At 39.9% G+C, this 72089-nt stretch overlaps 4 protein-coding genes and 1 pseudogene across 5 annotated transcripts in view; all 5 read left to right on the top strand.

Annotated features, from left to right (window-relative positions):
- LOC145493497 (uncharacterized) overlaps positions 1-5918 on the top strand; it is a 43774-nt gene extending 37856 nt beyond the window's left edge. Inside the window, exon 2 of the mRNA XM_081472981.1 lies at positions 5259-5918. The gene's annotated coding sequence lies outside the window, so the exon portion shown is untranslated. The remainder of the gene's footprint in view (positions 1-5258) is intronic.
- A 9679-nt stretch (positions 5919-15597) lies between these two features.
- Positions 15598-33345, top strand: LOC145493481 (uncharacterized). Its single transcript, XM_081472960.1, has 8 exons — positions 15598-16296; positions 22682-22889; positions 23284-23594; positions 25129-25269; positions 25720-26045; positions 29366-30511; positions 30893-31160; positions 31766-33345. The coding sequence occupies exons 1-8, from the start codon at positions 16105-16107 to the stop codon at positions 32168-32170; spliced, it is 2997 nt and encodes a 998-aa protein (XP_081329086.1). The 5' UTR covers positions 15598-16104; the 3' UTR covers positions 32171-33345.
- A 5713-nt stretch (positions 33346-39058) lies between these two features.
- LOC145492796 (uncharacterized) lies at positions 39059-59138 on the top strand (annotated as a pseudogene). Its single transcript, XR_014050053.1, has 8 exons — positions 39059-39236; positions 41605-41812; positions 42148-42458; positions 50435-50575; positions 51052-51377; positions 56300-57445; positions 57828-58095; positions 58734-59138. The product of XR_014050053.1 is annotated as an uncharacterized LOC145492796 (transcript).
- LOC145492825 (uncharacterized) lies at positions 42838-45360 on the top strand. Its single transcript, XM_081472204.1, has 2 exons — positions 42838-45017; positions 45139-45360. The coding sequence occupies exon 1, from the start codon at positions 43119-43121 to the stop codon at positions 44244-44246; it is 1128 nt and encodes a 375-aa protein (XP_081328330.1). The 5' UTR covers positions 42838-43118; the 3' UTR covers positions 44247-45017; positions 45139-45360.
- On the top strand, positions 45898-48295 carry LOC145492219 (uncharacterized). The gene has a single exon (XM_081471571.1). It carries the CDS (start codon positions 47132-47134, stop codon positions 48194-48196), a length of 1065 nt encoding a protein of 354 aa, XP_081327697.1. The 5' UTR covers positions 45898-47131; the 3' UTR covers positions 48197-48295.
- Positions 59139-72089: the final 12951 nt, after the last annotated feature.

The raw sequence follows: 72089 nt of genomic DNA, 5'->3' as shown, positions 1-72089 counted from the left end.
TTTCTCGAAAGACCCGGTAAAATATCGGGCCCGGTAAGTCACCCGGTAAGTCCCCGTAAACTCTTGGGGTGTTTCACGAAGCTCCCGTTATTTTCGATCCCGTTAATTTTTCCGCTAACTTGCCCGGTAATTTACGGGAGGTGGTGACCTCCCGTAAAGTTACCGGGAAGTCACAAATGTTGCAAAACCAAACAAAATGGCGGCCGGGGGCGGACTTTTTTGTTTCACGGTCTTATCAAAGACGCCCCTTTCTAGCCGATATGGTTGACAGCGAAGTCATTCAACGATTTCGGCTTTCACGAGCAAGAATAGAATGGCTCGTTGAGGAGCTTAAGGAGAGAAGCTGCCCGCTGGCTCTGGAAATCTAGGTAAATATAATTGTTGTTGTTTTATTTTTTACAGTTTGAAGGCGTTTGCATGGAAGCGCTATATTGTTTTTCAAAACCAACAAACGGCGGGAAAAAAAATTAATGAATAGATAAACACTGTCATGTAAACGCCGATCACTCGCCACGCGTTTTCGAACTGGCTTCTTTGTATGAACATCAAAATGGGTTCCTGTCACGCAAACCTGATCTTACTGCAAGCCAAACCTGTTTCCTGTGTTTTAATTGCAATTTTTTTTTTTTACTGTTTTTGGAGGAGGAAATTAGAAAACAGACGTTCGAAGTTCAGAGTTATGGCGGTGCGTGGCATACCGCTCCGATCACGTTTGTGGAAAAATATACACCTTTATTTTTTTCTCAAACATCTGAGCGGGCCGGACTCCTAAATCCTCGAATTTGATTGGCTAATCATACGCAAGTGACCGGTCCTGCAGGGCCTATTACTCCCGTAAATACCGGGCCCGATAACTTACCTGGCTGGTTAACGGGAAACTTTACCGGGCCCGAACGAGCGTTTCTCGAAGCACCCGTAAATTTTCCCGGTACTTACCGGGCCCGATAAAATAGCGGGTTGTTACCAATCTCTAGCGCGCGCTTCACGCTCGTTCGCGAGAGGAGGAGAAACACTTGGGACTATACGTACACATTCGATTCTGATCGATTCTGTTGTCGTTGCGACTGTGATGCTTTTTGAAGAACAGTGCGAAGTTTAACTTCGAAGTTATCGTTGTGTCAAAGGAGAGCAACTGAGAGAGATCGTCATTTTGCATGGTCATATTATTTGAAAGTGACGATCAATTGCCTTTGGTAGCTCGATTCGAAGACTTCGATCGACAATCTCGCTCTTTTCTAGGAGTGTTGTCTTTTTGCGTGATTCATTCTAATTCAAAAGGTTCCGCTGAGCAATCAAACAAGATCTGCGGACCGCCGAGGAAACAGTGTGAACTTTAGAACTTGAAATTTAGCTACAAACACTTATTTCTGCAATTTATACTGATAAGAATTTCGCTTAAGTAAGTGTACAGAATATTTGAAATAAGGAAGGATCTTACTAAAATTTTTAGGCGTGATTTAACCGTTTTCTCCGGCAAACATCAAGCGTAATTTTCACTGATCCCAAATCGACTGTTCTAGCATAAAGCAAGCCAAGATCAGTAGAAATGCGACTGAAACAATTATGTGATTGGGGAGAATAATTTTAATGTTCTTTATTCTCGTTTATCTATCGTGAGTACAGAACGCTTCTTCGTGTTTCATCTAGCTAGAAATGCTATAACCAACATTTGTCAGCATTTGTGCACCGTGCCTAATGCGACTCTTCGTTCGCGATCGCTCTATTATGTTTACTTTTTGTAGAATGTCTGTTCTCTAACTTCCATCTCCAAAAATAGTAAAAAACAAAGTCTGCAATTTAAACACAGGAAACAGGTTTGGCTTGCAGTAAGATCAGGTTTGCGTGACAGGAACCCATTTTGATGTTCATACAAAGAAGCCAGTTCGAAAACGCGCGGCGAGTGATCGGCGTTACATGACAGTGTTTATCTATTCATTAATTTTTTTTCCCGCCGTTTGTTGGTTTTGAAAAACAATAAAATAGAACTTCACAGTTATATAGCGTTTCCATGCAAACGCCTTCAAACTGTAAAAAAAAAAAAACAACAACAACAATTGTATTTACGTGGGTTTCCGGAGCCAGCGGGCAGCTTCTCCCCTTGTTTCTCTCCAATTCCTCCTTTAGCTCCTCAACGAGCCACTCTACTCTTACTCGTGAGAGCCGAAATCGTTCAATGACTTCCCAGTCAGCCACATCGGCTAGAAAGGGGCGTCTTTGAAACAAAAAAGTCCGCCCCCGGCCGCTATTTTGTTTGGTTTTGCAACATTTGTGACTCCCCGGTAACTTTACGAGAGGTCACGACCTCCCGTAAATTACCGGGCAAGTAAACGGAAAAATTAACGAGATCGAAATTAAAGGGAGCTTCGAGAAACACCCGAAACGTTTACGGGGACTTACCGGGTGACTTACCGGGCCCGATAATTTACCGGGTCTTTCGAGAAACAGGCCCCAGCTTTTCACGATACGGCCCACGGGCCGGATTTTTTCCCCGCTGCCTAAATTTCGCTCCTAAAAGTTAGCGGTAATCGTCAATCTTTTGCCTTCTCTACACATCCATCGACGACTAGTCAACGCAAGTTTATCTCTGTTCACTTTAAAATGCCAAGGAAATTTCACTGTAAGTAAATTCAATTGAGTGTTTTGAAGTTGTGGGAGTTTGCTTGGTTGTTTGTAGCTTGGTGCTGTAATGGCGCGTAATCCTGTGTTTCTTTCGCCGTAAAATTTGAGTCAATTTCAGACGAGTTTACCTCTCTGATCGTTGCCGTATTTAGGAGAATTTCTATGGAATACAATTAACGAATTTCCTCGCTTTCTGCTATCCAATTTACGGTAGAAAGGTCTGATTTCAACTGATTTCAAAAGCAACGACTGACAGAAATTGTCTTTGTAGTAAAACTTCAAACAATTCGCACGAAATTTCACACCACAAACGCAATTTTGAAGAACTTAACTGGTGAAATAAGTGCAACTAACATAAAGTAGTTCGAAAAAAATCTGTTCTTTAATACATCTTTCTTTGTCTACTATCTGAGTTACTCGCTCGTTGCCAACATTTTTTACAAATCGTTAGTAGACGGCGCGCAAGCCGATTCAAAGACAAGAGTTGCGTAAACAAACCCATTTGTAATCTGTAAAATCAATTTACCGCAGGAAAAATAAAATAAACATGTTATTTGCCGGCTGGGAGGTCCGTATGGCGAAAAACTGTGACCTCGGGCTTGAAAATGCTGCATTTCCAAGACCTCGGTCACAGTTTTCACCCGACGGACCTCCCAGCCGGCAAATAACATATATATCTGGTGATTTTTACCCTTTTTAGGAGTTAAGTGTTAGGAAAAGTGCTTGTGTAAATATTTGTTGGTTCAGTTAAGATAATCAGTCGCCTAGATAGCCAAAGTAAGTTCCAGATGTTTTCACTATTTTCCGGCCGCCATGTTGGTGGAGCACAGAGTTCCACCAACATGGCAGCTCCATACTGGGCTCTGTAAATTTGCGCAAAATATTTCGACGAATATCTGAAGTTTGGGAAAACGTAGAGACCCAAAACTTGGAGAAGTGTCTACTCTACCTGTCTTCTATAAGATTAAGATTTCTAGACTTTATCCACTAAATAATTTTCGACTTAGTTTTTCGTTGCGTGACAGTGAAAACCATCTTTACGAGGGAATGAGTTCAGAACTTACACGACTATTTAAGTAGCTCTAGCCATTCTCGTCCCCAGAGGCCGCGCTCCTTTTGTTCACCACCAAGAATCACGACCTCTGGATAGGTCCAGTGAGATTCCGGTTCTGATTGGCTTTACAAACACAATAGAATGAGACTGGAACCAATCAGATTTGTCAGACTTGACTCTGAGCAGGCGCAGAGTGACGGGAAGTCCGTGAATCGCGGACATCCGGTGTTGGACCCGGCCAGAGGTCGAAATTCTTGGTGCAGACAAAAAGGAGCGCGACCTCTTGGGACGAAAATGAAGCTCTAGCAAGCTTAAAACTGGGGCGTTAACTGTTACCATTTTTGTTAAAAGGAAAATTAAGTTAGACTGATTTTTTACCCTCACATCTTCCGCATTAAAAAACGTGACATTCTCCACGCTTTATGCGTTGCACGTTTCCAGCAGGTCGAGGGCAAACATGCGAAATAAGTTGCTACTGTTCCTCAGAGAAATCGACTGAAATACGAGCTTTTCTTTTTTTGTTGCCTTAGCCCTTCTTATTATCCAGATGTATTCTGTTTTGTGATTTACAGTGCGATGCCTCTTTTACTACATTTTGTACCGTGGCCTGTAAGGGACACCTCGATATTTTTCATTGTCACATAAAAAATTTTACTTTGGCGACTTAAAAATGAGCATAGCTTTCGTTTTTTCTCTTTCTTTGTCTCTCGACCGCGATTTTATTAATCGCCATCGCGACTAATAACTGTCGATCGCAACTAAAAACTCTCGATCGCGACTTAAAACTCGCGATCGCGACTTATAACTCGCGATCGCAACTTTTAACTCGCGATCGCGACTTATAACACTCGATCGCAACTTAACACTCGCGATCGCAGCTAATAACTCTCGACGGCGACTTAAAACTCGCAATCGCGACTTATAACTCTTGATCGCAACTTATAACTCTCGATCGCGTCTTATAACTCTCGATCGCAACTTATAGCTCGCGATCGCCACTTATAACTCTCGCTCACAACTTATAACTCGCGATTGCCACTTATAACTCGCGATCGCCACTTATAACTCGCGATCGCAACTTATAACTCTCGATCGCTACTTATAAATCTCGATCGCGACTTATAACTCGCGATCGCCACTTATAAAGAACATGATCGGACTTCAGTAAAGAAAGCGATGGAAACAATACTTTCTTACACCGGGAAATAATGATCATTTCAATATCTCGTCAGTTTTCCAAGACGTGGCAAATGTGTTTCAATAGCTCATGTTTTAATGTTCGACGCGTTAAAAAGCGGTCATCATCGACTGCAGCACCGGGATCGGATTTTACTGGTCGTTAAAATTACAGAATTGAAATTACACTTGGAAGTAGGATCACTGTGGATGAATGGACTGACAGTTTCGAAAACCCTTCCAAGTTGTGAGACATATTGGGCCTTTTCTTGCTTTCACTGTCTTTACTGAAGCTGCACTTTCCGTTGGGTTTGAAATACCAGTGGCGGATACAGTTTGAAAAACTGCGCCGGCTTTTCCCGCACATATTGCTTAACATTATCAATATTAAATACATAGGCTGATTCAGCTACCCTTGTGAGATGACTTTAAGAATTCCTAGGAATTCCTAGGAATTTCCTAAGAATTCCTAGGAAAAAATTCCTAGGAATTCCTAAGAATTCCTAGGAATTCCTAGGAATCTAAGGTGTGAATTTTCACGGTAATTCGGACTCGGAATTCCTAGGAATTCCAAGGAATTCCAAGTTTACATAGAGCTGACTTGGAATTCCTAGGAATTCCTAGGAATTCCAACTGAAATATACTCACCCTGAAAATTCCTTAAAATTCCCAAAAATTCCTAGGAATTTCTGAGAATAACTTGGAATTTGTAGGATTTTTTGAGAATAGGTTGGAATTTTTGGGAAAATCTGAGAAAAACTGGGAATTTTGTATCATTTGTAGGCCAGACAAAATTTTGATGATAAATGCCTAGCATTAAAATAACAAATAAAGTCACTGATATCACATCAAACAGGTTTTAAATGAATGGTTTATTACATTGGCTCTCATGAATTTAAACATAAGAATAATCATCCTGTTTCTTTTTCATTACATCAAGAATCAAAAGTAAAACTGAAAACAGATATGAAGGTCAAACTTTTACATGTTTGATAAAAAGAGAACTTTTTCAGATAATTTACTTTTTTAGTTTACAAATCCAACAATTTTCCATACACAAGATTTTACCTTAAATTGTTGTTATTGTGTGGAACATATCTGGATTTTCATGATTGTAAGGAATCAATGACAAGAACAAAACTGAGACATTCCTTAAAATTAAAAAAAGGCTGAGTTTAGGCAAACTTAGCTGCTCTTCAGTTATTTCTGTTGATTCTGCAGCTAGCCTCTTCATCTTCATCTTTGTTGTATGACACCTAAAACAAAATTTAAAAAAATACATTACACTGCGATAGATGTATGAGGTACTGTAAGACTAAGATCCAAATATTTATGTGCTCACAGTTTAATACATGCAGCTAATTAAGGCCTGACTGTAAGCTGGTGGAAATGTTAAAAGAGAAGACTTGATAATTGTGAAGGTGCTTGTATACTATTGATAAATATGTTACATAAATCTTGAGCTTACAGTAGACTAAATCAAGGTTTTCCTTCTTCTATAAGTGTATCAACAACTCTCGAATTGGAGGATATATATCACGGTTTTTAGCCAAATTTAGACATTAGAAATATTAAAAAAGACACTTAAAACATTAAAGGAACATTGAAATAATAGAGTAAACGCAAAAGAATATACGGATGGACAAAATTGAAGATCAACATGGATTGCCATACAGTCAGGCTGAAACACACAGGAGACATATCAAACTCATGCAGACTGTGGCTGCCTCGTTGGAGTTTTTGTCAAGAACTTTGACTGGGATCAGCGAGAACTGCTATATTTGTTTCGTTTGAACAAGTGTGGCGAGAGAAACGACTTGTTATTCGCAAATCAAATTGTTTAGGCATGCCCTCTGGGCAACCTAAATTGTTTCAACCTTGCTTTAGCCAGAATTCATTTCATGCCATGACTGAGTGACCCACTCGTGTATGATTCGTGATGACAAAGTTCATTCAAAAGCTTTTGTCTAAATAAAAGAAGTTACTTTGTATAATATAGGGTTACTTGAATTTGATTACTCACCAAATAATTTTGTATACAGCTAATCTGCCCTTTGAATTTTTCCCTGTTGAAACATCCACAGTAAGACTTTCTTTTAGCTCCAAATCTTCGCCAAGAATAACATGTTTCTCATTAATGACACTCACGCTGTTTTCTTCTAGTCACAGGACCGCAGAAAAAACCATTTTGATATAATTTTGGAAGTGAAATCTACTAATACGCACGAGCGATCAACCGTTAATGCTAAATTCAAAGATGGGCGCCAAAAGAGAATGACTAACGCGATCTTTGTCACGCTCAGTCACGAGGATAGTCACGTGAAAATTCGCGTGCTGTGATTGGTTCAGTTGATCAGTTGAGGAGAGAATGGAAACTGGAGAAGAAGGAGAGAGAGACTGGCAACAAGGTTGCCAGACCAGTCGCTTTCCATAGTAACTCTGCTTCCCTTTCCACGCTGTGTTGGTGGTCTTTTGAAAGATGGGTCTTGCTTCAAAAGGAAAAAACTACACAAACTTTTTACGAAGAAATCGAGGAAACTGGAACGTACTTTAACTAGTTGATCTGTTCCCGACGGTTGTCAAGATAACAAAGGATCGTGAGGCACTTAAATCAAGTTCACTGCAAAGGTAAGGAATCCAATTTTATAGGGATTTTCTGTTATGATAAGCTATAATTCTAAATAAATCAAACTAAGCAATGCATTGTGTGCTCTTTAAAAACCCCAAAAGCCGAAATTCACCTAAAAGGTTTCAGATCGACCTGAGAAAACGAGATAAATTCTGCAAAATAAGCTTAAGCTTGTTGTAAGTCCACCAAATCTATTTTGAGAGCCCACGTGTTTCAACACCCAGTCAGCACGATGCAGCAAGTAGAAATTTGCAATGCTTATCATTTTTTCCTTTGAATTATTTATAAGGATTAACATTATATGAGATCTATAGTCTTTTCAATACATCAAGATGTAGGTTTTTTTTATTTGTCATTTATTTATGTCAGTTATTTATTTGTTTCCCACTGACTCATAATCTTTTTTATTCTTTTGATTTTGTTGTGTCATGAATTAAAGTCACCGCGAGGACAAGGAAATACAAGAAACATATTGATGATCCCACTATACCCATACCAAAATCTACAAGATTTGACCACATAAATTGCTTAAAGCAGTCTAGCTCCCAGGCCAGTTGATGTCATCTCCCTCTCTTGCATCACTTTTTCCTGGAGATCATTTCCAGCACCATGAACAGAACACCTCAGAGTTTTCGGCTCGCCTGAGTGAGATGGCTGTTGACAGAAATGTTGTGGATGGCTTTGATGGACTATGGAGTCAACCTTTATGCAAGAATTGAAGCTTCACAGAAGCATTTGATGAAATTGAGTTGCCTATACACTGTACCTGAAAAGACCACAGAAATACCAATTGATGTAATACACACAACAACTCAGATTTGTCCACAGACAGTGATTCAGATAATGATGTTGAAGTTTCTAGTTCTGACTCCTCTGAAGAAATTGAGAACTCTGACACTGATGGCCATTCACTGGACTCCCCTGATGAAAGTGAAACTAATTGTTCACAAGAAAAGAACATTTTCTGCCAAAGAATATGCCTGTATGGCTATTCTGGCCTTAATTTCAAGACATTGTATGACAATGAGAGGCTGCTAAAGATATCCTTGTTTTAATGAAACTACGGATAATTTGTCCAGAGAATGTCACAGTACAGTTTTGCAAATTTACAGCAAGTGTGTGGAAACTGTGACCTTTTCATTTCTGACATCTGTGAGAGATGTCTTCCTCTTTTTCCTAAAGTCATAACGGATCAAGTCAAAAATTGTTCAACAGTGGGCTGTGATGGGTATGTGTGTGAATCTACAATTATATTAAATATATACATGCATATATCTACTTTTGGTTTTATTGAAATTGTAAATAATATATATACATTTATGCTGACAGGAATTTTTTGCCTAATCTATTTATCAGATCTGAGAGCATCCATTTTTCTATCAGTTAAACTCTGGGTGTTTGATTTAAGGGTCCATACGGGCACATATACACTAACAAATCAGGTTGGATCTAAAAAGCAATGTCATGAGTGCTATAGTTTTATGTTGAGTTGTCAGACTTAAACTGGAATTAATATAGTAACATTTGTTTGGAAATAATTACCTTGGAGCTTGACAACAATAAAAAGGTATGGAACTCCAGGGAAACGATCCTGTTGATTTTTACTAATTCACAGAAACTGATTCATGCACTGAGTTCATCTTTAATTTTGACATTTTGGGAAATTTATAGAAATTTCAAACACAATATTTCATGTGTTTTAGCTGTTCCCAAAAATTCCCAGTCATACTTTTCACTATTCCCAAATATTCCCAGAAATTCCAAGGTCTTGGATTAAGCATAATTTGCATGGCTTGGAATAACTTGGAATTCCTAGGAATTCCCAATAATTCCCAGTCATACTTCCACTATTCCCAAATATTCCCAGAAATTCCAAGGTCTTGGATAAAGCATAATTTGCATGTCTTGGAATAACTTGGAATTCCTAAGAATTCCTAGGAATTCCTAGGAATTCCCAGACTACTGGGAATTTATTTCGCAGGGGTAGTTCAACTCCAAAGTAGGTCTTACCTGAACCTTTGAATTTATCAGTGGAGTCCTCTGAGTTCTCTGGCAGCCAAACCCTCAAACAACTGGTCGGCAAAATCTGACCGCGCTTGAAACCGACCGTTGGACACAAAATTATACGGGAACAATGTTTTAGTTCCAAAATATTACGAGGTTACGGGAGTCTCACCGGGCCCCAGGCAAAAATGTGAAAAGACTGCACGAAAGAAGAAACGTCATTACCAGATAACCAGTTATATCACGGTAGAACATGAAAGCAGAACAGACGATGATTTTCCGCGACCGGATCAACGGTGGTTAAACATACAACTGAACGTGGGAAAAAGGAGCGTCAAGGGAAAAGAAACCGATCTAATTTCACGCTATAAATGACAGCAGAACAGACTTCTATTGTTTGCTGGTAAATAAAACTTTAATAAACAACTAACATTATATTGTAAGCATGTTTTCAAACAAAAGGTCAAGCAGTCAGAGAGTGTCAAGTGACACACTTCAGTCAGTCATCCCATCCGGAATGTAATTTCTAGCCAGAACTGATTTGTAAAACCACAATGTAAGCTATTTGAACACCAAAAAAAATTTTCCAGCTAGCTAGCTCTCGATAAGCTAAATTCTCAGCAAGATTCTGTTTATTGCTAAGATTCCCAGCCAGCTCAACTTTAGTCTGCAGAGCGGATATTTTGCGGAGCGGATCCGACGGGTACTCCTGGAACGTCTCGGGGTTGCGGTTTCATGTCGCTTTTGTCAAGGAGATGTGAACATTATGGAAAACGTGCTATCGCAAAATGGACTTGGTTCACCGTGGATTATACGATGCCAAAATGAAAGCTACCCATCACAAAGCTCTAATTCAGCCTTCACAACAACTGAGAAGGGGAAGGGTTTTGAGGTCAATAGGGCAACAGTTCTTGGCCTTCGATCCACCGGTTGTGTTCACGCTGCGACCTCGAAATTTCTGAGTTTTATTGGACTCGCACCGATAAGCAAATGCTGCTGGGCTGTTCAAACCAAAACAATCGAGGGAGAGGTGCGGGTTTTACTCGAGGAAGAACTGAATGAAGCGGCTCGCGAAGTAAAAGAGTGGAAGTTTTCTCTTGGAGAGTTGAACTGTTCTCGCGAAGACCTCGTTAATGCTGTAGTCGATGCAGGTGTGACCATAGATGCTTCTTGGTGCTCAAGAGGCTGGACAGCTACCGACGTTGTCATAGCCGCTATTTCTGTGGACACAGGAAAGGTGCTTGATGTCGTTCACATGAGTTCGTCTTGTAGTGAATGTAAGAAAATGGAGAAAAGGAGGAGTGAAGGGGACCTGAGCCGACTGGAGTACCTTGCCTGGTTAAATAGCCACGACTCAAACTGCTTTTTGAATCACGAAGGCAGCTCAGCGGTGAGTCAAAATATTTTGTAAAGTTTTATAGCTGCAAACGTTAGAGGACTTGTTTATTTCTGTGACACCCAAGTGCTTTTTTGTGGAATAAGGGATTTTATTAATTTCAAATTTGTGCTGTCCATCAGGGCATTTGACCCTCAGCCAGCTGTGAACATGTAAAATTCCTACCCCTTCTACCATCCTTAATCAAGCCCTTTGTCAACGATATTAATTTATATTTCAATCCCAGATCATAGAACTTGGCCGGACAGAATTTTCCATGAGCCTTGGCTGCCAAACTTATTAAAATATATTAGTTCTTAAACCTCCAGAACCCTCCAACTGAAAACCTTATTGGAATTATCTTTTATTATGTTTTATTGAAGACACATTTTTTGGATGCTGTTGTTGCCATTGACAGATAGAAAAGACCAATTTAATGAAATAGGTTTCTGATTTATCTATTTTGTATGTATTTCCTCTTTTTGTACTATATTATGTATGTGTAAAACATACCATATTTCTGGATTGAGCGGGGGGGGGGGTATTTTTTTATTATCCCCCTTAGTCAACGATTATTTGAAATTTTGCTGGATATTGTGGCTTTAGATTACAAAATCTAATTTGAAAATGGACTGTTAAAGAGTTTTTGAACATCAGTGTCCTCAGAATTGTCAGAAATATGTTGATTTGTCAGGGGGTTCTGGGAGGTTGGAAGTGGGAAGGGAGATATTAATTCAGTTATTATTATTGAAGGTGGGCTGCTATTCTAGGAAATACTGTACACTGAACTTGTATTTGCCTTTTTGTTCATCAAGTAGTGGCTATTGTTGATAAATTATTTTTATTGTTGTTTTGGGGAGGATGGGTGGGGATTATAGACAGTCTAAAAATGGCTTCTGTTTCTGTGGTTTGTTACAAGTAGTTTTGTTTTGACATGTATTATTTTGTAAAGAGAAACATTTCCCTTTTGTTTGAAGTCCATGGAAGCAGCAGGAGCAAAGATCCTTTATCAACGATCTGTGAAACTTCGAAAACTGCGGTATATACCATTTATAGGTGATGGTGACAGTAAAGCGTATACTGCTGTCAAGCAAGAACAACCGTATGGCCCAGCAGTTTTCTTTCCAAAACAAGAGTGTGTGTCGCATGTGACCAAGAGGATGTGAACAGGCCTGAGAGCACTAGTGAGGGATTACAAGGGTAAGTGTTTGGGCTGTGTACGTGTATATTGCTACATTGGCAGATCCTTCAAGCCTAATATCAGTTGCAATGAGAGCAACAAGAAGTCTTTCTTTCTTTCTGCTCAAGAATGCATGCTCTTTTTGCCAGGCTGTACCTAAATGAATAGGGACTGTTTGCAGCAAGTTGTTGTGACATTTGTCAGCTTTTTGTATTTCATTATAGCACAGAATGCGTATGGTATGTTATTTTGACACCCACACTACATTTACAAAAAGTCAGACAGCTTTTTTTGGTTAACCATACAAAGTTCCACGTAAGTTCCTAAATATGAACAAATCGAACGAAAAGTGACAGTACTCTGGCGATAACTCTAAATAATCCCCAGAACCAACTCAAAGGTTTTGACAACAAAGCTGAAGTTTTTACAGTCCAAACATTTGTTTAATAAAGTTAACCTGAATTGGATCCAATTCGCCCTATTCTACAATGAGTAAACCACAATGGAATGCGGTAAATTTGGCCAAAGGGCGGGAAAAACCCCGCCAAACACAAATAACAATGATCGTTGGATGTTGTCCTTCAGTAGCATTTTAAATGAAAGTGGTAAAGGTTTAATTGAGGCCTTACACCACTGTAAAATAATATTAAAATCGGTTAAAAAATCGATCTACGGCGTCATCCCTGATGACGCCGTAGATCGGCGAAAGCTTGGATTTTTTAAACGATTTTAATATCATTTTACAGTAGTGCAAGGCCTCAATTGAACTTTTATCACTTTCACAAATAACAGTGTTCTCATTTTATTTTTCACTTGGAGAAACAAAGAAAGAAAAAAGACGGCAAACAGACAAATAAAATCAGCAGAAACAACAACAACAGCAAAAAACAAAAACACAAACAAACAAAAAAACCAAACAAGGAAAAAAATCCCGTTTCGCGGTTTCTTGTTACGCCGCTACGCCGTTACCCGTTACGCGTTTTACTAACAACTGAATATAAACAATCAAACTTAGGAGAGCTGTTCCATTTAAGAAATTAAAAATGATCCAATTTAAATTAGTCATTGTTCAGTAAAGCACGTTTGTATGCACCGGCCGTTAAGCCTAGAGCTGAGAAACGCAGGAAAATTAATACAATGAGCAGAACTACATGGCAGGCAAAGTTTGTTTAGTAATATATTTATCAAACGACGCTATAATACACTTCACTGTGTTCCATTTATTCACAAGTAACATACCCTACATCCATGCTACTTGACTTTAGAGAACGTTATGTTGTACCACATTTCATTTTGACTACTACTTTAATTTGCTCACTCTTTTTTTTTTTAACTGTTTAGTTATTCTTACAGCTCCGTCAATTTCAAGAATGACCTTCCTCCCCCCGGTTATGCACTTCTGCACAAACAGACCATAAACTATCTAAAACACTGGACAACGTTCCGCATCGTCATTGCAGAGCTATACTTCTATCAAGACTCATAGGTTGTTTTTATGGAACAAGACAGGGTCTGTCTGTGTATAAAATATCCTCAAAACGGGACTTAGAGAAAAGTTGCGCCCACCCCCGTTTTCCCCGAAAATTATCTTAAGAAATAATAGTCTTTCGTTCAAGAAGAATATTGATACTAATTAAGGCAAACATCATATCGAAAGTGTAAACAGATCTCTACAGATACAAACTGAAGCCAATTTTTAAAAGCTCAGAGGCCGAAAAGGCCTTGTTATGTTTATATTTCCCAGTATGTTATATACATCCTTTTGTTTCATTATTTATATCTTTTATATGTTTACTTAGCTTAGGTCCTAAGTTTCTTTCTTCTCTATATGGTGGCCTAAAAGGCTGTCTAATGCCCCAGCCGGATTACTGGTGCTCAGGCTACCATGCCTTGGGTTTTTTCTTTGTATTTTTGTTTTTCTCTTCCTTGCTCTTTTGTTTTATGTTTTATTATTTCACTGTTCCTGTATGTTTCCCCAAGGGAAGGCAGCCTAATATTACTTATCCTCGGTTTGCGCTCATGATATTGTTTTCTTAGTTTCCCTTTATTTAATTTTCTTTTGCCTTACGGTTGTCTTGATATTGACTAGCTAACTATTCTCACCAGTCCCTTGCAGAGCAAGTGTAAGATCCGACTCTCTAATGTATTCATACCACTTTCACATAGCTAGCGTTCTCTAGCACAGATCCTCCGTACTCGCTTCTTCCTTTCACGTTCATCCTTTCCATCCTTTAGGCCGCGTTTTCTTCTTTTGCTTTCGGTTTTTATTTTCCCACCCTCACCCAATCCCCTCATTTTTTTTTTTCCCATTGACGTCTCTTTGAACGCGGTCGCCATTTTTCTCCACATCTTATACGAACATGAAAGGGGCTGCTGTGAATAGTTAGCTTTTGAATGCTGCTTAAGTGCAACAAGAACTACCTATTGATCCCTCGGTTTGATAGTTTTGAGATTTTCTTCGAGGGTTGTTTAGAAGCCTCCCTCATCTTCCAACTGCTTAAAGAACCCCGCTGCCTCCTCATAGAGTTTATACAAAATTCCACGTTTCTGTGTATCTGTCTTGCCAGTTTCCCATAAAACTTGAAACGTCTATTACTAGAAATGAGTAAAACGCCAATCTCGATGGATGTACGTGCACTAACCAGAAGATGGAGTAGGTGTTTGGCCTCAGTTTTTATTAATTAAAACGTTATCCATTCTACAAAGATGAGGTGTTTTTCCCTCGTAACATTATACAGATAGCGATTTCACTAGTTTCATCACTACTAACTATGGTCTCATTTAATTGATTCGTTTTTATGCAAATATTTTGTAGACTGTTCGATTTAAATTAGCATAACGTTAGTTCCTAACATGTGTGTTAATTGCTTTATATATAATTCAACATTTTCCCGTTATCGCCTCGTTTGCCATTAAATAAGATACTGATTTTCGGGGACAAAGAAACAACACATACTCACAAGCGAATTTATAATACTTACTTCTCCAACTTTTCGTTTCGATGATCCCTCTAGATCTTCCAAATATTCACGCAGTCTAGCTTCATTTCATGAACTCCTTTGCATCCTCTTGCACTAAGGCGAAATGCTTTCATTATTTCGAGGAGGTCTTCAATTTCTTCGATTTCGTCTATCTTAGTCGCTATTTTTCCTCTATTTCTTTAACAGGCAGCCCTTAGAACTCTAAGTATCAATGGCAGTCAATTCGTTTATATTAATAAAGGGTGTAATATGGAAAGGAGGGGCTTCCTCATATGTCATACAAATACAGGGAGAGGGGCTAGTTTCTTTCAGTGTAATGGTTACCGATGAAAAGCCAAAATAGCTTGCAGGACCGATCACTAGAACTAGCTTTCAAAGTGTTATCTATGTTAACGTGCTGCAAAATAATTAGGGGGGAAATTTGATGCTATAAATTGCCCCTGAACTGATCATACGATCAATCTACGACACATTAATGACATGCTGTCTCTAAGTAAAAGACGAAAGGCATACTTTCTCTCTCATCTTTTACCTCTTCTCCAAGAAATTCTTTATTACTCCACCGTCATTCATGAATATAGTTACGAGTCACCTTTCAAGTGGTCTCAATCTCAACTGCAAAGACGAGCACGATTATGATCAAAGTCTCCGACGTGGTTAAATAGTTCTTAATATTCGAAAGTCTCCTTGATATTCTAATCCGGCTTCAGGCGGCATTTGGAAGTCCCGTAGATAATTCGACACCTGGAACTGAAGCTGCAGCCTCAATATGGTGATCGAACTGATTATTTTGTGTTAGATTCCCGGAAAAAAGGTCTATCATAGATTTTTCAGCGCAAAATGAGTGTTACTAATTCATAAGAGAATGCTATGCACAAGAAGTAAATGACGACAATGACGTATCCCCCCGTATTAGTTTTTTTGAAAATCACTTAGTTATGCATCCTGCACACAAGAACGCAGGTGAAATTGTCTGTAGCTCCAGGGACGAAACAATAGTTCACATTGCATGAATACTAGCCCTCTATCGGTGTTGCAATGTAGTCATTCATCTTCACCCATCGAGTTACACACGATTTCTGTGAAATGGCTTCTGGTGAAATGGCTTCTGGTGAATCGAAAACCATCGAAGGAATCGACGATTTATTGGAAATGAGTGAATTGATTCAGGCGCTTGGTATTTCGTGTACAGGACTACAAACATTGGATGAGATGAAAACTCAAGTGAGAACGGCATTGAATCTTTCGGTAGAAAAGCCTAGCTGGACGGCAGGTCAGGTAAGAATTCTTCGGAAATGCAATTAGGAAATGCTGGAAACTGGGTTACGCAATTAATTGATGTCCACAGGAAACCGTTTCGCAACGCGTCTTACAGTGACAGCGACCGCAGTGAAATTAGTCGCTTTCCTACTTTCCCACACTGACGCTGTCACTGTAAGACGCTGTCATTGTGAGTGTAAGATACGTTGCTTAAAGGTAGTCGTATCAAAAAAACAAAACGAACGTTCTGTATATTTTCCCACTAGTCAAGATTAGAGTACTGATCGTAGATTCGGATTTTTCGTGCAATTTGTGGTAAGAGAATGTTGACAAAACACGCGGGTCTCCTTTCACTGGAATACCCGGAAGAGTAGCAGAAAACGAAAACTACTTCTCAATTCCGGAATTTTTTGAAATTGAATGTTTGTATTTAAGAAGAATTATATTTAGGCATTTCATCGCGGTTTGCAATTACGGGTGGCGTTTTTGTTTGATATTTGTCTGGTTACATGTACGTAAGAGGCAGATGTGTATTTTCTCCATGCTATTCATTGCACAAATGCTTTAAATTAAGGCGAACAGAATTTAATTTGGAGCCAGTTATCCGGAATTAGTGAGTGGTTTTCTACGAATTTTAGAAAAATTGAAACGGGTTATTGAAAGTGACCCATGATGTGTTGCTCAATCGTCTGCATAATGTTGTTGGTCAACATGGAAATGCTCGAAATTGGTTCTACTCCTATCTTTCTCAATTTAGCGAGTCCCCATGCATGGAACTTTTTCAAATTATTCTGACTTTGACTGCGGTGTTCGACAAAACTCCTGCGTTGGATCTTTATTATTTGTAATTTATGCGTTTAATCTATTTGCTATCATGGAGAAACAACTTCCTAACGCGCACTGTTTTGCTGATGATACGCAATTGCATTATAGTTTTAAGCCTGATGATACGTCCAGTCTGGATGGAGCTATTAGAGCTATGAATAGATGTATCAGTGACTTAAGGTATTGGATGATTAAAGATAGGTTAATGATTAATGATGATAAAACTGAGTTGATATTAATAGGAACTAGACAGCAGTTAGGTAAAATCAGTGATGTATACAATATCTCTGTAGGTGAATATGATATTTATTCTAGTTCATGTGTTAGAAATCTTGGTGCATGGTTTGATAATATAAGTTGCCAATGTCAATGCATGTAACTAAAATCTGTTATGCCGAGTTTTATCACCTACTAGAAGGATTAAGAAGTATTTATCTCGCAATTCGTTATTAACGCTTATTCATGCTTTATCACTAGCCCTTTAGATTATTGTAATGGCCTTTTGTATGGCCTGCCTAAGTCGCAAATAGTTAAATTGCAACTCGAGCAGAATGCTGCGGCTAGACTTGTACTGAACTTAAGAAAGTATTCGCATATCATATTACTCCCACGCTTTATGAACTTCATTGGTTACGAGTACAACATGGTGTTCATTTTAACATCTTCATTTTAACATTGAAAGCTATTCATGGATTGACGCTCAAGTATATCATAGAATTAATTAACACTATGCGTAGATCTACATATAATCGTAGATCAAATCAAACTTTTATTGTTAGACCCTCCTAGAGGGAAAATGCTTGTTGCTTGATAGATCTTTCTCTGTTGCTGCTCTATATTCATAGAATAAATTGTCAGCTGAATTACGTGATATTCAGACATAATCTATTTTTAAATGTGAGCTGAAAAATCATTTATTTCGTATAGTTTTTAAGCATATCTTGCTGGATTAGTTTTACAAATTTGAATTTTATTGTAGTATTTAAAGTTGTAAAGTGCTGTTGATCACTGAATGTAAATAACGCTATATAAGTTATTAAATTATTATTATTATTATCATCGTCCACGTAATGTTTATGTTTTATTATTATTATTATTATTATTATTCGTATTAAAAATGATTTCTTTAAACAGAAAACGGTACAAACGAACGATAAAATCAGACGTTTCGAAATAGTCAGGACTCCATTATCAAGGAAAATATGTATCAGATCATGCAAATTATAGCATTGAAGGCGATTTTAGCGCGAATGATTAACATAAAAGGGTGCTAAGATTCTGAAAATCTTTCGCACGAATAGTCTGAATGCACGTTGAGACTTGGCTTTAAAGTTCTTATAGGGTGTGTGCACGTGACGTCATCAAATTCTCAAATCCAAAACTCAAACGCCACTAAAGGTTTCATCCTCATCAGGCATAAGAGGTACTAATTTTATATCTGTTTACAATTTTCCAGCTCAATAGCGTCCTTTGTTTGGAAACCAGCGCAATTTGAAATTCAGAGTTATGGCGGTGCGTGACATAAAGCTGCGATCGCGTTTGTCGAAAAACATGTATTTATCTCGTGATTTTTAGCCGTTTAAGACGTTATAGTATTTGGAAAAGGGCTTATTTAAATACCTGTTTGTTCAGTGCAGATAATCAGTCTCCTAGATAAGTTCCAGATGTGTACAATATTTTCCGGCAGCCATATTGGTGTACCCAAGCGGAACATTAACATGGCGGCTCCATACTAGGCTCTGTAAATTTGCGCGGAACATTTTCACGAATATCTCAACCATGGGACAACCCACACTTCTTAAACTTGGAGAACTGTCTTCTTTATTTATCTTCTATAATATAACAGTTTCTTGACTTTATCCACTGAATGGTTTCTGATTTGATTTTTTATCGCGTGAAAATGAAAACAATCTATAAGGCAACAAGGTCTATAATATTTGGTTTCATTGAAAGGTATTAAAAGAAAGCAGAATTAGGAAGCATTGAGGCGAATTGTTATTTGCGATACATTACTAATAACAATCAGTGATAGTAAATGATTTATTATATGACTGAGAAAATTACTTTATTGCGATTGGCTGAGAGCAGACCAATTTATTGATTTATTCTCAATTTGCACTGCAGTGCAAATTAACGCTCGGGCGTTCGTAATTTTCTCAGTCACATAAAGGCTCGTGCAATTTTGACAGAATTTTTCAATACCTCTCATAGTGTAAGTCCTTAATTACACTTGCATTCAGACGATTACCTATACTTATCCCAATTATAAAGATTAATTATACACGGCCTTTAACTGATAGCTGTCGACGGGTTGTCACGAGAAGTACATTAGAGAGATAATCTTTATTTAAACACAGTTAAAGATTCGTCGGCTAAAACTACTAATAGCTAATGGTAAAAAAGTAATTAAATTTAAAAAATGCTGCTTTCCACGAATGCCGTGCATTATACATCTCTTTTCAGTAGGCGTTTAAACTGCCTCAGGGACTCTGCTTCCCTTAAGGTGGCTCAAAAGGGTTTCAAGCACTTATATTTGGATGGGTCGTTGTAACCACTCTTTATCACTTGATGGTATAATCATGGTATCAAAAAACTGTTCAATCATTGGTGAACACGTTCTTATCTTTTTCGTGGCACAATAGGTTACCATAGCAACAGTATGACCTCCTAAAAACACCCTTAATTACTGCTTTAGACGCTTATAATTCAAAAACGGCACGGTGAAATTTTTTTTATATTATCAACGTTTGATAAGCATGATAAGACGCAATTTTTGGCAAAGTTTAAAAAAATTCTGTACATGGGTTTCAGAGCCACCTTAAATTTTCGAAAAATTAAGGTGGCTCTGAATCCCATGGTTATCAAAAGTTGATAATATAAAAAAATTTCACCGTGCCGTTTTTGAATTATAAGCCCCTAAAGCAGTAATTAAGGGTGTTTTTAGGAGGTCATACTGTTGCTATGGTAACCTATTGTGTCATGAAAATGATAACAACGTGTTCACCAATGATTGGGCAGTTTTTAGGTACCATGACTGTAGCATCAAGTGATAAAGAGTGGGTATAACGACCCATCCAAATCTAAGTGTTGGAAACCGTTTAGAGCCACCTTAAGTCACAAGGAGGACTGTTCCAAAGAATGGCGCCACTAGAGCTAAAGCTATTTTTATAATAGTTTGTGCGCAGCAATGGAACATTTAGTTTATTCTCAGAGTCCCTTAGATTATATGCGGTTTCTTGGCTCTAAAATTTAGAACTTAGATATTCTGGAGCCAACCCGTGCAAAGACTTATAAACCTTCGTAGATCTTTAAAACGCTGTGTGACAGATGCCGCGTAGTACGATTGTCAAGCGTTTGTGTTTGGTAGTCGACGAGCTGTTCTGAGTGTTCTCCGTTTGTGGATTGTTGATTTGAACTGAAATATGTCATCGAAGAAATGTAAAGGTTCGTGTCTATCTGCAAGCGCGAAGAAAGCACTAAGAGGAAAAAGCCGGGGCGGAAAGGTTTCCAAAACAGCGATCAGAATTGGGCTGATGCTGGCTTGGGACAAAGGTTCTTGCTTTGAGCAGGAGAGGTTGCTTACACTGGACGAGGAAGACTTTTGACATTCTCCAAGCATATTACTTTATTGGTGCTTTCGCCGTTCGAAGCGGTAACGGCAATATCTCAACTCAATCGGTGTCTCGTGGGTTTCCTTAACGTTGTTTACGTGTGCTCTCTAAGCTGAAGGCATTTTAAAAATCGAAAAGGAGAAACAGAAGCGAAAATTATTTTCTTTCTAACCTGGACGCACGAGCAGTGTAATTCAGATCTCGAAAAGGAGCCCGCTTTGTAATTGATACGAGCTCTATTGTCAAAGTATAATGAGCCTTCACTTTATCAAGGCGTCATTATTTTCACACGTTTTGTTTTTTAAATTATCATCGGCATTACACCGGAAGAACGCCCCACAGTGAAGCACACCTTTCGAGGTCGTTTCCGGTGAGTTTTTAACGTTTTTCGCTGAAATTTGGAGAGAATGTCGCCCGGTAATCAGGCAAAAGTTTCTGCTTCTTTCAAAAGTTATGACTATTTTAGTGAAGAGAATGCCTGTTTTATGAACTCTCAAAGTTTAACTGCGTGTCAAAAATAAACCAGACAAATATAATCAAAAATTCACGACATGGTATTTTAGAGAAAGGTGCCGAGAAGACTTAGCGATGTTTATCGCGTCCTCTCGCTCAAATTCGACCGTAAACGAACTTCTTTAGGGAGCCTCTGTACTTTGGGAAATAGAGCGCTCTATTCGGAAAAGCTTAAATTTTATTTTATTTTAATAAGTGTATCTTCGTAATCTACAATTCTTAAGCTATCAGGAAGTATATACCTTTCTGGAGTTTGCGTCAAATGTCCGACCGTAAAGCGACGCCAACGAATGATGGTCATTTGGGAGTATACTGTTACCTTAAGAGTAGCTAAATGTATATGTATTGCGTGAATTTTGTGTGTGGAACAGGATCACAATCCCTTTTGCTATCCTTTCCTCAGCTCTCAAGGGAACACGTCGCTCCTGTTCAAAATACAAGCAATTTTCCCCTCTATTGTCAATGTATGATCATTGTGCCGGGTTGTTCACACCAACATTGAAGGAGAGAGTAGTTCGTATAGTGTGATCGTCCGGGTGAGGGTAGTTCTGAAAAGAACTGTTGTTGGTGACTGACGTTTCGTCAACCTGAGCAGAAGTCATCTTCAGAGTCAAGTGAATAGTGTTTGTCAGTCGATGATGTTATAAGTCTGGTCCGTTGAACGTTATTGGTCAGTTTAGCCATGATGGTATTGGCTGAAAGACTCGTGTTAATTTTTTCATCGGTCATTGGTGGGAAGTGTGGTCCGCCATCATGGGCTCGGGAAACGAGGGCACGATGCGCCCGGGTTTGAGATTTCCAATCGATTCGCATTTTTTCCAATCTGCCACATGTTTAGCCCAAGCTCGCCGGCCATAATGACCCTATACTGCGGGGTTTTTGCGCGTGGGATAATGCACGGAGTCTCTTATTCTAATCAAAGCTAAAACCTATTCACCGCAATGAAACCCACTTGCGCTAGTTTTCAGATGTGGCCTGTTCGGGAAGGGCGGCTGTAAAACAAGCTACTTAAGATGAAGCATTATTGCTGATGCAGTAGGGTTGGATATGTTATTCTCAAAGCCATTAATAATTTATCAAGTTTAAACAAAGGAAATCATGATCGTGACGGTGTTTGGATATCTGATCTTAATTAGCATAGATTTTTACAATTCTGTTTCTCTGTTTTTTCCTCCGTTTTAGTTTCGATTAAGACAATATATCAAACGCTCAAGGCAGTGTTTTACCACATTTCCAAACACCTCGAAGTTTGTCAAAGATACTCTGCTGCGCGTCGTATTTTCAACTCTCTTCTCGGTGTTTGGAAATGTGGTCAAACACGGTCTTTCGTGTTTGATGTATCACGTCATATATACTAGCATCAACATTTTTCAGTCGAGAGACTGAAGAGGTAAATTCGATTCAAGAACACGTTTGATTTGAGCTATGAAATCGCGTTTGCTTTCACGTTTTAGGCCTTTTCCATTTTAACAGAAGCAAGAGAAGAAGATGGCTTTAAAAGACAAGCTTTACTTAAGCTTTACTCCGATACCGAGGACTATCTGAGAAACCTAAATGACAAACTTCTCAATTTGCTGAAGAAGAACGTGGGCAACATTGAAGAGAAGATAGGAAATCACCAAGCACACCTGAAACGGAAAGAATATTTCCTTCTTGTGGCAGGTAAATGAGACAACGCAACTCTAGTTTAAAAAGCGGTTTAATTACGAACATTTTAAAGTAAAAATGTGCATTGACACAACATGAATTTCGAGCATCGAATTGATTGCAATTTACTCAAAAATAGGAAATTTACGTAGCTTTGACTTTGTCAGTACACCATGCTTAGAAATATTCCTGAATCTGTCAACTTGCAAATGTTTCCATTATATGAAAGGCAATTTCTTGACAAAAAAGAAAAAGGTCAAAAGGTAATTAAAAAGTGTCAAAAAAAAGGAAACACCACTCGCATTTCGTGAATTTTGCAGCAATATAATTCCATTCCAAACAGATCTAAGAATCAGACAAGAAGCTATTATGAAGGTAATCTAATAATTGACAGTTAATACCTTTTAAGGTGAGACAAGCTCTGGAAAAAGCACCTTGGTTAACCTTATTCTTGGAGAGGAACTACTTCCATATTCTGTACTCAGCAAAACGTCCACTATATACGAATTGAAATATGGAGAACAACGCAGAATCGTGGTCCACTTTAAGGACAAGGATCCAGAAACAGGGCTTCCAACTATGGAGTTCCCTCTAAAAGCTGCATCCTCTGAACAAAGCTATCTTAAGCAGATCTCTCATTATGTTCACGCGACGAGTGATCGAGATAAAGGTTCACTTTACAAAAAGGTTGAACTCTTTTGGCCTCACCAACTTTTGAAGGTATTCATTATTGATGTCGCAATAAATACTGTCGAGCATTCCACCCTCAGGGGAAACGGGTAGTGGTTGGTGGGAGAAATGGGAGGCGAGGGCTTGGTCGCTTAACGGCGATTCGTGTAGTTTTTAGATTACATTGACTGCTAAGTTAACATAGAATCAAGGCGAGACAATCATAATAAACGTGTGTTGGAATTTTTTTCATTAGTCGTGAATTTCTATTTCGTCCCTTATCTGCCACTCGTGTTTTCCAAAAGAAAAAGCCAAACAACGCGTATTAAGTTTTGGGTGGTGACTTAAAAGGGCTAAGGACAATAGAGAACTTTCTCATCGGGACGACCAAAAGGTGGTCGCTGCCGCATAATAGAAGCGCACGTCGTTTTGGTAGGACAGCTCAGGTTTGACTGCGGCCCGTACTGCAGGCGCAGTCGCCGTATGCAAGGCCATTTACAGTACTGTATTTTACGGACAACAATTTCGGGACTTTGACAACTGGCCGCCCAACAAGGGGTGGCCGCTCAAGAGCCAATTCCGTCTAAGATACGTCCCTGCAGGGAGTCATGGACCGTAGTTGTATTCATCATCTTGGACTGGGTATATGTTTTGACGGATGACTACAACTACCATGAGTTTCCTACAAACGTGTGTCATAGAGGGAACTGGACGTAGGTGGCCGCTTAATTTAGGTTCGTCTGTAAATAAGCGGAGCTCTAGATGAAGCGGGCCAGCGGAGCACCATGGATAAAGATTTTTGGATAAGCCATAAAAATATACCGAGAAAATTTGGCTATTGCGTCACTGAATGAGCGAGCGTTCATTCGTCCATACAGACACTGGAAGGAAGAAGAGGGAAGTCACATGATTCATGAAGTGATCAACGAGAAAAATAAAACGCGTTTTGTGTGTTAAGAGAAATCATAAAACTGTAAACACAGCGGGAAAAAAAAGGTTGATTCGCTTATCTATTGAAAAGATTAGTTCAGTTCAGCCTTCCCTTCACAGCACAATGACTTTAAACTAAATAACATAATGATTCTCCTCACAAGGTCTTCTTCAGCAAAGTGAACTCCGCTGTCACGTGGTTCAAAAAAGTCAGGGGGAGCCCGTAGACTCAATCTTAGTTTAATACCCTCCAAATATATCGCGAATAACAGATAATGGGGTTTTCAACTGGGTAGTAAAAAGAAACTAAAGCATCACTTCGATCAATCACAAAAGACGTAGACAGTCCAGTGAACCAATTAAAACTCGAAGCAAACACATGTAGCTGACGCAGAGTGCGAAAAACATGTGCGAGTGAGGCGCGATTGGTTTGGTTTTGACTGTGCGTGGAGAAAAGAAAGTGTTGCGAATGCAAAAAGAAACAAACGCAGATTACTTTCGACACTCAAGAGAAAACCACTTTAAACATAGAAAAAATTAAGTCATTCTAATTTCATAATCTACCCGTTGTGTTGATCATCTCATACAGTATATCAGTTCATGGAATAATTGAAAGAAAAAATAGCAGCCCACCTTTATATTCTCTATATTTCAGAAAGGCGTGGTTATAATTGACAGTCCGGGTATTGGTGAGTCTGACATCATGGACGGGATGGTTACGCAGTATTTGCCTCAAGCATTTGCGTTCATTTATGTCATAAACAGTGCAAACGCTGGAGGAGTTCAGAGAGATAGAGTAAGTATTGAAACTGAATAAAAGTAGTGAAGTTACTGAGTATTTGCACGATGAGATTTTTTCCTGAAATCGGCAGACATAGGATTACCCATTTGTTTAGGAGGATCGAAGGGGACTCTGCTCGCAGGGTAATATAGTACGGGAGGGTTCAAATAGAGAAAAAAATAGAGGTTACACGCTCGCCCGGCGCTAAAACAAAGAAACCCTATGCCTAAGGCCCGAAGGCAAAAGTTTGTAAGGCAATTCTCAATAGGAGGCAGGACGCACGGTAACGAATCGTACACTCTGATTGGTTCTTAGCACCGTCCGGATTTTCCTATCTGCCCACGGCCACGGTAACGCTTTGGCTCCCACTGCGGGCGGAATCGTGGTGTTGATCTATTTTCGTGAATAAATTAGCAGAAATCGTCACTTCTTTCCCTTTTTTTTCCTGTTGCTTTTGATTTCCAGCTTGAAAGGTTGCTTGATGAAGTGAGGAAGAAGACGATTGAGGGACAGGAAAGATCAGTCTTATCCCAGTGTGCATTGTTCGTGTGCAACAAATGGGACCAAGTTCCGGAAAATGAAGTAAGCAAGGTCCAGAATCACGTGATCAAGAAGCTAAAGAATTGTTGGCCTGGTATTGATCCCAAGTCACAGATAACCTATATCTCAACTAAAAACGCCATTATCGCTCAGAACTACGGAATTATCACCGATGAATTTTTCTCCTTGATGAGTGGCATCAGGTCGATGGTTTTGAAAAGCATCAAAGCCCGGCTGGAAATGCACTGGAAGTAAGTATTTAAATATGTTTATTGGTAGAATTCCTAGCTAGGACCAAACAAACAAAAATGTAACCATTTAAATCGTTTTCACCTGACGCCATCACTTTCTAAAGTCAAAAACTAAAAAGCCACCAAAGTTTTTATCCTCATCAGGCACAAGGGGCAGTCAGGAGTATATCTATATCTGTTTATAATTTTACAGCTCACTCAATAGCATGCTTCGTTTTAATTGGAAACCAGAACATTTTAAATTTCGGGGTTATGGAGATGCGTAACACAAGGCTACGATCGAGTTTGCTGAAAAATATATAGCTAATCTCATGATTTTGCGCTTTTTAAGAAGTTAGAGCATTAGGAAAAGTGCTTAAGTAAATGCTTGTTTGTTCAGTACTGATAATCAGTTGCCTAGATAGCCAAAGTAAGCTCCAGATGTTTACACTATTTTCTGCCCGCCATATTGGTGTACCACGGATGTACACCAACATGGCCTTTTCATACTGGGCTCTGTAACTTTCTGCAAAACATTTCGACGAATATCTGAAGTTTGGGGATACGCACAAGCCTAAAACTTAGAGAAGTGTCTTATTTAGTTATCTTCTATAACATTACAATTTCTTAGCTTTTTCCAATGGATGGTTTTCGATTTATTTTTTTATTGCGTGACAGTGAAAACGATCTGTACACTCAAGTTGTCAATTTTAGAAACCAATATTCTGGAATATAAAATATTGTAATTTATATAATAACCCAAGCTATTCTCGCATTTTGATTGGTTCTCGCCTAAGATCTATTAGAGCACAGACGCACGATTGACGTCATTATTACAAAGTTTTTCCCTCTGTGTTTTAAAATGACGGAAAGTTTTGAGAATTTAGCTAATATTTTACGCGACTGGGCGAACGATAGGTCTTGCCGAGGCATTGAACAGGTACAAGAAGCAGGAAGAAGAAAGCAAAATCCGTTTCTTTTTTTAGAAAATCCGAAAAAATACTCGAGCAGTCTCAGTCGGCAGTCGAGCGAGACTAAACCAAACACAAAATTGGTCTTGAAATTAGCTTACTTTAGGGTAAGAAACCATTACTTAACTTAACAAACCCAATAAACAAAATTTTATCAGATTAATTTATTTAAAAAATTCAACTTTTCTCAGTCTCAACTTTAAAATGTTGACACAGATTGATGTCTGGAATGAAGCATCAAAATATCACTTCTTAAAATCAGTTAAAATAAACACATAAACTGCTTCCGACGCGAATGTTCCAGTCCGTTTCAGGGCTCAGCAGCGAGGAAAGTATAGCTCACTACAGCTCACGGTCGACTGTATCGCAGCTATAAGGTGTCTCCGACACTATATCAAGCTGATCTGAGAATCACCAACCACAGAGGACACAAATTTCCACCGTCACTAGCGCTCCTTTCATTCAAAGTTTGAACCGAATGGCCTCTAGTGTTGATCGCCACCGCAAGTTTTCCTAGCGTATTTTTGAACTCCCGCAATATTCAAGGTAACGTCCAAGGTTTTCGGCTCACAGGGCAGCTCTGATCACAAAATTAAAACTGACTTGACATTTCCAGTATTTTCTTCAAGATTTGCAGATTTCGTAGTTCAATTCTGCTCTTGCTGTAAGTTTTCATTCCACGAGAAGCGACGCTCGAGTCAAGTTTGACAGTGGAGTGATTTTCCTGGACCAATCACAATTCTTTGCTACGCATAGCAACCAATGAGATTGCTTCATTTTGTATAGAAAATAGATTACGTCAATTGGCTTTTTTCGTGCTCGCCAAAGTGGGCAAAGGCCGGCTTTCGAGTTATGTTGAAAAATTTTGAAATAAAAAAAGCTTTATCTGTAGTAGTTTGCATGTTTCGTAATTATATAAAACGACTAGATTCCATGTTGCGGTGCGTCTGTTCAGTAATAGATCACAGAAGACGTCAAAATGTGGTAAGAACATCAGTGACACACTCGGGTATCGCCTCGTGTGCCACTTTTTTGTTCTTACCACATTTTGACGTCATCTGTGATCTATTACTGAACAGACGCACGGCAACATGGAATCTATTTGTTAAATAAATTATGCACGTCCTATTCTACCTCAAGAAACGACATCAGATCATATCACATATGTGTAAATATTTACTCAGTAGACCTAGCTGTGTTGAAATGAGTATGTTTGCTCGGAATTTCACTAATGTAGCTTTTTTCATTGCTTTTACAGTAGAACTCCGTTAATACGGTCACTAACCAGCCATGAAAATTTGGCCGTGTTAACGCGGTACGGTCAAATTTTATAACTGGTATAAATTTAGTAACGTTTAAACAATTGCACTTCTAAATAATTGTTCTTTAATGTCTTTAATGAGCATCCGGAATGCAGATATAATTAAAAAAAAAACTTCAATCAGTACATAACATATTAACAATGCAAAGACGAACATAACTGGTTTGACTGGTAACCGTATAAACGGGGTAAAATTATATAGGTTTATACAGGTTGGAATTTCAGAATGTGGTCGTAGGCCGTATTAACGAGGTGGTCGCATTAACGGGGTTTTCTTATAAAGTAAAACAAAAGCGTTTCCCCGGGACAAAAAAGTGGCCGCATAAACGAGGTGGCCGTATTAAGGAGGTGACCGTAAGGCAGGGGTTCCACTGTAGTTGTAAGCTAAGATCGTCTTAAAATAGCAAAAGCTTCCAAAAACGCGTGTGTTAATGCGCCTTATCTCGAGAACGACCACGGTGAACCCCCTCCCTTGTTTAAAAAAATACCTGTTAGTGAGACCGTTTTGGGCGCGAACGTCCTTATAATTAAGGAAACAGGAATATGTTCACCGTTTGAAATACGTTCGCTTACATCACCTTGGTACGATAACGAATCTGAATTTACGAATTTCTGAAAATACGCAACCGACTGTAACGAACAGGGCGCTTGAATGAAGTTTGCACCATACTGGCTCTTTAACAGCTATAACATGACATGTAATTACATGGCATGTATCTATTCTATCTCGGCAACAATTGTGCTCCTTAATCCCTCTCCTAAAAGTTAAATCAAAATGATCGATTGAACAGAACTTAGAAAGTGCCCTGCAGTTAAAAAAAAATCATTTCAGCTGTTTCATAAAAAGAAGTCGGCGCAAAACTAATTCAGGTATAGCGCTCTTGGCTCAAATTGACTCGGTCGCTTATAGAGAACAAATGAGATTAATCCATCGCACCATGATAATGAAAATACTACTCTGAACCTTTAACTTGCATGCATTTTTATGTTCGATTGGGAAAGATGTTAATTGATATTTACGTTTTATTGTTATTCTTATTTTTTTGAAGATGGCTGGATTACTTGCTCTCACGATTAATTTATCAAGCAAAAGCTTTTGTGATGAACGCTTCCAGAAATCACGGAGAGGTCGCTGAACGGATGGATTCGATTAAGCGCCGTTTGGTCCAGATTGAAGAAAGAGAAACTGAAATGATGGAAGAGCTTGGTAACCACTTGGATGCTCGTGTCAAGAGCGCTGTTGATGAGCTCTCCGAGTATCTTAAGTCGGATGATGTCAAAGCTCGCTTCACTACCTGGACCTTAGACGAAGTTCCAAAGGCAGAGGGCTCCTGGGAAGAAACTAACAGCAAAATCACGAAAGCGTTAGAAAAACGGCTGCGAGAAATCATCGAGCATTGGGAAGAACATCACCAAGTATTTTCAGATGCTCGCAAGTCCCTTGTGCAACGCTCTAAGCAGCGGTACAACATTGTTGTAGGGCAACTGAGGAATCTCCAGTGTGCTGTAACAAATGATGACCTGGATGTTCCCGAAACTGTTCCTCCTAAACAAGGCTTAACTATGGCGGAAAAGGTTGTCATCGGCGTCACTAGTCCAATATGGGTTCCAGTTTCCCTAGTTACGCTGTTGATTGGCGCCCCTGTGATCGGAATACTTGCGATTAAAAACAAACTGAAAAATAGAAGTGAGATCAAGAAATACGAAAGAGACAAATGTGCTTTTATGGCTGAAGAATCCGCAGACTACCTCGATGATGCAACAAACGAAAGCGAGCTCAAGGTGTTCGTGGAGAACCAAGTGAATGAGGCTAAGCTGTGTCTGGAACAAATTGAAGCCCGTATTTCCGAGCTGATCGAGGCTGACAAGATGTTATATAAAGAACTCGGTGATGTAAGGCTTTCACAGATAGAGATACAAAAATTGTACCAACCAATCGTGGATGAAGCTTCTGTTATCAGGGGACATCTGGCGGCATTTGCATTAAATGGCATCCGTGCCATTGACATCAGCAGCGAGGAGTTAGACTGGAAAGAAGAGAGTTCTTCACGTCTTGGATTTGGTGTGTTTGCCACTGTGTACCAAGGGAAGATGAAAAGACAAGGGAACGAGCAGACTGTAGAATTAAAGGTTTGCAACGAAGCGCTTGATTCCAAAAATGCAAGCCTTATCATGGAAGAGGCAGAACTTTTGAGGTAAGGGATTCTTGAGTTTCCCGAACTTCGTCCTTCATGCATGTAAGAGCTAATTGAACTACGAGTGGAGAAAGGTTTATCTGGTATTTCAGGGCTCATTAAAAAGGAGATACTTTGTAGAATGATCTTGTGAATTGCCGCAGCAACGCAGCATAACTTTTTCCTTAACCTGGGGTGTTTTTTCCACTTATTCAGTCTTGTCGACTCTATTTATGAAATTCAGAGTACTTCGGTTCCTACTCAGATGTGTGTGGTAGACGATCGATGTACTAAGGGGCGTAAGATAAGAAGGAAATGAATGTAACATAACCTGGAAGCTTAAATAGAGCAAATTTTGCATTAATTTTATGTATATTGCGTGTTTTTCATTCTCTTGATCAGAAAATTGGACCATCCTCACATTGTAAAGTTTTATGGCACATCCCTTCTCAAGAAAGAGGACACCACAAGAGTGATCTTGGTAATGGAAAAGTGTAAAGGAGACTTGAAGAGTAAGATCCTCGATCACCCAGAAGCAACGCCAGCAAAAACCACGAATCCTGACGTCTTTAGAGAAGTATGTCGATGGGCGAGAGAGATCACTGATGCTCTTACGTTCATGCACAATGAGGGACGTGTTTACAGGGATCTCAAGCTAGAGAACATATTGGTATGAGGCTGAAGTTTTTGTGTTAAGCCAATTTAAAATTACTGACCTAAATATTGCTGAAAATCTTATTCTGATTTTCTGTAAACTGAATTTGTTTTCGAGTTTGAAAGGGCAAAAACGCCATGAAACCTAACTAAAATTCGATAATGAGTTGAATTCTTTCTGGTTTTGAGAACGGAGTTGTACATACACGAGGACTCTTGGACACTTTCTCTCAGCAGAACTATGTAGTGGGCAGTGGGCAGTGGAAAATACCAAATGGGAAACTAAAAATTGGAACTTCTGGTCAGCTCTTAACCAAATCCCCATTTTCCACTTCTCTTATAGATACCCATGTATATTTTCACTATATTGGAAACAAATGCAGGTTTTAAAACGTTTCACCTGGCAATCTCCCATGTAGTTGAAATTAATTGAGTTAAAGAAAATATAATTGTTAACTTAACTGTCGTCCGTATAGTTTTCAAATCCACACTCTTTCAAACATTTTCATTAGATCCCGAAAGTATAAAACAATGAACTATCTTTGTAGGTGTTCCTTTAAAGAAACTGTTTAATTTGCGAAGTATAATGAAAATGTATGTGCTCCTTGGTTTACATTTAAGCTATCAGAAGACAACTTAGTGAAGATAACTGATGTTGGAGTTTCTAAAGAAGTGAAGGACGTCACGGGTAGTTTGCAGGAGACCTTTGTGTACATCGCACCGGAAGTATTTCATTCCAAGGTGTATGACAGCAAAGCAGACATATACAGCTTTGGTTTAATGCTGTGGGAGATGTGGTATGGGCAGCGGGCCTTTGCTGAATTCAAGGGCCCAATGGCACTTTTCTTCAGTCGGGTGGATGAAGGCTACCGTCCGAAAGATGTGGTAGGTAGCAAGAAGCCTCCGGCCCAATGGAAGCAATTGATGATCCGGTGCTGGGAGAGAAATCCAGAGCAACGTCCTTCCGCAAACGATTGCAATCAAGAACTCACTACACTGTTCCAGGACGTTGTTAGACCACTGTAATTTAGTCAATGGTTTGATCCATAGGACGTCCATGGAGCAGAAGATGCACTCGAAATGACTATAACTTTGATTTAGACCATTCTCTTCTTCCTGATTGAAGGAAATATAGGCGAAAATTTTTTCCTCCAGTCAAATACGATTAATAGACAATTCAGGAAAAACATGGATTTTGATTTCGGTTTCGTAGGCTTTCGTCTGATTAGGAATTAGCAATGAAACGTTTTTTTCTTTCTTGTATCAAAGAAAATTTAGAACATTAATAGCTTTTGATACTGATGTAAGAGGCACAGGATAAATCTGTTTGTCAGTATAGTCTTGAGCACCAAGTGCTTAGTATCAAGAACTATGCTACTCCTTCCTCTACCCCTATCTGGGGGAGTGCTTTACTTCATGTATACGATTTATAAGGATGCGTTATTGGGCATTTACTTTTGAATTGGGTGTTGCAGTGTTTGTTCGTATTTTATGAAAATCCTATTTGTTAGATAATCTGTAATCATTAATTATCACACCCTAAACCGCAGCCACGTGATAACACCTTTATATTTTTGTACATAGATTACTTTTGTTCAGTCCTATTAAAGCAGTTGTGTAGACCACATGTCCCGATTCATCGCCTACTCTATAGTAGTACTCCAAACCAGAATACACAACAGGTGTATAAATCCCTCCGCTTTGGTCTGGAACAAAGTGTGCTTTGGAAATCCGAAGGGAGAGACATGCAACGAAATTTCAGTCAGCTCGCGATACAGATTTTTGTTTTTGAGCAGATGAACGCAGCAGAAAAACCATTACATATTCTAAAGAATAGAAAACTCCTTGTTAAAACTATATATAGTTTGAAATAGGTTGTTTGCTTGCCTATATCGAAGGTATATATGTTTAAAGCGTTTTTCCCAAATGTGCAGTTTACAATTAGTCGGGAAATATATGCTATGGTATAGAGAGTAAGGGTTTCCCGCGACACTTGCTGCCAACTGTGCAACGACCATTACATGACTGATCATTAAGTAAAATGGATCGGGCAGGGGTTAAAGATTTCATAGTGGTCACAGGCAAATTGGTCAAATCAATGATCCACTGTCTGCAGGTCACTGCTTTTTTAATGTTCCTCATGTCCTTACTGATCCTATATGTCAAAGCATGTATCAAAACAATATATCCAGTACATTTTACATTTCCCCCGTTTTTATACCTCCCTAAACTTAACGTCAAAAGTACCAGGTACCTTTGTCTTTGAGTGCTTGGAACCGCTACTAGATTCAAAAATCGTGTACGTCTAACCCGTTCATTGTTATCAACAGGCTGCAACCCTTCTAAACTGAATCTTTGCTTTGACCAGTCAACTTCCCTTCTTTGGAGCCGTCATGTAATCTGGTGCATAGGTCTACAATCAGGACGTGAGAGTTGACGAAAAGTAAATTTCCACCAGGGGTACTAAAAGGAGGTGAAAGACTAAATAGATGTTTCTTGTTGGCTGGAAAAACCAGCATTTTATTACACAGCGCTCTCACGTCGTTACATCTCACTGAATTTATTTAGGTATAGGAGAGTTGGTGGATCCCTTTAAGAGGGAGGGGAACAAAACAATAGACGACCCCCCTTCTCGATACTTATCTGAAGATGTGTGGAGTGAGAATGCTTTCCACTCTCTATGATCGTGTCCCACGGGTATTAAAGCTGAGCTCTGCAATTTACGCTTTCTTTTCGAGTATTGTGAATAACCGGTAATTAATGTTCCCCCTCCTGCTAGCGAACTTCCTCGGAATTGTTTGCTTTGATGTATGGGGGCATGAAATATTTATTCTCTGGCCCGAACACACTCTAATGTAGGTGAGGTGTCTCCGCATGAGGAGGTTGCCCAAGGAAGATCTTTGTCTTTGGTTTGTATTTTTACATTTGAAATTTGGAAAATTTGTTTGAATATTGTAATTTCAAGCATGAATTCTACAGATTGGTGACTGTTTTTTTTGTTACTTTAGTTTAACTTAGGTAATTTGCTTTAACTTTGGCCTATTCTGAAACGGGAGCACTCTTCTACGTTGGATGGCGCCGTGCATTAAAGGTAGGAGCGCTGTTCCCTTTCAGAAATGGTCCAAGTTAAAATTAGTCAATTCTTGCTCAGTAAAGAATGTTTGTATGCACCGGCCGTTATGTCTAGAGCTGAGAAACGCAGGAAAATTAATACAACGAGCAGAACAAACTGGCAGACAAATTAAAGTTTGTTTATTAATATATTTATCAAACAGCGCAGCACTAAATTACACCATTATACACTTCATTGTGTTCCATTTATTCACAAATAACATACTCTATATCCGTGGTACGTTACACCATAGTGCGTTATCCTGTACCACATTTCATTTTGACTTCTACTTTAATTTGCTTACGTTTTTCTTTAACTAACTACTTATTCTTATAGCTCCGTCAATTTCAAGAGTGATCATCTTCCCTGGTCATTCACTTATACACAAACAGCCAAAAACTAGCCATAAAACTGGACGACATTCCGTATCGTCATGACGGAACTATATTTCTATGAAGGCTCATAATTTCTTCTTGAGCTGAGGCAAAATGATTATCAAAAGTGAAAAGTGAACTGATCAACATGACACGAGCGTGGGACAAAGAAAAATCTGCGTCCCCGACAGGAATTTAACCCATGATCTCCCAAACACCGGGCGGGCACTCTATCCACTGAGCTACGAGAACTCATGGAGAAGAAGGTAATTTAACTGAGTTCATATGTGACAGGCAGGGCGCTTTTATGTAGGGCGGTGAAACGAGCGAGTCCGAGCTAAAAGGTGTGATGCAGTAGACTGGGGTCTACTAAAACGAGCAGATTCCGCTTACTTACACTGGAACTTAAATTTCTAAAGAAATTCCACGAAACTCCCTTCTATATGAAGAAGGAAGGCTTTTGGTGCACTTTTGTTCTGAGGCAATGGGAAAAGGTTGAACCTTACTTTTACTTTTACTTTTAGTTAAGTTTAACTATCAGCCTGTATGTTTATGTTCCAATTTTCTTGGAACAATTTTAGAAATAGCATGTACACGTCATCGCTTCTGCGTGCATTGCATGCCGTTTATTTACTATGTTATGTAAAAGCTATCGATCTTCAACATATGTAAAATTTAGAGTGGAGTAATGTGGAGTACTCGTAAAAGAAGCAGCGGATCACGGCTTGGTCATGATAAGCGGGACATACCTGCATTCGACACTGTCTTACTTCACTCAAATTTGGGTAGCCTTCGACGAAACTACTTAAGCGGCATTACAACGGACATAAACGAATTGACTTTTGGGTCTAAAGCATAAAAAAAGGCTTTTGAAAATACACCACTGATGGCTCAAAAATAAAGAAAGAAAAGTTGGTTTCTGGTTCGTCGAGAGGAGATTTTTGGCAGCCATTGATCTCACCGGAAGCGCGGAAGAAGCGCTCGTGCCAGTCTTTCTCCGCATCACACATTGGACCAAGAGCGGACTGCCCGTTTCACCGCCCGGCCTTTTTCCGCCTTGGTGACAGCCGTCCTGCATATTGCCAGGATCAGCACTGTCGAAGCCGATAACGCAAACCTATCTCTGCAAATACAAGCTTAAGCCTATTTTATAACCTTATGATGCATTGAAATATCCGTGATCGTCAATATATAAGGTGGCTCACAAAGGTTTGTGGCATTTCTTAACACCTTTTCTTTAATTAATCACTGCTACCGCTCTTTTTTTCAGCTAATGCCGTAATAATGACTCAAAAATTTCCTATCATTGTTAAAAAATAATTTGGATAATTTTTGGGTTGCAAAATATCTCCATAGCTGTAGTTGTGTCGTCAACAAACTGCAGTAGATTAGTTTCCACGCCGTTAATTTCTATTCCTCCTATGTTTTCCTGAGCTCTGACAGCAATGGTCAAAATTTCGACTGCGATCAAAAAAAAGGTGCGGATGAAGCGGGTCTCCTTGTCGCGCTAAAAAGAGGGCTATCCATTTACTGGGAAAGCCAATATCATTAAGTCTATTTTATTCCCGAAAATGATTTATCCGAGCTCCATGCATTTTACCTGTTGAAATTGTAAAAGAATTTCAAACTAGCTTTAATATTTAATTTTTGATGGAATGGAAAAGACAAAGTTATTCGCCTCTCAACTTATCCACCTTATGAATTTGGTGGTCTTAAAATTATAGATTATTAAAGTACGTATGGTTAAATGAAGAAAATTCGAAATAATGTCTAAACCTTGTTTTTATCCTTACTATTATCTGAATGTGCTCTATTTGTATTAGAAAGCAGTGAACGGTTACACTAAAAAAATAAAACTTTTGGCATAAAACTTGTAAAATAATGTAGTGTAGTCAACTCTTAAAAAAAAATCGAAATAACTTTTAATCTTTATTAATATTTATAAAACTTTTATTTTGAATTTGTTGTATTTGTTATGAAAAGCAACAAATGATTACAATGAAAGTTCCATAAGAATAGTGTAATAAGTCTCTCTTTCTTCTCTTCTTGACCCCCACTGTCGTTCCATGTGTTTTCTTTCGACGTGTTTATATTCTTCGTTATCTAACAGCATTATTAACAGAACTAAAAGCTTGAAAACTAGTTCACATCCCTCCTCATCCGAAATCATCGCGGCGCGTGTGCAGCGTCTTGTCGCGGCGACTTGTTTTGGAAGCTGTAAACACGGAGCGACTCGTCGCGGAGACCTGTCACAGCGACCGGTCGCTTAGTATGTGTCTCGGCCTTAATTGTTTGCAATGCATGATCATTGTTTCATCTAAGTAAGCCTATTTTTACTTACTTGGAATAAATTTTTAGGCTGCTCTGCATGGATGAGACTACAAGATTGTTTATACCACTTAACAGCTGATCAAGTTCTCAGTTATGACACCATACGTCTGAGCGAGCTGAGCTCTTTGGCACGACAAATAAATGATCGGTGACTGCTCATCGAGGTCTTCAGTGGCACTATGATCAGATTCTCGATACCCATTTTTTTTTTTACATTTTCGTACACAAGAGGTCTTTCTTAGATATCTTGGCAAATTTCAATCTATTGCGAAGTTGAAGAACATTAGAACTCTTTTTCTGGACCTTTACTTCCGAGAATTTACGGCCACGATTAATTTTCCCTGTTCCAAGTCTTGGTTGAGAATTGGAGAAAATGACGTCATTTTCTAAAAAATACCTCACGGGTTGAAATTGTAAAAACAATTAGTACAGCAATTCGCTCAAAGAATAACAAAAACTTTGGCTCATACATTCGTGCAATTTTCTACATGAATTGTTAACATAATTTCAGCCTGTGCAGTATTTTTGAGAAAATGACATTATTCTCTCAAAATCTCAACTAAGACTTGGAACAAGGGAAATTAATGGTGGCCGTAAATTGATATTTTTGAGATTTTCTTCCAGGGTTGTCTTGGAGTTTCCCAAGCTTTCCTGAAGGGTTTACATGATGACGTCATCTTCCTACTGCTTAAAGAACCCCGCTGCCTCCTCATAGAGTTTATACAAAAGTGTGCATCTGTCTTGCCAGCTTCCGATAAAACTTGACACCTCTAGTGAATACAAAAGAGTGAAAAGCCAGACTGGATGTTCTCCAATTTACAAAGATGTGATGTTTTTCCCTCGTAGCATTTTACAGATATCGATTCCACTGGTTTCATTTAATTAATTCGTTTTTATGCAAATAGTTTAATAATAAAAATAATATGACTCCTCGATCTAGATTAGCATAACGTTTGCCACCAATATGTTTATGTTTTGTTTCATCTCGTTTGCCATGAGGTACTAATAAATAACGCATACTTACTAGGGAATTTATAATACTTAACTTCTCCAACTTTTCGTTTCGATGATCACTCTAGATCTTCCAAATATTCACGCGGTCTGGTCTTAATTCCATCAACTCCTTTGTATCCCTTTGTACTAAGACCAAATGATTCATTATTTTGAAGAGGTCCTCCATTTTTCGATTTCGTCTATTTCAGTTGACATTTTTCCTCTATCTCTGTAACCGTCAGCCCTTAAAGAACTCCAAGCATCATTGGCAGTCAATCTGTTTATATCAATGCGGGGTGTTAATATGGAAAGGAGGGGACTCCTAATATCTCATACAAGTACAGGGAGAGGGGCTAGTTTCTTCCAGTGTCCTGGTTACCGATGAAAAGGCAAAATAACTTGCAGGACCAATCACTGCGAACTAGCTTTCGTGGTGTTAGCTGTATTAACGCGCCACTAAATAAATTAGCCGCCAACTTTGATGCTATAAATAGCTCCTGAACTGATCATACGATCAATCTACGACACATTAATGACATGCCACCTCTCTGTAAAGGACAAAAAACTCTCATCCTTTGCTTTGCCTCTTATCTAAGAAATACTTTGTCACTCCTTCTTCCAAGTGGTTTCTCCACTGCAAAGACGAGTACGAAAAGGATAACAGTCTGCGACGTGGTTGAAAGTTGAATATACTTGAGCTTGCAATCAGACTTCATGTGGTATTTTGATGCCCCGTTGAAAATTGGACACCTGAAAGCTGCAGCCATAGTATAGTGGCCGGACTTATTGTTTGGGCATCTGAGTTTCCATGGTAAAGTCTTCAAATCATAGATTTTTTTTCGGAACAAAATGAGTCTCACTGATAAGAGACTGCTATGCACAGCAAGTGCAAAATGACGTGTCCCCCCGTATTAATTTTTTGAAACTCACTTAGTCATGCCTCCTGCACACAAGAACGACGCTGAAATAGTCTGTAGCTTCAGGGACGAGGAAATAGTTCATTTTGCGTGAAAACTAGGCCTCTTTCCGTGTTGCAATGTAGCCATTCATCTTCACCCATCGAGTTACTAGTGATTTCTGCTCAAATTTGTTTAAACCAGTGAAATGGAGGCTTCTGGTGAATTGAAAACCATCGAAGAAATCGACGATGTATCGGAAATGAGTGACTTGATGAAAGCGCTTGGTATTTCGCGTAAAGGACTAAACTAAACTGGATGATATGAAAACTCGAGTGAGAACGGAATTGAATTCAGTAGAAAAGCCCAGCTGGACGGCAGGTCAGGTAAGAATTCTTCAGAAATGTTATTAGGAAATGTTGGAAACTGGGTTACGTAGTAAATCACAGCAAAACGTTTAGCAGCGCGTCATATAGTGACAGCGACCGTATTGAAATTAATACACGTTGCTAAACGGTAGTCATATTAAAAAAACAAAACGAGCGTTACTGTATATTTGTCCGCTATTCAAGATTAGAGTATTGATTGTAGACTCGGGTTTCCCGTGCAGTTTGTGGCAAGCGGATGTTGCCAAAACACGCGGACCTCCAGTCACTGGAATACCCGAGTCAAGAGTAGCAGAAAACGAACGGAAAATACCACTCAATTCCGGAATTTTTTTAACTTGAATGTTTTTATTTAAGGAGAATTAATATATCTGGGCATGCATTTAATCGCGGTTGGCAATCACGGGCGGTGTTTTTGTCTTCATATATTGTTACCTGAAAAGACGGAAGCTTCGGCCATCAGAATCGAGTAAACCATGCATCGAGAAGCGTGATTAGGTAAGAGGCGGATATGTATTTTCTCGATACTGTACATTGCACAAAACGCTTTGAATTAAGGCAGACAGAATTTCATTTGGAGCCAGTTATACGGAGTTAGTGAGTGGTTTTCTACGAATTTTAGAGAAACGGATTATTGAAAGTTGTTTACTGATTTCGAAATGGAACTAGCTTTAGATGCTAAGTTTTTTTCATATTTCTTACGAACACGTCTACGAAATTGACCAAAACTGTTTTGAAACATTTTGCATTTATTAGTAGCCTATATGAAGGTGGATAGAGCTCAGTGGATAGAGCGCCCGCCCGGTGTTCGGGAGGTCATGGGTTCGATTCCTGTCGGGGACTCAGAATTTTTCTTTGTCCCACGCTCGTGTCATGTTGATTAATTCTCCTTCACATTTCGTTACCGAGCTTAAAATTCACCATCTTTATTAACTTAGTAGCCTATATATTTGTAAGCTGCAGTCCTCATTCCGGTTGCGAGGGTGGCAAGGAGTTTATGTGCGACACGTAATAAGGACAAAAACATAGTTTGTGACGTGTGAGCGAAAAGGAACTACATGTAAATTAAAGGTATACGTGATGCGTGAAATTATACGTATAAATAATTTTATAACATAGCGTGCGCGCTAGTCCTATCTAATTCCTATTGAGCCATCATGAACAGAATCTCTACGTACGCACGGCCGTGCGTATATACGACTGATAAGATGACGTGTGCAGTTTCAATTTAGCTGCAAAATTTCCGTCGAGTTTAGTGCAAGTTCCTTTTGTTTAAGTTTCGGCAACGTGAAGATTATTCTGAACAATCCAAACTTTTCTTCGAGCGTTTGACATTTTGCCAAGCTAAGATGTTTACTTAAAGGTGAGTATTTTGACCTTGTTTGTCTACTTTTTCATCGAGTATTTTTGACTTTGTCTGTCTACAGTTTCATTATAATCAATTCGAATTTTTAATTGAGAATTTTAGAAACCAGGTTAAGCATTTTCGCTCAACCGTTGCTCAACTGATTGCGGCGTGTTAGGATCCTGATGACCTTTGTTTTTCTTCACCGTGCATTGTGAGAACTTTGTAGTCAATCACAAATAAAACATGTTTTAGCGCCCAAGTTGTTGTCGCCATGTTATAAAAGAATTGGTTTATGCTTTTAGCTGTGCGTATATGGAGTTATGGATGCACCTGGGAAGTTTGGACAGCACTCAAGAAGCTAGAGTCGAATGATGGTCATTTGGGGTATACTGTTACCCTAAGAGTAGCTAAGTGTAAATGTATTGCGTGAAGTTTGTGTGTGGAACGGCATCACAATATCCCTTTTGCTATCCTCAGCTCTCAAGGGAACACGTCGCTCCTGTTCATAATACAAGCAATTTCCCCCTTTATTGTCAATGTTGCGTAAATCACTGTGCCGGGTTGTTCACACCAACATTGAAGGAGAGAGATGGGAAGTGTAGCCCGCCATTACGGGTTCGAAAAACGAGGGCTCGATTCGCCTGGGCCTGAGATTTCCAATCGTTTAGCATGTTTTGCAATCTGCCACATGTTTAGCCCAAGCTCGCCGGCCATAAGACCCAATACTGCGGGGTTTTGCGCCTAGGAGAATGCACTCTTATTCTCTAATTCCTTTCAAAGCTAAAACCTATTCACCGCAATGAAACTCACTTGCGCTAGTTTTCAGATGTAGCCTCTTCCAGGAGGGCGGCTGTGAAACAAACTGCTTCAGATGAAGCATAATTGCTGATGCAGTAGGATTGGATATGTTAGTCATAAATATTAGCATCAACATTTTTCAGTCGAGAGACTGAAGAGGTAAATATGATTCAACAACACGTTTGATTTGAGCTATAAATCGCGTTTGCTTTCACGTTTTAGGCCTTTTCCATTTTAACAGAAGCAAGAGAAGAAGATGGCTTTAAAAGACAAGCTTTACTTAAGGGTTACCTCGATACTAAAGACTATCTGAAAAAGCTAAATGGCGAAATTCTCGCTTTGCTGAAGAAGAACGTGGGCAACATTGAAGAGAAGATAGGACACCACAAAGCACAACTGGAACAAAAAGAATACCTCCTTCTTGTGGCAGGTAAATGAAACAAAGCAACTCTAGTTTACAAAGCGGTGTAATTACAAACATTTTTAAGAAAGGAATCGGGCAAAATGTTCATTGACACAACAAGAATTTCGCGGCTTCGAATTAATTGTTATTTACTCAAAAATAGGGAATTTACGTAGCTTTGACTTTGTCAGTACACCATGTTTAGAACTATTCCTGAATCTGCCAACTTGCAAATGCTTCCATTATATAAAAGGCAATTTCTTGATAAAAATGAAAAAGGTCAAAAGCTTAAGGGAACAAACACTACACACAAGAAGCTACTATGAAGGTAATCTAGTAATTGAAAGTCAATACATTTTAAGGTGAAACAAGCTCTGGAAAAAGCTCCTTGGTTAACCTTATTCTGGGAGAGGAACTCCTTCCATATTCTGCACTCAGCACAACGTCCACCATATGCGAATTGAGTTATGGAGATCAACCCAGAATCGTGGTCCACTTTAAGGACAAGGATCCTGAAACAAGGCTTCCAATTAAGGAGTTCCTTCTAGAGGCTGAATCCTCTGAACAAAGTTATCTTCAGCAGATCTTTCCTTATGTTCACGTGAAGAGTGATCGAGAAAAAGGTTCAATTTACAAAAGGGTTGAACTCTTTTGGCCTCACCAACTTTTGGAGGTATTCATTAGTGATGTCGTATTAAATATAGTCGAGCCTTTCATCCTCAAGGGAAACGGGAGGCGTTTGTCTGTATGTTTGGTAGCTGCGAAAAAAAATACTATTTTAGTGTGGTTTTTGTAGGACAGCACAGTTTTGACTGCGGCCCGTACTGCGGGCGCAGTCGCCGTATGCAAGGCTATTTACATTATTTTACTGACAATTAGAAGTTTAAGCATTTAAACTGTGGTTAATGAGCTCTGTAGTCTATATCATAGCTGTCATCTAAGGTTGTTACCAGTTCTGTTATGTTCCCCCTATTAGCCATTGTGCAATAACCTTAGGTCAATGTCCAATGCAACCCAAAAGTTTTACGATATGGGAAATTATACGACAAAGGTCCCAGTGATTTTCTACCATACTCTCATGTGATTTCAGCGTGCAATGCCCCTCCCAACTCCCTCAATCCCCAGTTAGTAAAATCCCATTGTTTTCTGATCCTGTCCCAGTTGCGAGCTAGTATTCAAGCTAGGCCGTTCTCCGCTTTCTCTGCACGCTTTTGTTGTGCAAAATGTTTCAGCTACGATGCCTAAATCACGTTAAACTCGCAGCAACCGTTCTCAAGCCGCTGCAAACCAAACCGGACTCGGTAGTCCAACCTCTGGCGCCGAACAATCGCAAATGTCAGCCTACAATCTGACCATTAACTATACAGCCATGCCCACGGAGACTCGCCGTTTTATGCTGTCGCAACGCCATCTAAACCAAACCGGTCCGCGTCGCATCTTGATCACTCGCCTCCGAGAAGGCGACTCTCCGGCTACGAATACTGCGCCGCAGGTTCCCGAACAGTTATCGGCGATGATAGCCTCCAAACTGGCCAATTTAAACTCCAGCTCCATAAGTGGACCGCTCATCCCGCCTGAAATAGGACCGGCTCAAGCCTCGCCAACTCAACCAACACTGACAGGCACTACAAATCTCGTTCCAGTCCACGAGCCATCAATCGTCCCCACTCTTCCTCCTGCACGGTCTTTCAATGGCGGACAAGATGGCGGACCTGCTGCTTTAGACCTCGCCAATCCGGAAGATGTCGCCTCCATCCACAGGAACTACAGGCTTCCGTCAGGGGCCAGCCACCTTTCCAACAGCCAGATAGCGGCCATCACGAATGGTGAGTACATGGACCTTGCTAGCCTTCTCCCTTTTTCCCCCCTCTTACGCGATCGAGTAAATTCCAACTTAAAGCTCCAGGTAGGGAACGAGGACCTTACTATCCCCCTGCCATCTCCTGCCCAACGCCCTAAAATCACGCGCATCGATGGTTGGCTCGATGCTTTAGCCACATACTCCTCCGTCATTCTGTATTCCTACCCTTCCCGCGGAGTTGACTTAATCTCTTACCAGCAGCTGATCCGTGAATCAGCGAGAAAATTCCCGGGTATGGCTTGGTACGTCTATGACGTAGAATTTAGGCGCCGGGCCTCCCACAACCTCTCAAAGAAATGGGGGGAGCGGGATGTCCAGCTTTACTTGGATACGTTTACGGGCTTACCAAAGTCCATCCTTTGTAAGTTCTCTAGCAGTGGCGACCACTTTACGGATGCTTGCCCCCTCTCTCCCAGGTCCGAGGACTCTCCCGGCCCAAACCATGCTGACCTGTGCTACAATTTCAACAACGGGGTCCCCTGTGCCCGCACCCCCTGCCCCTACAGACACCAGTGCAACAAACCTGGATGCTCAGCAGCCCACCCTAGAAAGGACCACCGTGATTTTCTCCAACTCAGGATCCCAGCCAAAGTCAGCTAGCCGCTCTAGCCATTCCTCCCGAAGCCGTACCTGATTACCTGTCAAAGTTGTCCCCTTCCACTCCCATTAATATCCCTCAGCTTTCCTCTTACCTGCATGATCATCCCGACCGCGACTGCGTTGACAATCTCCTTACTGGTCTCACGCAAGGGTTTAGAATTGGTTTTCAAGGTCCACGGACCCCCAAAGAATATCCTTACCTCCTGTCTGCCAGGGACAACCCCTCCATAATCAGCAAGAATATTCTGAAAGGGGTGCAATTGGGCCACTCAGCTGGCCCTTTCATCTCCTCCCCTTTTCCCAACTTCCAGGTTTATCCCATTGGGGTTGTTCCAAAGAAACACTCCTCCGATCGGCGTACAATTTTCCACCTGTCATATCCCAAACATCACTCCACAAGTGTCAACGCTCATATCAGCCCCAGTGATTATTCATTGCATTATATTACAGTTGATAATACCATCTCGATCATCCAGAATCTTGGTCAGGGGTGTTTTATGTCTAAGCTAGACATCAAGTCTGCCTTCCGCAACATCCCCGTCCAGGCTCATGGCTCGTGTACGACGACCTGACTGACGTCATTATACCGCAGATGTAAAGAGTAATTGTAGCACAGAGGAACAGGAGAACAGTAGGAACGAAGGAACAGAGGAACAGGGAACAGTAGGCACAGAGGAACAGAGGAACAGTAGGCACGGAGGAACAGGGGAACAGTAGGCACAGAGGAACAGAGGAACAGTAGACACAGAGGAACAGAGGAACAGAGGATCAGTAGGAATAGAGAAACAGGGGAACAGTAGGCGCAGAGGAGCAGGGGATCAGTAGGCACAGAGGAAATAGAGGAACAGTAGGAACAGGGAACAGTAGGAACAGGGAACAGTAGGAACAGTAGGAACAAAGGAACAGAGGAACAGTAGGAACAGGGCAATAGAGGAACAGTAGGAACAGTAGGAACTATGTAAAACAACTTGTAAAAAAGCTTGTAACGCCAAGTACATATTTAATCGAGGTGAAAAGAGGGTTCAACCCGCGGTCAGATTTTACCTGCAACAAAACAGTAGAGAACCGACAAACTCAGCCCACATATGACACCGAGTCCCGTGCATATTATTAGTAATTTTTTCCCCAGGGCAGAAAACCAAATCCCATTGGGCACAACAACGTATAACTCTAAACACCTTTACAAAATCCCGCAGGGCATCAATCTTACAAAGTTAATTTTAAGCCCCACTTTGATATGGGAGATGATCAAACTAAAAATCCTTGAACAGTCTGTAACTGAATACGCTATAGATAGAAAAACAAAAACGTCAATAAGAGAAGAAGAAATAGAAAAAGCGTAAAATGTACTGCACGAATTGATAGAATCCAGTAACAATGGAGATCGAGAAAAAAAAACGCCCCCATGGATCTGGAAGAAAAAAAGCTCAACTGGAGAAAATTATTGAATATAGGACGAAAGGTGCAATATTACGTGCCAAATGCAGATGGCATAACGCGGGTGAAAAAAAACACAAAGTATTTTCTATATCTCGAGAAAAGGCATTTTAAAAACGGCGTTATTATCCATTAAAAAACTGGAGAAAATGAATTTGTTATGTCGGACAAAGAGATATTACTTCAGTGTGAAAATTTCTACAGAGATCTTTATAAATCCCGCATAGATGAACAACAATCCGAACCCTCGAATTTCAACTTTTTTGAAGACAGAAATATTCTAAATGCGGATGAAAAAGAAAGTTGTGAAGGTTTGCTAACCAAATCAGAGTGTCTACAAGCATTGAATAGCATGGACCCAGAAAAAAACACCATGCTCTGACTACTTGGTAACCTCGATCAACTACGCGTACCAAAAGGGGCAGTTCTCAGTGACTCAAAGACGAGGAATAATTGAAATCATTCCTAAAAGAGATGCAGAACCATTTCTTATTAAAAACTGGCGCCAAATTACCTTACATAATTGCGACTATAAGATTGTGGCCAAAGCTCTTGTTCCCCTGTTCCTCTGTGCCTACTGATCCCCTGTTCCTCTGCGCCTACTGTTCCTCTGTTCCTACTGTTCCTCTGTTCCTCTGTTCCTCTGTGCCTACTGTTTCCCTGTTCCTCAATGCCTACTGTTCCTCTGTTCCTCTGTGCCTACCCTACTTTTCCTCTGTTCTTCTGTGTCTACTGTTACTCTGTTCCCCCGTGCCTACTGTTACTCTGTTCCTCTGTTCCTCTGTTCCTCTGTTCCTCTGTGCCTACTGATCCTCTGTGCCTACTGTTCCTCTGTTCCTACTGTTCCTCTGTTCCTCTGTGCGTACCCTACTCTTCCTCTGTTCCTCTGTGCCTACTGTTACTCTGTTCCTCTGTTCCTCTGTTCCTCTGTTCCTCTGTGCCTACTGATCCTCTGTGCCTACTGTTCCTCTGTTCCTACTGTTCCTCTGTTCCTCTGTGCGTACCCTACTCTTCCTCTGTTCCTCTGTGCCTACTGTTCCCCTGTTCCGACTGTTCCTCTGTTCCTACTGTTCCTCTGTTCCTACTCTTCCTCTGTTCCTCTGTGCCTACTGTTCCCCTATTCCTACTGTTCCTCTTTTCCTCTGTTCCTCTGTGCTTAATGTTCCCCTGTTCCTCTGTGCTTACTGTTCCTCTGTTCCTCTGTGCCTACTGTTCCTCTGTTCCTCTGTTCCTCTGTGTTTACTGTTCCCCTGTTCCTCTGTGCCTAGTCTTCCTCTGTTCCTACTGTTCCTCTCTTCCTCTGTGCCTACTGTTCCCCTGTTCCTCTGTGCCTACTGCTCCTCTGTTCCTCTGTGTCTACTGTTTATCTGCGTTATAATGACGTCAGTCAGGTCGTCGTACACGAGCCATGAGCCCCCGTCCACCCGTCAGACTGGGAACTCTTAGGCATGAAATGGAGGGGCATGCACTACTCCAACACCGTTCTCCCCTTCGGCTTGCGGGATGCTCCTTACCTCTTTGACCAATTTTTCCGCATACTTGAATGGGTTATTAAGACCAAACTGGTTATCCCTAATGTCATCCATATCCTGGATGACTTATTTTTTGTTACCAAGCCCCCACGGTCCGACTGCCTCACAGCTCTCTGTAACATCCTTTGTCTGTTTACAGAGCTCGATATCCCTGTCGTCCCAGGTAAAGCCCTCCCTCCCACCACATCCCTTGAATTCATGGGTGTTCTCCTGGATTCCAACAAAATGGAAGTCCGCCTCCCACTAGACAAGCTAACCAGGACCAAAGAGGCCTTGCATGAGTGGTCTTGTAAGAAATCTGTTACCCTGAAAGAACTTCGGTCCCTGATTGGTACCCCTCAGTTTGCTTGCAGAGTTGTGGTCCCATGCCGAGCTTTTCTGCAGCGCATTATTAGTTTAACCAAGGGTATTTCCAACTCTAGATGGCACATCAAACTTAATACAGAATTCCGCAAGGACGTTTCCATGTGGCTGGCTTTTCTTGAACACTTCAATGGGGTTAGTTTCTTCTTGGGGGACACTGTTCTCTGCTTCCCAGATCTCCAGTTATTTACCGATGCCTCTGGGTCTCTCGGTTATGGTGGGTACCTTAATGCGCAATGGTTTCAAAGCCACTGGCTCCCTCAGCACTGCCTTAACCCTGTTACTGGGATCAGCATTGACTGGCAGGAACTTTTTGCTATTTATATTGCCTGCTTTCTCTGGGGTCCCCACTGGTCGGGTAAATGTATTTGTTTCTGGTGTGACAACCTCCCTGTAGTTACCATCATTAATTCAAAACGTTCCAAGTCATCCAGGATCATGGATCTGGTCCGCTCTATTACCATTTTGACCCTAGTACATAACTTTACCTTCACTGCCAAAGATATCCCAGGGCTGGACAACTCTATAGCTGACTCTCAGAGGGATCGTTTCCACTCTCTGGCTCCCAATGCCTCACCCATCCCCTGTACCATCCCTCCATCAGCAATGGCCATTTAACACCATCCGTGTACCACTACTTTGGTGCCTCGCTGGCCTTTAATACCCATCGAGCCTATGGTGTCGGTCAGAATCATTTTATTTCCTTTTGCCTCCTACAAGGTATCATTGGTCCCTCTTGCCCTCTTCTCCCGGCATCCGAAATCACCTTAATTTATTTCGCTGCCCACCTGGCCAAAACCATTTGCTACAATACAATCAAACTTTACCTGTTTGCAGTTCAAGATCTCCATAGGCAACATAACTTTTCATTAAAATTATCAAAAATGTATCGCCTGCAAAAGGTCCTCACTGGCATCAAACGGTCCCAAATGCCTCCCAAATTAACTCGCCACCCCATAACTACTCAAATTTTGGTTTCAATTTACAATTATTTCCAGCCTCCCCAAAGTTACAATGTAGACCATATAATGCTGTGGGCTGCTTCATCCTAGCCTTTTTTGGTTTTTTACGCACAAGTGAATTTACTTGTAATAGCAGTAGTTTTGACCCTACTGTCCATCTTAGTCTAAGGGATATTACCTTTATCCCTAACATTGAATCTCCCAAGCACATGCCTGTTTCCATTAAGCATTCCAAAACTGACCCCTTTCTCAAAGGCTGTACCTTAACCATAACAAGGTCCACCACCTCTATCTGTTCTGTGATGGCTATGACAGACTACCTGCTACAATGTAAACCAGCTTCTACAGGCCCTTTGTTTACCTTCACCAATGGCAAGTGGCTCTCCTGTGCCTCCCTGACTAAGGAGCTCCGTTCTGTACTGCAAGGTTGTGGCCTACCTGCTGATCATTATTTCACACACAGTTTCCGCATTGGTGCAGCTACCACTGCAGCCGCAGCAGGGGTCCCTTCGTGGCTTATCAAGGTACTGGGCTGCTGGAGCTCAGACTGTTATGAACGCTACATCAGAACTCCCAAAGAAACACTATTAGATATCCCTAAGAAATTAGTCATAGATAATTCTAATGTTCTAATTTAGGTCTGCTGTAAGATCTGTTTGGACCCTTTCAGCCCTATTATTAACATGCAAATTCTCCCCACTGGCTTGTTGTTACCCATATAAATATCCTTGCTGGTACTGTTAGATCTGCCACTCCCACTGTGTGGGTGTGGCTTTAATAATTTATACTAAATTGCACACCAGCAGGGTCTCACTAACAATTTCGAGACTTTGACAGTTAAACTGGCCGCCTAACAAGGGGTGCCGCTCAAAAGCCAATTTCGTCTATGATACGTCCCTGCAGGGAACCATGGTAGTTGAATTCATCTTCTAAGACTGGATATTTGTTTTGATGAATACAACTGCCATGAGTTCCCTGCAAGCGTGTTTCACAGAGGGAACTGGACAGGGGTGGCCGCTTAATTTAAGTTCGTCTGTATGTTAGCGGAGCTCTTGCGCGAAGCGGGCCAGCGCAGCACCATGGATAAAGAGTTTTGGATAAGCCATAAATATATACCGAGAAAATTTGGTTATTGCGTCACTAATGAGAGAGCATCCATTCGTCCGTACAGAATCTGGGAGAGGGGGAGTGGAGTCACATGATTCATCAGGTGATCAACGAAAAAAATGAAACGCGTTTTGAGTGTTAAGAGAAATTATAAAACTGTTAACACATCGGAAAAAAATGGTTGATTCGTTGATTTATCGAAAAGATTAGTTCGGTTCAGTCTTCCCTTCACAGCACAATGACTTTAAACTAAATAATATAATGATTCTCCTCACAAGATCTGAAATCTAAAGAAAACAAAGCCTCCGACTGTATCTATCGGTCTTCTTCAACAAAGTGAACTCTGTCACGTGGCTCAAAAAAATCACGGGGAATCTGTAGACCCAATCTTTGTTTAACACCCTCCAAATATATTGTGAAGAACAAATAGTGTGGTTTTCAGCTGACTAGAAAAAAATCTTCAGTATTACTTTGACCAATCACAAAAGACGCAGACAGCCCCGTGAACCAATTAAAACTCGAAGCAAATACTTGTAGCTGACGGAAAGAACGGAAAACATGTGCGAGCGAGGCGCGATTGGTTTTGGTGTTACAAATGCGAAACCAATCAAACGCGGATTACTTTCGACACTCAAGTGAAAACTGCTATAAATAAAGAAATATTTAATTCATTCTAATTTCATAATCTACCCGTTGTGTTGATCATCTCATACAGTATACCAATGAGCTTCATGAAATAATTGAAAGAAAAAAAAAGCAGCCCACCTTTACATTCTCTATATTTCAGAAAGGCGTGGTTATAATTGACAGTCCGGGTATTGGTGAGTCTGATACGATGGACGAGATAGTCTCGCAGTATTTACCACAAGCCTTTGCCTTCATTTATGTCATAAGCAGTGCAAACGCTGGAGGAATTCAAAAAGACAGAGTGAGTATTGAAATAGAATAAAAGTAGTGACGTTACTGAGCATTTGCACAATTATATTTTTTATTGAAATCAGCAGATATAGGCCTACCCTATGAGCAGAGTCTCCTTCGATCTCGATTTTTCTAGGAAGATCGAAGGGGACTCTGCTCGCAGGGTAATATAGGACAGAAGGGGTTCACATAGAGAAAAAGGTTCAACACTCGTCCGGCCCTAAAACAAAGAAACCCTATGCCTAAGGCACGAAGGCAAAAACTTGTAAGGCAATCCTCAAGAGAAGCAGGAGGCACGGTAACGAATCCTACAGTCTGATTGGTTCTTTGCACCGTCCGGATTTTCCTATCTCTGCCGACGGTCCCGGTAACGCTTCGGCTCTTACGGCGGGGGGAATCCTAGTGTTGATCTATTTCTGTAAATAAACTAGCGAAAATTGTCACTTGTTCTGCCTTTTTTTCATTCATGGTACTTTTGATTTACAGCTTGAAAAGTTGCTGGATGAAGTGAGGAAGATGACGATTGAGAGACAGGAAGGATTAGTCTTATCTCAGTGTGCTTTGTTCGTGTGCAACAAATGGGACCAAATTCCGGAGAAAGAAGTAAAAGAGGTCCAGGATCACGTGATCAACAAGCTGAAGAAGTGTTGGCCTGGCATTGATCCCAAGTCACAGATAACCTATATGTCAACAGAAAAAGCCAGTATCGCTCAGAAGTACGGAATTATCACCCAAGAATTTTTCTCCTTGATGAGTGGCATCAGGTCGATGGTTTTGAAAAGCATCAAAGCCCGGCTGGAAATGCACTGGAAGTAAGCATTTAAGTGTGTTAATTGATTGATAGAGTTCCTAGCTAGGACCAAACAAAAAGTGAAAATGTAACCATATAGATCACGTGACGTCATCACTTTCTAAAATCCAAAACTAAAGATTAACCAAAGTTTTTATCGTCCTCAGGTATATTTATAGCTGTTCACAATTTTACAGCTCAATAGCTTGCTTCGTTTGGAAGCCAGAGCATTTTGAATTGCAGGGTTGTGGTGATGCGTGACACAAGTTTCTTGAAAAATGTATACTCATCTCATGATTTTGAGCCTTTTAAGAAGTTAGAACATAAGGAAAGCGCTTATATAAATGCTTGTTTGTTCAGTACTGACAATCAGTCGTCTAGATAGCCAACGTAAGTTCCAGATGTTTGCACTATTTTCCTGCCGCCATATTGGTGTACCACGGATGTACACCAAAATGGCGTTTTCATACTGGGCTCTGTAAATTTCTGTGAAACATTTCATTGAATATCTGAAGTTTGGTGAAACGCACAGGAGAAGTTTCTTATTTAGTTATCTTCTATAACATCAGAACTCTTAAGCTTTTTCCACTGGATGGTTTTCGATTTACTTTTTTATTGCGTGACAGTGAAAACTATCTACACACTGTAAGTTGTCAATTTTAGAAACCGTTATACTGGAATATAAAATAATAATAATAATAATAATAATAAAATATTATATGATAAATTATGGATGTCCTATTCTACCTCAAGAAACGACCTGAGGTCATATCGGGTGTGAACGTTTACTTAGTACAATTAGCTGTGAAATACGTTCACTTAGATCACCTGGGACAATGACAACATGGCGGTATGTCGTGTGATGCGAAGCGGCGTTCTTCTTCTACTCGTCTTCGTGTTTACAAGAGATCTTTCTAATTCTAAATGTCTTACACCGTTGGTTAACCAAGAAGTCAATAGCTCTGGGTTGGCTGTTGGACAGGAGCTCTCTTCTTTCGTCGGTTTTGAGCAGCCCGTGAGAAAGAAAACTTCTAGTGGGCGCCATTTTGGATTTTCCCTCACTCCTGTCGCCAAGGTTCAGCTTGTCAGGCTTACAAGATCTGTTCTTCTTGCAAGTTTACTGCTTCAGTGCAATGATATCTCCGTGAATCCTGGACCTTCCACTAAAATAACCTGTCCTCGGTGTCTCAAGACGGTCAGAAGAAATCAGGCTTTTGGATTTTGCGTTTTATGCAAATCGCGCTTCCATTTAAAATGCCTGGATGCGAACTTTGAATCTGGCTCGACTTGTCATTTCTGCTCAGTTCCATCTTCTGCTGAGCAACAGTTCGATGACAGTCTAAACGATAGCTTTGTTGTACCAGCAACATCTGATGCTACCCTAAAGTTGCGTGGTCTTAAGTTCATCCATCAAAACATCAGAAGCTTGAGGAAGAAGTTAAATGAACTTCGTGTTTTCATAACGCAAAGTCCACGAATTCACATCATAGCTTTAACTGAGACATGGCTCAACAGTAACATTTCGGATGCAGAAGTGTCATTGCCTGGCTTTACACTTTTTAGAAGAGATAGATTGGTGAGGAAAGGAGGCGGTGTAGCAGTGTTTGTCAGTGAGTCAATTAATGCTGTGCGCCGATCTGACCTCGAGATTGATGAATCTGTTTGGATTGAGATTTTTCTGCCTAAATCAAAAAGCATACTGTTTGGAACATTTTATCGGCCACCTTCAGAGTCAGATAGCCAGCCTGACGAAGATTATTTGGCTCGCTTTTACAACAGCCTGGACTCTGCCGCGGCTGAGGGAAAAGAAATTATTGTAAACGGGGACTTCAACTGTGATTATTTGCCTAAGAAACCAAGCTCTGAAACCAAAAAGTTGAAAGAGATTTTTAAAATCTTTGGTTTAACACAATTGATTAATGAACCAACACGGTCTACGTCAACCACCGCTACACTTATTGACCTGTTTGCCACCACAAATCCACGAAACATTTCTCGAGCCGTAGTTGCTGAATCCTGTCTGAGTGATCATGATATGCTAATTTCAGTTCGAAAGATAAATAACTTCAAAGAACAACCTCGTGTGATAAAGTGCAGGAATTATGCTAAATACGATCCAACTAATTTCTGCAGTGATTTGAAGAAAATCCCCTGGGATGATGTGTTGAGTTCGACTAACGTCGAAGAAGCCTGGTCTTTGTGGAAATGCAACTTTACGGCTGAATGTGACAAACATGCTCCACTAATCGACAAAAAAGTTAGAGGACGTAATTGTCCATGGCTTACACTGGAAATCAAACAGATGATGAGAGCTCGGGATGCCAGTCTCAAGAAATATCGTAGATCAAAATTAGACACCGATTTGGCCGCATATCGATTACTCCGAAACAAAGTCAGTGCAAGGATTAAACGTGCTAAGGAAAGCTATAGTAGATCACTACTTGAAGAGAACAGCGGCGATTCTGAATCTTTCTGGAGGTCTGTGAAGAAAATAATGCCGGACACGAAACAGAAATCTATTCCGACCTGTATCAAGGCAGAGGGCAAGATTGTTACTGATAAACAAAGCATTTCAGAATTGTTTAACACTTACTTTACTTCTGTTGTGAACAAGTTATTTGAATCATGCCGGTATGCAAGACCAGTTTTTAATTCTACAACCGAGGAGCTGTTTACAAAGAATCATTTTGAGTTCACAGCAGTGGGTAAACCGTTTGTGCTTAAGCAACTTAAATGCGTAAAACTCAAGAAAGCTACAGGTCTAGATGGTCTACCTGCTAGACTTTTAAAGGACAGCGCAGTTGTGATAGCTGACTGTGTAAAACATTTGATAAATCTTTCTATTGAAACTGGTGCAGTCCCGTCTGAATGGAAGCAAGCAAAGGTTGTACCCTTGTTCAAATCTGGAAACAAAGATGATCTGGACAATTACAGGCCTATATCAATTTTACCGATCTTGTCGAAAATTCTGGAGAAAGCTGTCTTCCATCAGCTACATAGCTACCTATCAGAAAACTCTCTTCTCTCGCCTTATCAATCGGGGTTTCGCGCAAATCATTCAACTCAGTTGGCCGTTACCTTCCTTACAGATAAAATTCGTGGTCATATGGACAAAGGGCTATTGACGGGGGCAGTGTTTATTGACCTGAAAAAGGCTTTCGATACTGTTCCTCATGACGGTCTTTTAAACAAGTTGTACAGATATGGAATTCAAGACCAGCCTCTCTCGTGGTTTGAGAGCTATCTCACTAACAGGACTCAGAGAGTGTCCATTGAAAATCACCTTTCTTCTGCCGCCAACATCAGTAGCGGAGTACCTCAAGGTTCCGTGTTAGGGCCTCTCTTGTTTATTCTTTACATAAACGATCTTCCTTTGGCCGTTGGTCTGTCTAGTGTTATGTTATATGCCGACGACACCGTTATTTTTACTGCTGCTTCAAACATTGACCTGTTGAAGCTGAACTTAAGCCTTGATCTCAATAACGTCTCTAACTGGTTAACAGCAAACGGTCTTTTCCTCAACCTAAAGAAAACTGAGTATGTTTTATTTGGAACTCGGCAAAGGCTAGTCAGATCTGAATCTCATAGTCCGCTTTGCATGGAAGGAAAGGAAGTCAACCAAGTAAAGTCGTTCAAGTACCTAAGAGTCTTGCTAGACGAGTGTTTATCTTTCAACGATCACATAAGCTATTTAAGGTCAAAAGTTGCTAGCAGACTTGGCCTCCTGTCACGATTACGAGGTTGTTTAACCACGGAAGCAGCAAATAAGATCTATTTGTCCACGGTGCTACCGATATTAAGCTATTGTGATACGTGCTTTTGCCCTCTGGGAAGCACTAACAGAAAGACTCTTGAACGCCTGCAACGACGAGCTGCGAAAATCGTATACGGTTTTAAACCTGACATAGCCACGGAAACAATACTCGAGAACCTACGCTGGCCCTCTCTTACAAAAACCATGGAAAAGCACTGTGCACTGTTAGTTAACAAGTGCTTGGTCGGAGAAGTTCCTCTATACTTTAAAGACTATTTCCTGTTACGCTGCCAGAGCGACAACCAACATGTTTTTAACAGATGCACTAGATCGTCAATCACTGACATTATACTTCCTAAATTTCATTTAGATGTCGCTAAAAAGTCTTTTTATTATCATGGTGCATGCACATTTAATAGCCTTCCAACGAACATAAAGATTTTACCACCTAAGGAACGTTTCAAGGCTATCTCCGATTTTTTTTCTTAGGTTATTTTTTAGAACATTTTCAATTCTATATCCAATTTTTATGAGAACGCTATTACCTTTTTAAGCTTTTAAATTTTTTAAACATTTCAGCGTATCTTTTAAAGTAGTTAGTTTTTTTATAGATATATATTATTTATACATGCTCTTTTTATTTTACGTTATACAGGGCCCCCGTTGATACCAGTCCTGCGACTGAAGGGGTCACCCTGTTTAAATATTGATTATTATTATTATTATTATTATTACCTTGATACGATACCGAATCTGAATTTACGAATTTCTGAAGATACGCAATCATCTGTAACCAACAGGGCGCTTGAATGAAGTTTGTACAATACTTACTCTTTAACAGCTTTATTGACAAGTAACACGTGGCAAGCATCTATTCTATCTCGGCTACAATTGTGCTCCTTAATCCCTCTCCTAAAAGTTAGATCAAAATGATCGCTTGAACAGGACTTAGAAAGTGCCCTGCAGTTAAAAGAAAACATTTCAGGTGTTTCATAAAAAGAAGTCGGCGCAAAACTAATTCAGGTATAGCGTTCTTGGCTCAAATTGACTCGGTCGCTTATAGAGAACAAATGAGATCAATCCTTCGAACCATGATAATGAAAATACTATTCTGAAACTTTAACTTACAAGCATTGGTGAAAGATGTTAACTGAAATTTACGTTTTATTGTTATTCTTATTTTTTCGAAGATGGCTGGATTACTTGCTCTCACGGATAATTTATCAAGCAAAAGCTTTTGTGATGAACGCGTCCAGAGATCACGGTGAGGTCGCTGAACGGATGGATTCGATTAAGCGCCGTTTGGTCCAGATTGAAGAAAGAGAAACTGAAATGATGGAAGAGCTTGGTAACCACTTGGAGGCTCGTGTCAAGAGCGCTGTTGATGATCTCTCCGCGTATCTTAAGTCGGATGATGTCAAAGCTCGCTTCACTACCTGGACCTTAGACGAAGTTCCAAAGGCAGAGGGCTCCTGGGAAGAAACTAACAGCAAAATCACGAAAGCGTTAGAAAATCGGCTGCGAGAAATCATCGAGCATTGGGAAGAAGATCACCAAGTATTTTCAGATGCTCGCAAGTCCCTTGTACAGCGCTCTAAGCAGCGGTACAATATTGTTGTAGGGCAACTGAGGAATCTCCAGTGTGCTGTAACAAATGATGACCTCGATGTTCCCGAAACTGTTCCTCCTAAACAAGGCTTAACTATGGCGGAAAAGGTTGTCATCGGCGTCACTAGTCCAATATGGGTTCCAGTTTCCCTAGTTACGCTGTTGATTGGCGCCCCTGTGATCGGAATACTTGAGATTAAAAACAAACTGGAAAATAGAAGAAGGATCAAGAAATACGAAAGAGACAAATGTGCTTTTATGGCTGAAGCATCCGCAGACTATCTCGATGATGCAACAAACGAAAGCGAGCTCAAGGTGTTTGTGGAGAACCAAGTGAATGAGGCTAAGCTGTGTCTGGAGCAAATTAAAGGACGTATTCCCGAGCTGATCGAGGCTGACAAGATGTTATGTGAGGCACTCGGTGATGTAAAGCTTTCACAGGGAGAGATACAAGAATTGTACCAACCAATCGTGCATGAAGCTTCCGATATCAGGGGACATCTGGCGATATTTGCACTACATGGCATCCGTGCCATTGACATCAGCAGCGAGGAGTTAGACTGGAAAGAAGAGAGTTCTTCACGTCTTGGAAGCGGTGTATTTGCCACTGTGTACCAAGGGAAGATGAGAAGGCAAGGAGAGGAGGAGACTGTAGCATTAAAGGTTTGCAGGAACAAGCTTGACGTCCACAGTGCAAGCCTTATAATGGCAGAGGTAGAACTTTTGAGGTAAGAGATTCTTGAGTTTACCGAACCTCGCCCTCCATGCATGCAAGAGCTAATTGAACTAAGACTGGAGATGGGTTTGTCTGGTATTACAGGGCTCGTTAAGGAGCAGATACTTTAAATAATGATCTTGTGGATTGCCCCGGTAACGCAACATAACTTCTTTCTTAACCCGGAGTGGTCTTTTCACTTATTCTGTCTCTTCGACTCCATTTTATGAAGATCAGAGTATTTTGTTCCTACTCAGATGTGTGTGGTAGACGATCGATGTACCAAGGGGCATGAGATAAGAAGGAAAGGAATATAACATAATCTTGCAGTTTAAATAAAGGAAATTTTGCATTACTTTTATGAATATTGCGTGTTTTTTTAATCTCTTGGTCAGAAAATTGGACCATCCCCACATTGTAAAGTTTTATGGCACATCCCTTCTCAAGAGCGCGGACACCACAGGAGTGATCCTGGTAATGGAAAAGTGCAAAGGAGACTTGAAAAGTCAGATCCTCGATCACCCAGAAGCAACACCAGCAAAAACCCACAATCCTGATGTCTTTAGAGACGTATGTCAATGGACGAGAGATATCACTGATGCTCTTGCGTTTATACACAATCAGGGATTTGTCCACAGGGATCTCAAGCTAGAGAACATATTGGTAGGAGACTGAAGTTTTTGTGCTAAGCTAATTTAAAAATACTGACCTAAATATTGCTCAAAATCATATTCTGATTTTCTGTCAATTGAATGAAAAATAAGGAAATCTGTTTTCGAGTTTGAAAGGGAAAAATGCTTTAAAACCTAAGTAAAATTCGAGAATGTGTTAAATTCTGTCTGCTTTTGAGAACATAGTTGTATATACACAAGTACTCCTAGACACTTTCTCAGTAGAAGAACAATGCAGTGGGCAGTGGGAAATACCAAATGGGAAATTGGAAATGAAAAATTGTTGTCAGCTATTCACCAAATCCCCGTTCTCTATTCCTGTTGTAGATACCCATGAATATTTGACTATATTGGGAAAAAAAATGCAAGGCTTCAAACTTTCCGCCTGGCAAACACCCATGCAGCTGAAATTAATTGAATTGAAGAAAATATAATTGTTAACTTAACTTAACGTAACTTAATTTAACTTTCGTCCTTATAGTTTTCAAAACCACAACACTGTCAAAAATTTTCATTAGATTTCGGAAGCACAAAACAATAAACTGTCTTTTGTTGGTGTTCCTTTAAAGAAATTGTTTAATTTGCTCAGTATATAATGAAAATGTATGTGCTCCTTGGTTTACATTTAAGCTATCAGACGACAACTTAGCGAAGGTAACTGATGTTGGAGTTTCTAAGGAAGTAAAGGACATCACGGGTACTTTGCAGGGGACCCCTGTGTACATCGCACCGGAAGTATTTCATTCCAAAGTGTATGATAGCAAGGCAGACATATACAGCTTTGGTTTAATGCTGTGGGAGATGTGGCATGGGCAGCAGGCCTTTGCTGAATTCAAGGGCCCAATGACACTTTTTTTCAGTCGGGTGGATGAAGGCTATCGTCCGAAAGATGTGGAAGGTAGCAAGAAGCCTCCAGCCCAATGGAAGGAATTGATGAGCCGCTGCTGGGATAGAAATCCAGAGCAACGTCCTTCCGCAAACGTTTGTAATCATGAAATCCTTACACTGTTCTAGGATGTTGTTAGACCACTGTAACTTAGTCAATGGTTTGATCCATAGGACGTCCATGGAGCAGAAGATGCACTCGAAATGACTATAACTTTGATTTAGATCGTTGTCTTCTTCCTGATTGAAGGGAATATATAGGCGATAATTTTTTCCTCCAGTCAAATGCGATTAATAGACATTTCAGGATAAACATGAATTTTGATGTCGATTTCGTAGGCTTTTGTCTGATTAGGAAGTGACAATAAAACGTTTTTGTATCAAAGAAAAGTTAACACATTGAAAAACTTTTGATACTGATGTAAGGTCGATGGGATTTCAAAAAAAGGGGCACAGGATAGATTTGTTTGTCAGTATACTCTTGAACACCAAGTGTTTAGTATGAGGGGCTATGTTACTTCATCCTGGCCTCTACCCTTATCTCTGGACAGTGATTTATTACTTCATGTAAGCGATTTATTAGTATGGGTTTGATATTGGGCATTTTCGTTTTAAATTGGATTTTGTAGAGTATGTTCCTATTTTATGAAAAGCTTATTTGTTAGATAATCTGTAATCATGAATTAGCACAGCCTTAACCGCAGTCACGTGATTATACCTTTATATTTTTGTACATAGATCAGTTTTTTTTTTTCAGTTCTAGTAAAGCAGTTGCGTAGAACACATTTGCTGATTCATTGCGTACTCTACAGAAGTACTCCAAACCCGAATACACAACAGGCGTATAAATCCCTCCAGCTTTGGCCTGGAACAAAGTGTGCTTTGGAAATCCGGAGGGGGTGATATGCAACGAAATTTGAGTTAGCTTGTGATACAGATTTTTTCTTCAGCAGATAAACGATGCAGAAAAACAATTGCACATACTAATGAATAGAAAACTACATGTAACTGAGTATGGTTTGAAATAAGTTGTTCACTTGCCTATATCCAAGTTCTCTATATCTAAAGCGTTTTTCCCAAATTAAATGCGCAGTTTACAATATTAAGAGCCAACGTCCACAAAAATCAAACAAGATCAAATTTCTTCGCAAGGCTTGAAAAGTCAAATTAGCTCGTCTTCTGCATGTAGCAAGCCCCTAGCAAGAGTGCAAACAGGCTGTAGTTTTTCAAAGTATTTGTCTTTCAGAGAAAAACAACATTTTCGTTTTAACCTTCAGACTCAATAAAGCAATTCCCAACTGGGGTAAAAATCGATCTTTTTCATTCCATTCGCATTTCGCAACTGTTGAGCACAGAAAAGTTGTAATACAGCCCGCGGCTTATTTCAGAACTATTCCTTGTCTGAAAAAAGCACAAGTTCAGGAATATCGGATTTATCTAATTATTTGGCGGTAAACAAAACCAAAGTGTTCTCTAACGTTGAGTTAGTCGGTCGGTGAAAAGAATTGTCCGTTTGATCATGTGCCATGTCTCAGATGTTCAAAAGAGTTTAGATTCTAATTATTCTAGGATAGGCCTTTCAATAGATGTAAGTTTATTTTGGGCAAATGATTAGGCACTCGTCAAGAAATTATTCAAAATTGTCCACAAAAGACACAAAAATCACACGAGCAGCTATCGAGTGCGCGACCAAAAGTCGTACCAAAATCTGTATTATCACTGTCATCAGTTCGAAACGTCAACATTACCAGGCTATAAATAACATAAAGATGTCCACCAACTTCGGTTTGTAACATCCTGATTCTTGCAAACTGATTCTTTCGCTGCTTATTTTCAGCGACCTTCTCACGTTCATTGCTCATATCCGACATTCAAGAAAAAGCAATTACCGCCAAGTCCCGTATGTGTATTATTGCAATTGTATCATCTATCAGTGCGACTTGTGTAGTTTGATTCAGCCAGTAGAAACAGCTAAAGCGTTATTCCATATGCAACATTCGGGTTTCCATTTTGAAGACGTTTGGAAGTCCTCCATGTTGACTGAAGATGTGTTAACCGATCGAGGCAGCCGTGCGTTACATCTTTTACATGGTCAGTGCGGGTCGGGATCTCAGAGCTTTTAGTAGAGTTAATTTTCTTTGTTCGAATTTTAAACCGGAAAGAACGGGTTAGTGTGTAGCATTTTATCGCTCTACTTAAGAAAGGAGGCCCTGAATTGGAACTAACATCGAGATATGGAAAAATTTTCTAACGCTTTTCTTTCGGCAATAATCACCACCCTAGCCTTCCCTGTTTGCAGAGACTTTTGCTGGACAATATGCAAACAGGAGACGCGGAGCGATCGAAGATGGGGATTTCTGCTTGAAAGCAGGTTGAATGATTATACTGAAAAACACAACGAAAAAAGTAGCAACATCTGCAGAGGAACTTGCTAATATTGAGCGATTTGGGGGACTCAAATTCACCAGATGAATGCGTACTGGTCACGCAAACCTAATGGAACACCGTTGAAATGGTTTGATAGGAATGTTGTTTGACAGTCAAGACAGATAACCCAGCTAAGGTGAACATGGTTACGTTGTTTTATGTTTAAGAGGCCCTGCACCTAAGAAACGACCGATGATTTCCGGCTAAAAAATAAAATCGGCCGATTTTTATCTCTCAAGTAGAGGTTACCGAATACTATTTAAAAATGAATTTCTTTTGTTTCAGTTTCGCTTTAAACCAAAAATATCGAGCCGCAAAGTGTTTCCGTCTGAAAGCAGCAAAATCAGGCCGAAAATACGTCCCCGCAAAAAACTGTTTAGAAATTACTACCGCAACGCAAAATAATGAGAAAACTACACAGTGTTGAAGAAAAAGGCCTTTTAATGCAATATCATTCGATAAACATCAAAAAACTGCCGAAGCGATTAACAAATAAAGTTTCAAATATTGCATACTAAATTAGATGGAGCGTTGGAGCTGATTTTAAAATAATTATTTCTCAAAAGTTCAACGCTTTTGAAAGCAATCACAGTGATGAATGAGACATTGGAGGGATACAAATCACGTTTCTGGAAAAACATTTTTCGGCCAAAGTATATTGACCTTGTACAAAGCGTTCAAAGTTACCGTTTTTACCGTTATCCTGCTACTTCGGCGAAACACTTCTCTTTTGCCAATACGGCCGTGGATAGCGTGGTAAACGCCACTTTAAACCTTGCTAGGCATTCAGAGACTATCCTGAGTAGAAGGATGTAGAATTGAAAGAGAAAGGAAGATGAAAAATACGCAGACAAAGAAAATAACTCGAAATTACCATCTGCTAACGAAAGTTGAATCTGGAAAATGTCGTCGCGTGACAGCGACCAGTGACGTCATTGGTCACGTAAAGGTCGCAAGAGCGTGGGAAAACGAGTCTGCAATGTCCTTCGGGCGGTCAGCGGCTAGAGATCCAGTCGTGACCCCATAACTCAGATCACGCTGCGGCCAAAACGGTGTGGCGGTTGGGGAAGTTTTTCTTTTTGAGTGACCATCATTTGTGAAAAATAACATAACATTGTTCCACTAAACGTTTTCTGGCCGGGAAAAAATTGTTTTCCCATTTGTGCATTCGTTTGGATTCCACCGCTATTGATACAAATAACGTCAATGGCCGCTGTCACGCGACGACATTTTCCAGATTCAACTTTCGTTAGCAGATGGTAATTTCGAGTTATTTTCTTTTTCTGTGTATTTTTCATCTTCCTTTCTCTCTTAATTCTACTTCCTTCTACTTAGGACGGTCTTTGAATGCCTAGCAAGGTTTAAAGTGGCGTTTAACACGCTATCCACGGCCGTATTGGCAAAAGAGAAGTGTTTCGCCGAAGTAGCAGGATAACGGTAAAAACGGTAACTTTGAACGCTTTGTACAAGGTCAATATACTTTGGCCGAAAAATGTTTTTCCAGAAACGTGATTTGTATCCCTCCAATGTCTCATCCATCACTGTGATTGCTTTCAAAAGCGTTGAACTTTTGAGAAATAATTATTTTAAAATCAGTTCCAACGCTCCATCTAATTTAGTATGCAATATTTGAAACTTTATTTGTTAATCGCTTCGGCAGTTTTTTGATGTTTATCGAATGATATTGCATTAAAAGGCCTTTTTCTTCAACACTGTGTAGTTTTCTCATTATTTTGCGTTGCGATAGTAATTTCTAAACAGTTGTTTACGGGGGCTTATTTTCGGCCTGATTTTGCTGCTTTCAGACGGAAAAACTTTGCGGCTCGATATTTTTGGTTTAAAGCGAAACTGAAACAAAAGAAATTCATTTTTAAATAGTATTCGGTAACCTCTACTTGAGAGATAAAAATCGGCCGATTTTATTTTTTAGCCGGAAATCATCGGTCGTTTCTTAGGCGCAGGGCCTCTTAAGTGGTGCTGATATCCCTATGATATTTCGAATTGAAGTGATTTACTGTTATTGTTACCCTCTGTAAAAAAAGTTGTTACTTACTTACTTACTAAAACAATGGTACTACTTTTTGGTCACTCATTCGACTGCAGGCGTGATTTTAATTTTTTTGTGTATGATTTGAATCATATTTTGACGAGGACCTAATCATTTGCCCAAACGAATTAAACTTTACATATATTGAAAGGCCTCTCCTAGTATAGTTAGAATCTAAAATCTTTTGGAATTCCGAGATGTGGCACATGGTCAAAATGACGATTATTTTCATCGCCTGACTAACTCAACGTTTGAGAATACTCTGGTTTTGTTTACCGCCAAATAATTAGTTTAATCAAATATTCTTGAAATTGTGCTTTTTAGACAAGTTATAGTTCTGAAATAAGCCGGCTGTATTACAACTTTTCTGCCCTCAGTAGTTGCGACATACGAATCGAATAAAAATTTTTAGCCCAGTCGTTAGATTGATGTATGGACGTTAAAGCGATTATGTCGTTTTTCTCGGAAATACCAAGATATTTGAAGAAAAAAAAAACTACATAGCGTTTTTACGTTTACTAAGGCCTCCTCATATTCAACAGTAGGAAAAATTCTATTTTTTTAAGCCTTACCGAACTATTTTTGATTTTTGTGGACTTTCGCTGTTAATTAGTCGGTAAATATATTCTCTGGTATATAGTGTAAGGGTTTTCGCGACACTTGCTGCCAACTGTCCCTCGACTATCACACAACTGATAGTTAAACCTTATTAAGTAAACTCGATCGGGCTGGGGTTAACGATTTCACAGTGGCCACAGGCAAATTGCTCAAATCAATGATTCACTGAGGGTAGGTCACTGCTGTATTAATGTTCGTCATGTGCTTACTGATTCTATATGTCAAAGCGTGTATCATAAAGTTACCTCCCGAGTGTATTCCTACCTTGCCCTAGATTTTCTATATATTCGGAAGGTTTTCGTGACAAACACTTCTACAGTGTTTCATCTCTGAATAACGCTTTTTTTTTTCCCTGAAAGTTAAAAATCGTACATTGTTATCAGCAGGCAGCAACCCTTTTAAATCAATCTTAGCTGTTATGTAATCTGGTAGATAGGTCTAGAATCCGGAGTAAGAGAATTGTCAGAAATTAAGTTTCAACCTTTGCCGATTAATATTAATAGAGTGGGCTTTCTTACGGGGTTACTCAACGGAATTGTAAGGCCAAGTAGATGTTTCTTGCTGGCTGGAAAAACCAGCATTCTATTACACAGCACTCTCACCTTGTACTCACTGAATTTTTGGGAGAGTTGAAAGAGCAATTTTAGAAGGAAGGGAACAAAACAATAGACTGAACAACCTTCTTGGTACTGATCTGAGGATGAGTGGAGCGAGAATATCATGACCCCTAGGGATCTGCACATCGTTGTCTAGCCATATATCCTGTCCCACGGATATTAGAGCTGAGTTCTACAATTCACGCTTTGTTTTCGAGTTTTGTGGATAGCCGGTAATGTTCTCCCTTCTGCAAGCGAACTTCCTTGGGATTATGATAATTGTCTGCTCGGGAAAGATACAGTCTTATAGGGGGATGAAATATTTATTATCTGACCGGACCACACCCTACTTTAGGTGAGGTGTCTCCGCATGAAGGGGTGGCGAATGGTCGCAGTCTCGATTTTTCTACGAAGCTGTCTCGGAGTCTCGATTTTTCGCAAGGCTTAGGGTCTCGAAGTCCCAATTCGTTCCTTTATCTGTTTTTATAAATTACGTCGTGTCTTTACATGATATGGAATTTCAATGAAGCAACTTACAAATTTTCCGAGAAAAAGGTAATCCTAACTTCTCCTAATTGTCTTAATTCCACGAATTTTAAGAATCTGAACGTCTCGCGCTCGCACTCAAAACACTTTGAGGTCTCGGTCTTGCAATCTAAAAAGTCAAAATGTCTCGGGCTCGCAAAGAAAAACGCTTGTCTCGCCGTCTCGCAGAGTGTCGCAATTACCATTCGCCACCCCTGCATGAGGAGGTTGCCCAAGGAAGAGCTTCGCCTGTGGTTTGTATTTTTACATCGAATTGAAATATGGATATTTGTTTGAATATCGTTATTTCGGGTATGAATTCTACGTATTGGTGACTGTTTTTCGGTAGTTTGGTTTAACTTAGGCAATTCGCTATAACTTTGGCCTATTCTGAAACGGGAGCACTCTTCTACGTTGGATGGCGTGCATCAATGTTTTAACTCAGTGAATATACACAATCAAACTTAGGAGAGCTATTCCCTTTCAGAAATGGTCCAAGTTAAAATGAGTCATTGTTCAGTAAAGCACGTTTGTATGCACCGGCCGTTAAGCGTAGAGCTGAGAAACGCGGGAAAATTAATACAATGAGCCGAGTTTGTTTATTAATATATTTATCAAACAACACAGCACTACATTACGCCATAACACTTCATTGTGTTCCATTTATTCAGAAACTGAATAACACATTCTAATCCATGCTACGTGACACTAGAGTGCATTATGCTGTTCCACATCTCATTTTGACTACTACTTAAGTTTGCTTACATTTTTTTGACTGTTTAGTTATTCTTATAGCTCCGTTAATTTCAAGAGTGATCTCCCCCCCTCCCCCACAACCGGTCATGCACAAACAAACCAAAAACTAGCCATAAAACTGGACGACGTTCCGTATCGTCATGACAGAACTATATTTCCACTAAGGTTCATAGTTTATTCTTATGGAACAAGGTAGGGCCTGGATCGGTATACAAAATCCTCAAAACGGGGCTTACAGAAAAGTGGCACCCCCTCCCCCTTTTCCCCAAAGAATTATCTTCAGAAATAAAATTCTTAATTTCAAAAAGCATATTGTTACTAAGGTAAACATTACATCGAAAGCAGAAACAGATCTCTAAAAATACAAACTGAAGCCGCTTTTTTTAAGCTTATGACGCATTGAAATGTCTGTGATCGCCAAATATAAGGTGGCTCACAAAGGTTTCTAGCATTTCTTAGCACTTCATCTTTAATTAATCACTGTTACCCCTCCTTTTTCAGTTAATGCCGTAATAATCACTCAAAAAAAATTTCTATCATCGGTAAACAAAGTGGGGTAATTTTTGTGTCGCAAAAGATCTCCAGAGCAACAGCATAACCTGCTATAAACACCCTTCTATTTGGCTTTGACTGCTTATAGCATAAAAACGAGTTCAGTGACCCAATTTTTTTTATTATAGAATTGATTAACAGCAGCAAGTAAACCTGTATACAAGTATACATCATGAGAAGTGACAGCTAGTAAGGCGACAACTTCTCGCTATTGACGTTGACATTAAGAAAAGGCTTTAGCTCTTGAATGAGCAGAGTCTCCTTAATTCTGCAATGAAGGTCACTTTTGCGGGAAGCAAAAATGTCAAAATATTCCCGTTTTATGTTGTGACCTGTGGTGATCAGCAATGGCTTTAGAATGGTCGCTTTTAGCAAGGGCCTTGAATTTTAATTTCTTCTGTCATGGAGTCTTCGTCTTGGTTTGCCAACGTAAAATTCATACAGTCCCAGCATCCTGCTTTATAGGTTACTTTGGACGTGTGAGAGCGGTTAGGGCGATATTTGAATGTATTTAATCAAGCTAGGATGGCCTTAGAACAAGAGTTTGTTCAACAATGTTTAGGCATGTGTTTGCTGCCATTATTTAAGCATTAAATGAAAAATAAAATGGTACGTAGTACTGATCTACCAAAGTAGCACCAATCTTGGAAAAATGATGGAAACTGTTGCCAGCCACCTCGGAACAAAATATGCCAACTATTTGTCTTAAAATTACAATTAAAACTTTTAACACATTGAAAATTTTCTAGATTTTTTACCGTATACCTTTAGGGGTGTCTCGCGTCCAGTTTAAGCTGTAGATACCTAATATAAACCGCTATATCAAACTAAAGCTTATAGAGCTGGTTATCAAACTATACCAAGAATTTTGAAATTAAATGAATTATCGATTTTTTTTCACGACCACTTAATGCGAGCGCCCTAATCAACTGTTGGAAGCTACAAGCCAAAGAGAATTTTGTTTTTCGCTAATTTATTTTCCACTCGGTTTCAGGACAAAAAGCGCTAAAAAAGCGTGTCTGCGTTTTGCCATATTCAATTGCAATAAAAGGTTACAGAACATTTTCGAAGTACGATTTAAAAAAATGTGAAGTGATCATACGAAAATCGCTCTCGGAGAAAAAAATATTACGAAATAAACAATTCGCAGACACGTTTTTGGTTTTTTTATATGTCAATCTAGCTACTGTCTAAATTTGAGGGCAATCGAACAAATTCCCTTTGAGTTGTAATTCTTTAAAGTGTCTGCTTCAAGCGAAAAAATTTATTCGAAAAAACAGCGCTTAGAAAAATCTCTTGTTTCGCAAACAAACTCCGCCCACAAACGCCTTCAACTGGGTTCTCAGATCACTGAGCCAATCAGCGCTTGGAAAGTTTACTACCATTAACCTCGCGGTGAAATTTACACGCGAATCTCCAAAACATTCCCGAGTAACTGGCATTAAAACTTGTCAAATTGTACAAAGAAAAAAAACAACAGGAAACTGCTCAAATATTATTGCGGACTACGTGGCACCTAGACTGAAAGCGTTGTTTTTGGTTATTTTGTTTGATTCTTCCTAAAAATAATAGAATAAAATTGTTTTTTTACAAAGTTGTTTAACTTCCACCATTCGACTGCTTTTCAAGTTTTGAAAAGATAATGTACATTTCGCGACTGCTGTGGAGGATATTACTTGCAAGAAGGTCGTATCAGGATCGCGTCATCAGACAGGATCAGATATAATAGGCGACATGAACAGGTGAAATTCATTCAAACTTAAACGAGTGGGATTGGGACCAAGCGAATGTTTGAGTATTGTTGAAGTGTGTTCAACGTTGGACGGAAAATGAAGAAAATGACAGATTTTCATACAAAGAAATCAGGTAAGTTCGTGGTTCAGAACAAAGAAATATTAGACCTTGTGGAGAAACTGGGAATCGTTGAAGCTATTCCCAGAAAGACAAGCATAAAGAGGAATCGCTCAAACATTCCCAGTTCTAGTCCAATTGATCATTACAAAAAATCTGTGGCTATTCCCCTTCTTGATTCCCTGATTAGTCAAATGCAAGACCGATTTTCTGACGAGGATCGCCACGCCCGTGACTTGCTTTATCTAGTACCCTCAATCATAGTTAAAAACACCCTGGAGCTATCTGAAGCAACAGAAGGCATGCTGTTCTGGGAGAATGACCTTCCATTTCCCAAATCCCTTGGGAATGAGCTGCGAAAATGGCAAACGATGTGGCAGTCAGCAGAGAAGGAACTTCCAAGCAATCTTCTATTAGCACTTGGCGCGTGTGACGAGGATGCTTTTCCAAACATCCATCGTCTTCTGCTCATTGCGTGCACTCTACCAATCAGTAGTGCGGAAGCTGAGCGGTCCTTTTCGCTCATGAAACGGATCAAAACCTACACCAGATCAACGATGTCTGAAGAGCGCTTTTCAGATCTCGCTGTTATTGCTATGTGTTACGAAAAATTGTCTAAGTCAATTTCTAGAACAATCTAGAACCGGACGTCATTCAACCGTGACCAATTTGTATAAGAACATTCCAGAACATTCTAATCCTTATGTAATTACTCAGATTAGAAACTTTATCAAACTACTTAATTTAGCTTGTAATAGAAGTTTCTAGAACTTTAAGCCTCATGTATATTAGAGCGAGCGTTTCTTCTGTGAGAGAGATTGATTCAGATTTGAAGAAGCTTAGTGCTGTAAACTCACGAAGTTACCTTACGGAAATAAATTAGTTTGTTGCTGTTACCAGCGATCCTGAGTTCTGTCTGGAAACAACCCTGCTCTTCAACGATACTCGTAACACTATGCATTACCCTGAGAGATTCGAGGTAGACGAGATATGCGAGGCCTTTGTAAAAGCTCATCCTGGAAGACTATTTCAGGCTACGTTGTTTGATTTACGAGGTATGTAGAGAAATGACAAATAACTATTGATGATACTGCTGTCCTTTCAATCATGCATTATTAGTTTTGGGTTCCTGGCTGAGAAATAAGATAAATTCCAGATTTTATATCATGCCTTCACAACTCTTTTCAAGTCTCGGGAATGCTGCAAAAGGCGTTTTAGAGAGCAAAATCGGAAACATTATTTTTTGAGGGGAGGGGCATGGCTCCGGACCCCTTAAAAGCTCGTGCCAGAGGTACGGGGCCGTAACTCGCCTTCCACACCATTGGCGGTCACAATAGTGTACAACCCCCCCTTTCAGAAATTCCTGGATCCGCCCCTGCTGGCTTCCTCATCGATCGAGGTAGCTGCTTCGCCCGTGGTAGTTGCTTCGCCCGTCTCGTGGAGAGTTTCAGAAAAAAAATATTCAAAGAAGTCGAGGAAGTGACAAGCTGGAACATGGGCGCAAGGAAACAATACTCGTCGATTAATTTTCACGGCGGACTTATTGAAGATATATCGTAAATTTGTATAGCTAATGTACGCGATTTCTGTACAGTTGTTGGTGGCGTGCGAAGATAGTCCAGTACAGAACTTATTAATCAGCGGCAAGGATTTCGAACGCTTCTGGAACTGGTTCGGTAAGAGTGAGTTTCCAGGGGTTCTCTCGCACTTGAAGTTAACTTTCGCCCAACGCTATCGCGTCCCCCGAAAAAATCGCATCGTCACGACTAGCTGCCCCTGGGTCTCCGAGGATGATTATTTTGTAGATCGACTCCTGTAAGCAGTCTTTGGATGGTGGGCAAGAGGCTGTCACCTGCAAAGTGGGAGGTTTTCCAAATTATGTCTTGGCTTTTTGTTTTCATCGAAATGATGTTATCGCTTTGCGTCACTTTCGATAATGCTTGCGTCAAATAGTAAATGACGTATTGACAAGCCATATCTGTACGCTTAACAGAATTAGTAATTGCCGCTAATAGATATTATGAAGAGCCAGTGATCTCAAGAGGAAAAGTTTTAAAATATTTTGGACCACGATAAAAAAATTATACAGAATTGCCGGATATTAGTTCTACATAATGGAAGACGAAAGGAGTGTGCTTGCTTTGTGTTAATTGTGACCATGGATTTGGTTGTTTTCTTTGAATATATTTCAAACTTTTGAGGGAGAAGAGAGTTTTTATACGAGAACATAAACTGACCTAGATGTACTGAATGAATGTCTTAAAGTTTAAGCAAGTTAAATTTCTTAAAATTCGGTTCTGTGCGAGCCTTATAATAGGACTTGAAGACTTGCAGACTTGCGCCAAAATTACAATTCTTTGAAGGTTCGTTTTGTACGGTAAATCCCTAAACTAGATTACAGTAATTAAGGTTTGGAATTACCACTGAATCATAAAGCATACGGAGAGAAGTTTTTGAAAGAAAAAAAAATAGATGTAATAATTATACCTCTGGATTGAGAAATTTTATTTGCTAGGCTAGATACGTAAGAATTCCAATTAAGTTGTCATCTAAAACTCCTCCAAGAAAGACCGTTAAATTGGCCCGTGCGATGGGTCTCCCATTAATATCAACATTGAAGTTAAAAGGATGCTATTTTTGCCATGGTTTAAATATGCTTCTTTAAGTAAAGACTTTTTGTTACTTAAGATATTTTTTTTGGGGGGGGGAGGGGGGGGGAAGAGGAGGGGGTGTTCTTCTGCTTTAACCCCCATCTTGATTATTTTGTATACACAACCTGGCCATGTTCCATAAAAGGGAAACAACCAAAAAATAGCGGTAAAATTGGACAACGTCTCGACATTTTAAAAACCTTTGTCCCCAAGCATTACAAATAATATTCTTAGACTGCAAACCGATTCTGGGTTTTTTATGTCTTTTCCATTTGACGACGCACATTTATTTATTTATTTTCATTCTCGGAAATTGTTCCTTTTTCGTGGAAAACCAGGACGTTTTTATTCAGTCATTTGACATAATTAAAGGTATTCAGTTCGCACAAAGGTGATTTTTTTTTTTTGACAAAATAACTACTGCCATTTGTTCAATTACGCCCGGCACCTGTTTGAAAACTAAGTCCATTCTAGAATACGTCAAAAAACACTGACCCGTATGATGGCGTGACACCTCTAGCTTCCGCTCAAAATACACTTTCGTCGGTAGTCAGTGGGCTATAACTTTATTTATCGCCTCTCTAGCTTGGTACATCATGTTATATCATTGCTTGCGATACGTCTAATTAGCCTTGATATATGAGCTGTCCACTTGTTTTGATCTAACTACAAAGAAAAACAACAACAACAACAACAACAACAACGCCGAAATATTGCCTCGTGATAAACGAGCCCCTCCCGGGGGGGGGGGGGTACATGTTCCCATGATCCCTTGATATTTTTGGAGTTTATCCCTTGTTCCCCATAAATAAAACCCCTTGTTCCCAAATATGTTTTTAGCTCATGTTCCCTTGATCCCGAAAAATTTTTGCACCGTACCCTTGATCACCAAAAATGTTTATCATTGTTCCCCATATTTGTTTGCTTGTTTTACCTTTCTATTCATAGTAGAAAAAATCGCTTTCGAACCGCCTCTTTCTTCTGCTTGAGATCCGCTCATGCTGTACTTCATTGGCTACAGTTTCTGTCATCTCAACTGTCTCAGCTGCCTCTGCGACAGTTAAGACTTCATTCATGT

This window comes from Orbicella franksi, chromosome 7, assembly GCF_964199315.1.
Source record: "Orbicella franksi chromosome 7, jaOrbFran1.1, whole genome shotgun sequence".
Lineage (NCBI taxonomy): Eukaryota > Metazoa > Cnidaria > Anthozoa > Scleractinia > Merulinidae > Orbicella > Orbicella franksi.
The sequence above is the reverse complement of the archived record's forward strand: the minus strand, read 5'-3'. Positions and strand labels throughout refer to the sequence as shown.

Bases quoted from the DNA above. Each gene is read 5' to 3' on its own strand.
- LOC145493481 (XM_081472960.1), top strand. From the start codon at position 16,105: ATGGCTTCTGGTGAAATGGCTTCTGGTGAATCGAAAACCATCGAAGGA. The intron at 22,890-23,283 runs GTAAATGAGACA...ATACCTTTTAAG, and splicing joins ATATTTCCTTCTTGTGGCAG to GTGAGACAAGCTCTGGAAAA. The intron at 30,512-30,892 runs GTAAGGGATTCT...TCTCTTGATCAG, and splicing joins GAAGAGGCAGAACTTTTGAG to AAAATTGGACCATCCTCACA.
- LOC145492825 (XM_081472204.1), top strand. From the start codon at position 43,119: ATGTCAGCCTACAATCTGACCATTAACTATACAGCCATGCCCACGGAG.
- LOC145492219 (XM_081471571.1), top strand. From the start codon at position 47,132: ATGAAATGGAGGGGCATGCACTACTCCAACACCGTTCTCCCCTTCGGC.